General features: G+C 42.8%; 1 protein-coding gene across 4 annotated transcripts; it reads left to right on the forward strand.

Moving 5' to 3' along the window:
- The first annotated feature begins 1,800 nt into the window (after positions 1–1,800).
- esrrb (estrogen-related receptor beta) lies at positions 1,801–48,133 on the forward strand. Of its 4 annotated transcripts, none has more exons than XM_061794733.1 (8): positions 6,178–6,661; positions 9,888–9,956; positions 17,630–18,039; positions 24,500–24,625; positions 31,270–31,380; positions 31,739–31,900; positions 41,270–41,539; positions 45,285–48,133. In XM_061794733.1, the coding sequence occupies exons 1-8, from the start codon at positions 6,612–6,614 to the stop codon at positions 45,527–45,529; spliced, it is 1,443 nt and encodes a 480-aa protein (XP_061650717.1). In that variant the 5' UTR covers positions 6,178–6,611; the 3' UTR covers positions 45,530–48,133. The 4 variants fall into 4 exon arrangements, with proteins under 4 accessions (XP_061650720.1, XP_061650717.1, XP_061650718.1 ...); XM_061794734.1 differs by having other exon boundaries at positions 24,500–24,616; XM_061794736.1 differs by lacking the exons at positions 6,178–6,661; positions 9,888–9,956 and adding an exon at positions 1,801–2,758.
- The last annotated feature ends 23,956 nt before the right edge of the window (positions 48,134–72,089 follow it).

The following is a 72,089-nucleotide window of genomic DNA, read 5'->3' on the forward strand; positions in this document are numbered from 1 at the left end:
TAGGATTAGTGGGATTCATACTTATGCTGCCACATTTAAAATCTTTTCCCGGCTGGAAGCAGTAAGGCGTGTTCCAATGGGATACAGCAGCCAATCATATTGCAGCAGTGCGTGTCCTGCAGCCAGTAATATTGGAGTGGGCCGTGTCCTGCCTACAACACGAGTGGGATTCTTAACGCGCATCAGTGTGAACCACAGGTTGAATAACATGTGGTTGTGTTTAATAAATGGCTGACATTATATGGCTGTGAAGTATTGGATGACCCTGCAGCCAAAGCCTGTTAGCCAGCAAGCTAGCAGGTGGCTATTGTCTCTTGTTGCTACATGGAAAATCCCCGTGACAAATCGGTGGAATATATTACAGCCACCGGAGGCCTAAAGTGGATACCCGTACATTTAGGGATGTGTTGGCATATCCTCGACATACGGACATATTTGAGGGACAGTCGCAAGTTATACGCTGCATGTTTTTCAGCGTATTCAGCAGACACTTCTTCAGCGATCTGAGAGAATTTTCAGAATTTTGAAGCCTGATTTCATACTCGTGTCAATTTGTTTTATTCATTCAGATTTAGCAGGCTTGTTAACAACACTCTTAGTCATGTGTCAAATTTATAAGACACTTTACAGGGAATTTAACGTTTTGGGTCTGGAAAAAAATTAAGAGAAATATCTTTATGTTAAAATTGGTTAAATTAATCCACGCTGTTTTTTGAAACCACTGACTGGTTGTTAATGCTCCAAACAGCGTGAACTGCACAGGGCCTTTTTGTCGTTCTTTAGCGCTAAAGGGCTGCGCCATTACATTTATAGATTTTCTCTTTGATGGGATAATTTGGTTTTTATATCTCTCTCAAATGAAGTGATCCTCAGTGGTCCTAATGTACGGCTCAATGTTCAGGTCCCAGTTTCAAATACAGTTAATTGCATTCGAAAAGAATCAATGATACTTTCACGGGTGGCAATATCAATCTTTTAATGTCACTTAATTTCCTCCCTGAAATGATTCCATCAATAGTCTGGAGTCAATTTCTATCTTTCAGCGTGAATTAAACTATTCGGGACAGTAATTACATGTTTGTAAAGGAGAGGCTTTTTGTTCTCACAAGTCAGAGCAGTTGAGTGTCCATTGTGCACCTGCTTGTTGCTACTCTTCCGGCTGTCATTCATCTGCCTTTTGAATAACTCTGTCTTTGTGACAAAATGAATAAATAAAGGCGCCTCTGCTGTAGCTCCTCTGTGGCTTTGTTGTGAGAGAGCCCTCCCTCTAGTGGAGATGATGGCACTATTTACTGCTCTTGCAAGCCTGAGCCCGCAGCTGAGGTAGTCAGAGGAGCAAACTGTAGGATCTGAGCCGAAAAATAAACCTGCCCTGAAAACAGTACAGAGATGTTCATTGCATTAATCTTGTATCGATGAATATTCTTCTACTGTTATTTCTGTGAGTCACTGATGGTGTAGTGGTACACTCGCCTAACTTTGGTGCGGCCAGGGTGGGTTCAGTTCCCACTCAGTGACGGTGTGAATGTGAATGCGAATGGTTGTCTGTGTCTATATGTGCCCTAGGACTGACTGGCGACCAGTTCAGGGTGTAGTCCGCCTTTCGCCCGAAGTCAGCTGGGATAGGCTCCAGCGTCCCGCGACCCTAACCAGGATAAGCGGTGTTGAAAATGGATGGATGGTTATTTCTGTGATGTGCTATATGTATGTGTCTGTGTGTGTGTATATATATATATATATATTTATATATATATGTATATATATTCTTGCCCACCCGGGTGGTATCTCCTTCAAGCTCGTGTCCTCTACCAGAGACCAGGGAGCTTGAAGGTTCCGCGCAGGATCTTAGCTGTTCCCAATAATGCGTTATTCTGGGCACAGATGTCAGATATTGTTCCTGGTGTCTCGGGGGTTCATGCTGCCAGTGCCCCGATCACTACGGGCATCAGTATTTTCTTCACCATCTACATTTTCTCGAGTTCTTCCTTCAGTCCTTGGTATTTCTCCAGCTTTTTGTGTTCCTTTTTCTGGATGTTGCTATCACTTGGAATACATCTCCATCTATCACGACCGCTGTCTTCTGATGTTTATCCACCACCACTATGTCAGGCTGCTTGGCCGTGACCAGTTTTTCAGTCTGGATCGAAAAGTCTCACAGGATCTTGGCCTGGTTCAGTAGTTCAGAAGAGTAGTCACTGTCTGCAGTGACTTGGCTTGGCTTTTACAATTGGAAACATATACATTTTTGGCAATATAAAGGCACAAAGTTAGGGCACATTAATTATGCCTATGAGTATTTTAGTTAATTGTGTCATGAGGAAGAGGAATTTAGTTATTCGTAATGAACTTTCAATTGCAGCAGTGAATAACATTCATCTGATTTTCTTTTTAATGTATACCTATATATATATATACTTATATCATGTATTCAGGTAAAAGACAAATGAGTGTAATTTTATGAGAATAATCTAACGTTGGCCCGCGACCCGAGTGAGGATAAGTGGTAAAGAAAATGGATGGATGGCTAATCTAACATCGAGATCATTAACCTGTGATGGCATTGTTTCTGTCCGACCTGACGGTTCGTTTTTGAGGCGGCGGACGCGCGCCGGAGGCGGGGTTGCCAGCATACCACCCACCCACCGAAACAGCCTGCGTACCACTACTGTACCTCCAGAGGCAGAGAGAGACCCGACAGACATCACTTCCTTGCCAGCACACCTGTCTCCCGGGACAGTGACATGACGTAGAAAGAAAGGTACCTTACACGTTAGTTAGCTAACATTTCGCAACTCTTTGATCACTTTCAGGCGAAATATTGTCTATTTCCCCCACTCTCTTTCCTTTTATCTGGAGTTGTTTCATTGCTTTTCCTGCCTTTAAACGACGTACCTGTAGCTCTATTTAGCTAAAGGACACTAGTGCGGGCGGCACGGTGGCCGGCACAATTACGGCTGTGCACTTGTGATTGGCTCAGAAATTTGGTCAGTGGTGTTTTAAAATATAGATATCAAAACGAAACAAACGAACCAAAAAACTACATGGATCAATTGCAATTTGGTTGTCTGTATTTTCCAGCGGAGGTTAAAAGTTCATAAATATAAATGGATGCAGTTTATACACTATATCTGCAGTGCGCCTGATTAGAATTGCCACGTATGACCTTATTTGAGGTGTGAAAAGTGCTGCATTAAGCCACATTTACCTATTGAGAGATGTCACACGAATTGGTGAATTAACTTGGCCCGCATCTTTTAACGCCAACTCCTTGTTTTCTCAACGCCCTCTTCTAAGAAAGCAGGCTAGACAGCCAGATGAAACACATGCACTTGATTTGCATTGTGACAAAAATCTGTCTTTTACTGTCATTCAATTAACTATATCGATCAATTGCAGTTTAGTCTGCATTTTTCAGCTTAGGTTTAACGTCGACAAATATTCAAATTGTCGATGCGCATATTTCACCAGCAGACCTTAGCAGTAAACCTGAATTGCCATGTTTCCTTATTTGAAAGGTTGAGAAGTTGCTGAACTAACTACTCCCAAGTTTTCTCAAATGCGTCACTTCGTACAAAGTCGGCTGCACATACAGAACACAAGCCAACTTGATATACACTGAGACAAAAGAAGCACTTATTTTCAATTTATGCGTGTAACAATTCCAACAGATTACATAATCAGCCGCTGTCCTACTCCTGTTACTGCTTTAACTTTTCATGCTGTGTGATCGAGTGCCGGCCTCACGTGGCTCTATTCTTTATTTCTATCTGATCCTTCTCTGTCAAATCAACTGTCACGTGCTGTGATTTTTCATAACAGAGCTGATAAGGAGGAGCGATAGCAGCTTTCAGCAGGGCTTTCATAGCTCACACGGTGCGACAAGTCAGGATGTCACTTAAAAGCTTTGGCAAGCCACACGAAAACATGCAGATATGAGATTTGTCTCACGGAGGCAGTCGCCAAGGTGAAAGGCAGTATGCAGGTTAGAAAACAGGATAATAGCATTGTGCGTTGTATCATGACAGTATCGCCACTTCTTCTGATTCCCCTTGGGCTCATCCATGGTTATTTATTTGACTTAAAGCCCAACATACTATAAAACACAAAGCCCTACTGGAAGCCATAGCATCATCTGCTTTGCACCCCCTGTTTTATTTCCATCCCTGTCTGTAGTGTGGTGTCTTATTGGAGTCTTACAACTCTGTTTGACAGTGTGTTTATTCCTATCCCAGGAATTAGGCTGACAGGTGCGGGATTTGGCACAAGTCTTAATTGGATTGAATGTATTTAGTCATTTGTTTTTGTCCAAAACAGGAGAGCAGATGTTGTGAAATGAGTGCCACTGTGGAGACACTATTGTTGCACATCAATAGGCCTGTGATGATCAATAGGGATTGCGTGATGTTTTTGCATTGATTATAGAAACGTGAGTCGATGAATGGAACAGGATTCCTCTCCAGGGGTTGCACTGTTCCTGTTCTGCATCCAGCACAACCGCTGCGTGAAGCCGCTTTGCCTTTTTTCTCCTTCCAAGCTGCTGCCACCTGTGTCGAGACTAACTTTGCACCATTAGTGGGAGTTGGTCTCAAAAGGGCTTTTTGCCGGGTTACTGCTACTCATTTTCCCCAAAAGATGCCACAAGCTGTACTCTTACAATGTGAGGATACAGTAACACGGCGACCCTCGCTGACTGTGAAATACTATCTGCATTCTCTGCATTCTTACTGAGCTCGATCAACACTGAAACACAGGCGCTTCTAAAGCCGGGGTTAGAGGAGCAGAGCTGGATTTTCCGCCGCTTTAGAAGATGATGGGCATCCACACTATGAGTTATAGCTTGAGATCATCTCTCGCAGGTGTCGAAAGGTTCACAATGCTCTCTCACATGTAACGCCCGCAAATGGAGCCAGCGACACAGCTCAATAAATACATTAACTGTCCTTAGTGGTTGGAAAGCTATTGCTTTTGGAAAGTGAAGTACTGCAAATGCACTCGACTGCATGGTGCAGCATCCATACTGTGGCCTAGGCTGCAACACGCTCTTTGTATGTGCTCTACATTTACATTTGGTGACACTTTTAAACATGCATGCAGCAGTTTCCTTTTTTCACTGTAATTGTCAAATTTGGAGTAGGTCACTGCTAAGTAAGGTTCGGAGATGTTATTTGAACTCCTTGAAACTTGTTTTCAACTCTTTCAACATGTCGGGCAAAGTCTTGAGTTCTATAGACCAGGTAGCCCCCAAGGACCTCATGAGTAGCCCATGGACCTGTTCTAAAAATAGCTCACCACTGATGGACATTTTGATTTTGTAGGAATGTTGTATGAGTGATCATTTGTAAAATGTAAACACTTGCAGAGATGTATAGAAATAATGTGTTCCATATCAATACATACCATCTGTTTCCTAGCGTCTAAAATCATTGGTGATGACTATTGTGAGAAATCATTAACAAAATCAGTGTTATCATTGATAATAACATATATTTAAAGGCAAGTTGAACAAATGTGTTATTTCCTAAATATGTATCAAAGTGCTAGTTCGCATTAATCATTAGCAAAAAAGTAGCTCTCCGTTTCAAAGAGGTTGGTGATGCCTGCTACAGAGAAAGTGATTCGTCCAATTTTAGGATTGAAGTTATCATTGTTGCTTTGGAAGGATTCGGCAAAAACGATAGATTTCCATAAAACTGTGGCGTTATGCGCCTCGTTGGGGAATATGAAATTTGAGTGTGGATTTGGTTGACAGTGTGTTCTTCATTTCTCAGTGACCGATGACAAAATGCACGCATAGTGTATACTGCATCTATAAGGTGTACAGTTTGTTGATTTCTTTCTTTGAAATGTTTGGCCTTAGTAGAGGTCTTCTCAGTGCCTATGATGCTTGTGCTGACACATGCCGCTTGCTGATTGTAGTCATCATCTTGTGTGTATTTTTTAAGTTTTATACGGCTTGAAATGTTATTTGTTGCTAAGTGTTTGTTGTGATGTGAACGCGTGTGTGTGTGTGTGTGTGTGCGCGTGTGTGTTGTGCCTCGTCTCCATGCATAGCGTGGCGAGAGCGTGTGAGCATTTTGGATCCCTCCTCCCCAGCACTGTGCCGGCCCCTCTGTCACTTTAAGTCCTCCCCCTCGGAGCCAGCCAACAGCAGCTGTTCCATATTCATCAAGCCCTTGAGTCTTAAAGAGCCCTATCCCGCCTGTGGAAAGAGTCATTCCTCTCGCTGGTGCTCGGCGCTCTCATGCGCTCTCCATCTCAGTCCTCATCCCACCACTGCCTACATCTCGCTCTCTCTCTCTCTCGCTCTCTCTCTGCCCCTCTCGTCACACTCTCTGTCCTACACACACATGCGCTCTCATACAATCAGAGACGAAGTCTTCTTGCCACACATCTAGACATAACCACATACACAACACACATGTCCTCTTACTCACACTCGCAGCCACTCAGTCCATCAGAGTCCACCATACCTGTGCAGGCTGGGGGAAGCGCTGCTGGCGGGGGTTTTCGGCGTCTCTGAGGGTGCTCTGCTGTCATTCGGGAGAAGAAGCAGCTCTCTATCTTTTCCCGTTTCCTCTTCCTCTCATTCCTGGAATGCTAAAACTGGACTGATGGACATTTCAGAACTTTGTCTTCCAGACCCTCTCAGCTATCATAACCAGTAGGTGCACTCTTGTTCCTTCTCTTTCTTCCTTCCCTTCTTTGACTTTTTTAACTCATCTCTGTAATCTTTATTGCGCTTCAGTTCATGTTATGTCTTGTTTCACTTTGTCTGCACTTTTCTGTCAATCGCACTTTCTTTTACCACGTGAACGTTTCCTGTTAATATACCCTCTTGTATCAACTCCATCCAGGATGGAGTTTAGATGACTTTGTCTTACGTAAGCAACAGGGCTAGAGAAACTCTGTATGTGTGAGCACATCTTCAATGACGGCCTTGACATGTTCCATTCCGAGCGCGGACGATCAATGAATTTGTGTTTCCTAAATCAAAACTTCATAGCTTTTCAATTACTTAAGGGGATGTGTTTGGCCGTATAGACAGTCACCTGATAACTGTGAGAACAAGGCTTGAGATTTCGGGCTGAAAGTAAATGTATATAGCAGTGGAAAAAATAAATGGGACTGTAAAGGCCTGGAGAAAATAATCGAAAGGTGGCTGGCTGCTCTGTCCCAGCAGCGGCACGCAAAACAAGCTGTCACCTCTGTTCAACACTCCGATCCATCTCATTTGACATCACTGGACCCATCTCAAAATATATAAATGCAAATTATATGTGTGGCATTTTTTTGGAGATATATTCAGTGCTTAAGCCAAAATTAAATGTACCCAGTTTAAAATTAGACAAATAAAAATAAAGAACAAGAAGATATTGGCAAGCCTTAAGGGTGAATATTTTCTTCAGGGTTGTTAATTTATTCAAAATTTCCAATTAAGAAAAATCCAGTCAGACATCTAAACACGTAGAAATGATTCATTTAGCATAATTTAGATTTTTGTTCAGAAATTAGGATGCCCTTAGTTTAACTGTACCACATTCTCTGCCAATTCAAATGATAAAAGTTTTAAGACGCTAGCATTACTTGCTGCCTAATTCAGCATGTTTGATTTTGTTAATTGAAATATTTAGGAAGAGTGGAAATATTTTCAAGATAAATTAAAGGGAAGTTGAAGACGCGTGGACTTGCTTTTCTTTAATAAAGCCTTCTTATGTGTAATTATCTTTGTTCCTTTAATGCATGTACATTTTTATCACGTTCTAAAAATGACAATATATAATAATACATGTAAAATTGGTGTGTCTGAATACTTACTGTATTCATTGGTTTAGTGCACTGATTCTCAACCAATGTGCCGTAAAAGCTCTTCAGGTGTGGCGTGGGAAATTATCAAATTTCACTTCATGGTCAGAAAATGATTTATGAACAACAAATAAAATAAATAATATAGTTAATAATATCTTTTTTCATCAATCTATGTCAGCGATATATAGTGACAGACAGAACAAATACATACTCATTTATTAGATAGCAAAAAGTACATAATTGACATGTCTAGCCACTTTTTGTGACATTTTTGTATGGTGTCGTACCGTGAGAGTTTTCAAATGTAAGATATGTGCCTTGGCTCAATAAAGGTTGGGAATCACTGGTTTAGTAAATTGTGTAAATCTTGCTAATTATCTGTAAAGTTGGAGGAAGAATCCAATCATTAAAGTTGTAAAAATTAATTTCCAAAACAAATTCACCATGCCATACATCAGCAAGTACATTACATTTCACATTTTCTTAGGTATTGAAAATCTTTTTTGTAAAAACTGTTTCACTTTCGTTCAACTCTACCCTCCACCACACACACGCACGCACGGACGCTCGCACGCAAGCACACACACAAACACACACACATACACACACACACACACACACACACACACACACACACAGATATTACTTGTATTTCAAAACAGATGAAAGCACAACGGTCTTTTCACTTACAACTAAATGTGAGCAATTTACACCTTTTCTATATATTTAAGTATGGATGATTTTATACATTTTTTATTACCCTCATTAACACCTACATTTTCATACGTCACAGGATTTACAGTCTAAAGCTGAATTATGTGCAGGCATAATGTACTGTAGACATACTAGGAAATATGTCCTGTAAAATGTATGATCAATTTTTTCCCCCAACCAATGCCCAGGCAAAAGAGGGAAAAATCATTGTATTCTTGTAAACCCTAAAACGCTGCAATAATTTTTTCCCAGTAGTTTTTAGTTTTTAGTTTGAAGTTGGAGCAGCCCCCTTGTGTTCAGTGTTTCGTGTTATTTGAATCACACACACTTTAGGCTGAATGGGACTCGGATGGTCGGATGGTTGGATGAGAGGGTTGGTCAGATGTACACGATGGCCTCAGTGTAATTAACAGGGTAAGGTTATAAAATCACGATAGATTGACCTGAAGACCTCGTCAGTGCCTAAACGGTCTTCAGAGTAGACTTTTATTTGGAAATGTTCACACCTTTAATTTATTAACAACAGGTTTAATCGTCATTGTCGATATATTTATTTATTTGTTCAACACCAGACCATTTTTGTTTTTCCTTAACAAGCAAAGCGACTGTGAGTCAGATATTTACTTTATGCTAATAGCTGAACATTACTCTGTAGTGGTGCTTTCAGCCAGTCAGCATGTGACTTCTCTGTGTACTTATATGTTCCATCAACACCCTGGCTTTCCTTTAGCCCAACATCATCATTGCTTCAAACGGTTAACTGCGCCATCCAACCCAGACCCTCGTGAAATTAGAGCTTTTTCATGTATTTTTTTTTTTTTTTAGAGAAGCAGAAAGAAGTTAGCACACATTGATGGATTAGATTTGAATTTATTTGACATTATTCCCATCTTGTGCTGCATTGGAGCCCACAAACACTTGTGCAGGAGTCCATCTGATAGATTCTTATTAGGTTTCAGAAAACAAGGCGAGGGAATTACATTAGTGTATCTTAAGTTAAAAGCTCTTTGCTCTTTGACCAAGTGTTTCTTTGTTGTTGGGCTAATCGGATTTCTGCTGTCTTCATGGAGATTGTATCACAGGGTAGAGGCAATGGCGGGTAACCAAAGCAGCCGTGCACAGACACTATCCAGATGGGATCAGTTTACAATAATTTGGTTTCAGAATACAGTACAAGAAAAGGTTCCTGGCTGAGAATGGCCAGCCCGCTAGGAGACGCGAGCCTCTGTAGCCTCTGAAGCTGCCGCCCCAGCTGACCGGGCCGCCTTTTCCCATGCCGCCTGCACTCAGGAGGCATTGTGGCGTCTGTGATGTCTATAAATTCAGTTTGTCACCCCATTCTAAATACTTCTTCCTTGTACCAACAGGGCTTTGTTGTCCAATTCATTAGAGAGATTCCTGAGTCCACTGGCCACGCTGGAGCCTTCTCATTTCTGGTATCTAGTATCATTACTTTCACTGTAAATGTGTCACTCAGTTTGAGCTGAAGAGGGGAGTGGGAGTGAGTTCCCAGGCCAAATGGGGATGCAGAGTATATTAATACTGCATGGATGCTCACTGTTCTCTCTTTTTATGTCAGCACAAAACAACCATCAAAATGTTCATACAGAAATGACACACAACGTTCATCTAAATTTCTCCTAAAAAAGTGTTTTGTTCAAATAACTTTAATAAAAGTTTGAGAAATGTGATTACCATAAGACGCTGTCCCCCAATGCGGACCCTTAGCCATGTTTGGCTTTTATACCGCACAGCGATTAGCTACCACGCCGCCATCTTTCCTTATGTACCAGAACTACCTAGCGTCATCACACGTGCCCTGACTGATTTTTCATCCACGGTAACCTTGGAGACCTCTGATGCAGTGTGAGAATCTGTTTAAAAATAACCAGGTCCATTAGTGTAGAAGGATAATGCTAGCCTACGTGGGCTCTTATGCCCTTGTGGCAGCCGAGTGCTATCACTGACACAGCGCGTCAGCACTTCTTCCTGTTGCTCCAACAGTGAAGGGCTCCTCTTCATTTACAGACACATTTTTGCATGCACAAACACACGCGTTGCCCCACATTGCTCATACAGGTTCCCTAAAACAACTCAAGAAAAATCTGTAAATGTTAATATGCGGAACTGTGGGGGAAAACATTAAATTAGTTTGCAAAGTTTCACCCACTACAAATGGTCCGCTCGGTCCCACTCCGTTGAAAAAGGGATGTAAGGGGATAACTATATGGGTGTTTATCAGTGAAGGCTATTGGTATTGAACGGCCCGTTGTTTGAAGGTTATGTTTCTGAGCAGTAATTGAAATGCAAAATAACATTAGGATCGATGGTTAGCTTTGTTTATTTATGAAATCAATATTGGAAGCGTCCGTCACAGCAGCAGCTCCCATTCCCACTGACAGCTTCACCGAGTCTCCTCTGTGTAAGCCGGGCTAGCCTCGCACCCTCGCACAAAGCGCTTTTCATGATGTTCTTTGAAAGCTGTGAGCAAATGACAGGCCTGTGTATGCATCTACACAGACATTCATCATGTGTAGACAAAACATGGGGCCTCACATGAGGAAATGTTGAAATTATTCAAATGAAAAAAGGATTGCACAGTATACACATAATGTAAATACATTCAAGTTAAATGTGGTGACATAGTGAAATTGTTAGTCCTCAGGGTGTCTCATGCCTTTTCCGCGCTTGCATTTATCAGTTTATGATTTCCAGCCCACTTGGATGCCAGTCACAAAATTTGCTCGAGTTCAATCACCTCCTTATGATAGCGCCGCGACAGCGCTAAGTGCAATCAAATAGTCACATTGAGTGGTTGGTTGTTGAACCTGCCCCTTGGAGGCAGAGCACCCCCACGGCCCTCCCTCGCTGTGTGTCCGCAGACACCAGACGTGGCGCACGCTGAAATGTATGTTTAGATTGCCCCCTGAAGGAAACGCATTAATTCATGAAATATCCCCAAAGTTTAATTATTTCTGAATGGTGTGGTGCCGGACCCTACCATATAAATCAGTAGGGCCCACCCGCCTTTTTTTTATTACCAACACTATTTATGGGAAATATGTGGCAGCTGGTAGAGATGAGCTTGTAAAAAGCTAGAGGCCATTGCTATGACGATGTCTGCCACAGCCGCAAACATCGTCATAGCATCAATTAATTTACAATCATCTGAATTTTGAAGTCCGACTTGATACTAGTGTCATTTTTAGACAATTAGAATTTTGTGATGTGCTTCGTAATGGGTACACTGACTGTGACCTGTACAAATGTGTACACGCCCGATTATGTTGAAAAAATCTGGGACATTTTAATAATTTTGTGTGTATGAGGGCTGTTTTGGTCTGTTTGTATTTGGCTTCTCTTTTGATTGGAATTGTAGTTTATGGTAGAGGCAGGACAAGCTCTTTGTTTCAAGCAGGTAGAGTTGCCTCTTAAACAAGAACAGCCTATCAGGGGAAGATTAATGAAGCAATTTCATGCATGGCGCTATGCTTCTGTCCCTCTGTACGCACACTCACTGTGTCTAAACCTGTGAGCTACACTGGACTTAAATAGCCTTAACCCTTTATAATAATATTTCTGTTTTCACCCGCGCAAACACGTTCAACGACACCACATGAATTGCTGCCAAAAACTTTTTTTTTTTCTTCCCCCCCCATGTGTCACAAAATTTTTTTCAAAAAGTGTCACACATGTAGACTACAAACAGTAGATGACTCAATGTATTACAGCCTCTGCCAGTGTATCAGTAACCTAATCACACAATGCCACTTTCTCGGGTGTTAGCAATTAAGTGAAATTGGATAATTTCCCATGGCACTTTTGGATGAAAAATAGCTTTTTTTTTTTTATATTTGAATTTACTAACTCTCTGGAAATATGAAGTGTGAGTGGATGATAAGATCCACTAATCACATAATGCCATTTTGTCAGGTGTGAGCGATCAGCCGTATCGTATTGCATAGCTCTAAAACAACGCTTAATACACAAAATATTTGTCTGCTAAAATGTTTTGCCGCAGCACCACTCGTCAAAAAGCAAAATGATAATTACTTTATACTATATATTTCATGGGTCATTGTAGTTTCATGTTGTTAAATTATACCATGACAATGTCACAGAACAGATGTAATGGGAACTAATCTTTTTAAATGAAAAGACACAATTAGACATTTAATCCCAAATGTACTGCATTGAGGGCTAGACTTATCATGAGCTTCTTTTTTTCCATAAAGCATGATGAGCTGTTCAATTCTGCAGGGAAGTCCCCCACTGAGTTCTGAAGAAAATTGTACTTCTTTGCTCTATAAAATCTGAAGTTTTGTCAGTCGCCAGCCCCCCCCCTCTCGCATCCCCCCGACAGTATCTCTATCACATGCCATTTGCTTCCATCAACTTCCTGAACTCAGCCCCTTATAAGAACTAGATCTGCCCTGTGCGGCCCAGACCGTTTACGTCAGACGAAAAGCAGAGCCTACTGTATATGCCAGCAGCATCTCCACAACAGGAAGGAGCAGGAGGTGGCGGGAGGCGGGGATCAATAGATGTGATCTACAGTATTTCTTGGTCTGGGCTATCATATGGTGCCGCCGGAGCGTGGGGCTCATGTCATAGTGGAGTGAGCTCATTGCTTTATAAAGATGATAGCGGCATTGCTTTGGAGCAGCTAAATATAATCCTGTCCTGGAGACTGAGAGACTTAATTGTTGAGGCCGCAGAGAGCGTGGTCCCAGCAACCCAGCACAAGCCCCCGAGCCTATGGACTATTGATTGGGGCCCCTCAAGCTCCTTTTATACCACAAACACTCTAGTTACGTGTCACTTACTTTCTTTTTCTCTCATTTCATGTATTTCTTTCACCGCAATGTCTTTTTTTTCTGGCTCAGTTTTGTACATCAAAAACATTTCCTGATGTGTGGAGGCCCCTCCCATTCCGTAAGCCTAACACTTCTCTCCCCCCAACCCACTCTCTTTTTATGACAGAACAAAACTAAGGATCTGCAATTTTCTAAATTAGGGGCCTCATCTTACTAGATTCCAAAGCGTCCCCAAGGAGTGCAAACACAGCAGACCACTCTTCCCCACTGGGATTCATTCTTCTTTTATATTTTGTCTGCAGCAAAAATACGTTTAGATCAACAAGCACAAAAACCCATTCGGCAATGGTGAAAAGTACATTTAGCCCATATTCCCGTGATGATCATTAACGTGGAGCCAGTTAGACAAAAGGGATAGTTTATTTTTAAGGTGATTGTATGTTTGAATCCCGTGGACTGCTCCAAGTCCTTCTGGAACCCTGGTGCTTTTTCTCGTCTGTTTTCTCCAATGTGAACACACCCTGCAAGCTTAATTTGACTTTTTCTGGCTGGAAGGTTCTCCTTCACCCTCCGTCGGTCATTGGTTTTCCAGGAAGTCCCTAGCTGTGTGTTGAAGCCATAAAAGGTGGTAGTGGCACTTCGAGGAGAGGTCAGGATGGCGGCTGCCAGTAGATTGTGACTCTGCTAGGGACTGAGGTGGGCTCAGTGGAGTTTCTGTTAGGAGCTAATTGAGTTTGTCCTACCCACGCCTGACTCCAGGACCAGTGGCTTATCAGACCACGTCGCCTGGGGCCTTCTAGACAGATCTGCCCCTACTGGGGCATCTGATATCACCATCACCCTGCCTGCAGAAGTCCACCCCCACCTCCACTGCCCATCCTCTCTCAGTTTGAGGTAGTAGGCATGTGACACCTTGTGACGAGGTTAGTAAATGGTCTAAAATTGTGTTTTTGGCATCAGGTGGCCTTGCCGGTTAAACGGACATCAAGAATTGCACTCACTGTATGAGCTGAGCCTCTAGCGTCGCTTTGCATGTTTTATGAGTCTTAGGCTATGATGGAGAATGTCACTATCCTCCTGAAGTGAGCAAGACACAAGTCTTCACAGGAATACTTACAAATTACAGTCTTGTCCGGGTTTCGCTTGCAGGGGGATGAAGTGTCAAAACGTGGAGGAACGAGTGTTCACATCTCCTCTCAGATGTTCAGGAACAGTGAGTATGTAAGAACCGTTGCCAGTCATTAGGCCAGTTAATCCTGGTCACAGCAGCACCAGTGGAATGATTTTAGGGATCTGAAATCCTGCAAGAAAGACCAGGTGGCATCACATTAAAACCAAACTGCACAGAGAGGAAGAAAATGAGAAAGGCAGCAGTACTGTATGTAAGAAGAGCTGGCTTTCTTTGGGCAACAGAATATGAAATGCCTGTACTTATTTTGAGAAAGGAAGTAAAAGGGGTCTAGTATTGTGCTGCACACCTGCTAATTAGCACCTATCCCACATACTGAAATATTAATCCCTCGCTATTGTGACTGTCAAAATATTTAGTGCTCATCATTCATGGTACAGTCGTATTCATAGAATTAAATTAGTACAGTACCATTTTAGATCACGAATATTTATAGAATTTTTTTCCCCAGATTGTTTGATTAAGACTGCAGGTTCCCTCCGTATCATTAATCAATATATGCAGACTTGTTTAAAACATACGCATAGCAGTGGTATAATGTGTCATAGCGGAATGAGTTAAGGGAATTGTAACCAGCGCATTTATAATAAATGGCCACATTGAGTTGGAGGCGAACCAGTTAAGACACTTATGCAATTATGCTAAGTGTCACCCTGAAGATGGCCTTTGAACCGAGGTTAGGCTTACTCTGAATTTGTGAAATAAAAGCTAAATGGAGCCATCTAGTGTGTCTGCGTTTTAATATATAGCCTTTAATAAGCCAAGTGCAGGTACCCTATCGCACAGGTGCACATATCCATCTGAAACGGAGAACATAAAGCAGATGAACAGAGAGCCATGCTTTCATTTACGCAGATGCAATCTGCATTCATTATCAAGAGCGGCAAGTTCTATTTTAGAAAGGCATGAAATTGATTCACCTTTCAATTTCTGTCTGCAAGGACGTTTAAGAGTACAAATGGGAATTTTTTTAAGCAGCAAATCTGAATAACACAACGCCATTCCTAATATAAAATGTACTCGTGTGTATTTTAAATCAACGCTAAAAGACCAGTGATTTTATTTTTTTTTAAACTTAGTTTGGACGTTCATATGAGGAGAAAAAAATTAGTTCTGCATGCTGGTGGGCTTATTCCTCAAGGTCAATGGTTTACCAGGGGGCTTTTTTTTTTATTATTTATTTTAGCAGTTAACCGTTTTTTGAATTTCCAGGCGTGGTAGGCACCTGGAGCTCCGATGAATATACATGACGGCAGGGAGAGAAACCCGGGAATGAAATTTAATTTGACACACTGACCCCCATCTCCACGGGCCTAGGAGGCCAGGGTGAGAAAATAAGGTTGACCCAATGACTCCTGGGCCTGAACCCCTCTGTCACCCAACCTCTCAATTAAATCATCCTCAGAGAGCGAGAGGCAGTTTGGCCAACTGAATGGAGACAGAGCAGAGGCCTTTGGTTTCCTGTCTTCAGCAAAAGCACTCACAGAATGACAGGTAACTTCCAAGCAGGCGACTTGAGTCCAGCAGTGTAAATGCTCTTCTGATATGTCAAGTATGTAAACATTACCACTCATTGGCAACATGTTGATGGAGTAATGTGCCAAGGCCCTAATTTGACTGCATTGCTGCTGGACTCGTGTAGCCTGTGTGTCAAATTTGCATAAACCATGCAACACTCAATTTTGTTAAAGCAGGAAAGTGCAGGTAACCTTTTACCCCCACTGTGGTACCTAATGACCTTTCCATCACCTTAACAAGTCACTAAATCTTCACATTACACCAGAGTTATTTCCATTCACCAGCACACCTATTCGCTTTACTCTATTGGCTGCCAGAACAATAACAGTTGATTCAAGTTGTAGTTCTGATTTCTTTCAGTTCACTGCTAAAGGTGGCAGCATGAGGCCTATTGTTGCTGTGAGCAAGGAATATGTTATAGTGCTTTCCACTGTCCATATCCAAAATGCTGCTACACTTTATCCTGCAAACGCTACATCATGGACCGCGTGTACACCAAAATACAGTTATTAGACAGACAGAGGAAAAGTCAATATGTTGTCATCGTGTTTCCTTTCGGTTCACTGCTGACTCAAGGAGACAATCCAAGGTCCACTCTCCCTTCTGCTCTGTGGAGTATGTGTGTAGAGAGTTATGTCTTTACTGTCACCCCCTTTATGTGGTTTGGTAGTGCTCAAAAATGGGTTTTCCCATTTATGTGCACACAGGCGAACACACATTGTAACTGTAAATCATATTTGGATTTAATCATGAAAGTGATAATGGACATTTGGTTAGTGCCATGTAAAGACTTGAATTTTTGAGCAGCGGTCACCAACGTTTTTTGCGCCACGGATTTGTTTCACGTAAAGACATATTTTGACGGACCAGCATTAAAACAAATTCAAATAAATTATTTATTATACAAGTTACCATTATGCCATTACGGTGAATGTAGTTGTTGTAATTAGTGGAAGGAAGCCCTGCACTTTAATGAGCTGATCTTTTCTTGAGGTCTTTTTTCTCTCAAAAAAAACTCCAAAGTCATGTTGAAACAGTTTTGGTTCTTCATTGCCTCATTTGTGAGCCTGTAGTGACATATAATGCAGAGTGGGTTACAGTGTGTGAGACAATTAGCAATAAACCCCAACCTTAGCTTGGACTTCTGATATTGTCTCTTAAATTCAGCTACTGTATATTTTTCTTGGAAGTTGTAGTTGGAAGTTTTTTTTTTTTAAATTCATTTTTACTAGCTTGTGGGCTTACTTTTGTCCCATATCACATAACTGAGATGAGTGTTGTGACAGTGGCACAGGGTTAGGGATCCACCTGATTTTCAAAATACATTTCAGTCATATATTTATAAAAATCTCTCTCTCTGAGAGAGAGAGATACATATATATAAAATCAATAAAATAGTTTTGTTCAGTTGCTCTCTGTGCCCGGTGGTTCGGGACCCCTATTTTTTGAGTATCATGTAGGTAATACCTTGTGACTGACACTATTTTCATCATTCTGCTTCATAGTTCTACTGCATAAAAATCACCTGCTAATAGTCTGTCTTTCTTCTTCCTCCCCCTCCTATTTCTTGCCACACCTCTTACAGGCTACTGAATAGAATGGCCGCTGATGACCGGCACCTACCCTCCAGCTGCGGGTCCTACATTAAAACAGAGCCATCCAGTCCATCCTCGGTCATTGACACGGTCAGCCACCATAGTCCCAGTGGTAATTCTGACGCTAGCGGTGGCTATGTCAGCACCATGAACAGCCACTCCAATGGCTTGGACTCACCACCTATGTTCACCCCCGGCGGGCTCGGAGCAGGCACCTGCCGCAAGCGCTATGACGACTGCTCCAGCACCATCATGGAGGACTCATCCATTAAGTGCGAATACATGTTGAACTCCCTCCCCAAGAGGCTGTGCCTGGTCTGTGGAGATATAGCTTCGGGGTATCACTATGGTGTGGCCTCTTGTGAGGCCTGCAAAGCCTTTTTTAAAAGGACAATACAAGGTATTTTCCTCCTCATCTCCCCCCAACAAAACATTGAACACATTGAATAGAGATGATTTCATCCAATTTTTTTCACAAGAAACACCTCTACAGACCACCTCTGATATTACAACAGTCAAGTATATTCAGTCTCAAAGATTCATTGTATTCATTCATTCAAACTACAATCATCAACTTCATCGGATAGCTATTTAGAACTCTCATCTACTGGCTTTCAAACAATGGGTGCTGTACATTTTCATGGACAACAATAATCTGACTAAAATCTTTTTTGAAAAATAAGATGATAGAATTACATTTTTAGTAGAGAACATTCATTTTCTAGTCCTGTCTATAAGGTACAGTTCATATCTGGGTTTGGAGTCACTGAGTCATCTTGCTAACTCACAATTATAATTAAAAGAGCGAGACCTGGGCAGATGATATCAAGTCACTGCAGTAGGTCAAATGCTGGAAAACTTCCTGTTGTAGATTTAGCTATGATTCAGGCGTTTCCATGTCCACAATATCAGGTCTAGATTTGGAACACTCTCTATTAGGTCATAGATTAAGTGTAATTCATATACATCATATAATAGATATAGTTGATGGCAGACTAGTCCCAAGTACTGTAGGATGGCATCATCTGTCATGGTTGATGGTGGACATGACACCCTCACTGTGTGGTCAGATTTGGTGGTGTATGTGGGAGCTGTTTGTCCAGATGCTTCCCAGAACATGCTTTATTATTCCTGCTCTGTGTGTGCGCGTGTGAGTGTGTGTGCTGCATCTGGGGACCAGGGTACGACCGACTGACTAACTACAAGGCATGATGTATCACGGCTTCTCATTAGAGAGGCAGTGATAGCCTGATAGCCCCCCCCCCCCCCCCACTAACACACACACAAACATAAACACACACACACTGTGAAACTGAAACTGCTCTTAAGAGTGGAATACGTGCATTTGAATAACTTATTGATTAAGTAAAGTGGAAATTGACGAATATTTATATGTTTGAGGTAAATGAATGTGACATATTCCACCGATTATTCCCAGCAAATGTTCACCCACATAGAACAGCATGCGTTATGAGTATGCTGCCTGTCTTGATGGGATGTGTTGATTTTGGACCTTGCGTCCCTATCAGCTTTAGACAGTCTATGTACCTTTTTCAGGCAAACAAAAGCATTAGGCCAAATCCGCATGTTTACCATTGCTGCCATCAGCAATCCTGTCTATTGACAAAAGATGAACATTTTCTCCCAAGTAACATAGCTGCGCTTTTGTCCCCTCGCTTTAAGTAACACAATGGAACAGAAAAGAGGCATCAGAGAAGAAGGAGTTGTCTTAAGTGAAGCATGGGCCTAAACAATTAAGAGGAAGGTACATAGAGAAAGAAATTGAAAGCTCCAGCTCCCCCCCCCACACACACTCTGACTCCCCCCACTTTGCATTGTCGATTTGAAATCCCTCTCTTTCCCTTCTTGGAGGGCTGCCTGTAATGGAGCTAATCTGCCGTCGTTTGTCCGAGCCACAGGAGTTTTGTCAATAACAATCAGCGTTTGGAAAGTGTAATTAAGGCCGAGGCTTTTCATTAGGAAGAAGGGAGGGGGCCGTCTCCAGGGACGGGCATGCCAATTAGAAACTCAGGCACGCGTCGCCGGGTAATTTCAGGGAAAGGAGGGGAAGAAAACCCTGGACTTCCTTAGATTGAAGAGGGACTGCTGCTCTTTCACATGAGAGGAGGAGAGGCTTAATGGCATAATAATCAGACAGGGGTCCCGGGCAGAGAATGCAGGGACTTTCAGGGGGAGGTGGAAGCGCACCAAAATGATAATAGAATCACATGCAGTGTAGGTAGAGGAACATGGAAACAGTAAATAGCAGGATGTGGAGCATTTGAGAGAACCAGAGGGTGAGGTTGATGAGAACTGATTCATTAAAGGAATAACGAGGCAGTCAAGGTTGGAGTGTGAGACAGCCTCTGTTAATGAGATGAAAACAAAGACCCTGTCGTTTCTAGCCCTTTATCACATTGTTCCAAATAGCATGGTAAATTGATGTTAACTACCATCCTGACAGCTTTTTTAAATCACCTTGGACTCAGCTTATGTTCATTTGCTAGACTTCCTATTACAAATTCTTTGGAATTCTTCAGGTTGGCAAGATGCTAACATAAATTGTGTATTGTGTGCGTGCGTGTGCAAACATACACTCACCAGCCAAAGCTTTAGATACACCTGCACAATATAGTTGTCACAAATCTTTTTTATTTTAAATCATTTGAAGTGGCACTGTCAGAGATATTTATTTTAAAATATTATTATTATTATTGAGCTTGTAGTTTGTCATTATGTAGAACAGTACTGCATCATACTGTAAGGTGTTAATACTTTTGGGACTGCATTATTCACATGCCCATCCCTCCACCTCACGTGCCCGACCAAAAACATATATCTCCTTTTGAACCATGTTTTCTTCCTTTTTTTTTGATTCCATGCGTAAAACTGGTTGAAAAGTAACTGAACTCAGTGACCCTCTTTGATATGAAGTAATGGACCTTGACAGTAAGCCTGTAAAAGTCAGTTTAGATTTTGATGAGGAATACCTGCCATTCTATTGTAATTTACTTACAAGATCTGACTTTCCCCTCTGTGTCCTGGCACGGGTCCTGAAAAGCCATAAAATAGATTGAGAGATACTTATCAAGAGAAGGAGAGAAATCTCTTTCTTCTCCCTTCACTCTGCAATGTTATTGGTAACCAAACCATAACCTCGCCAAAGACAGATAAACGTGCATGGTCTATGAGCAAAGAATGGCCAGAAGACTTCCTTTCTATTGGTGATGCTCAAATATCTTGTACTGTAATACTTTGTTGCAAGGACTGAATTGCTACTTGGGACGGGCATTTGGGCAGTTGACCGAAAACCAATCAATTAATCACATCGTATTTTTAAATATCATGTTAATCAGAGGAGGGAATCTTTCTCTTAATGTTCTGATCTCCTGCTTTGATGCCACTGTTGTACTGAGCAGAATAAGGCTGCGCTAAGGCCCGCTGCACACCAAGCAACGTAGCCAAACCGGACTGAACTGTCGCGCCGTGTGCGGGTTTTGGGAACTAGTGTTCATGAATGGCTGACTGTTCTTTATTCTTGCTGTTTCCTCTTTTGTGGCTTCTTCCTTGACCATTGCAGTATCTTTTTGCGGTTCAATAGAAAATAATACACAGTCTAGCACGTTTTTTGCGGGGGCTCAAAACCCGATACAGGGTTGCAGTTTTTCTGTTGCAGTGCGTTGGTAGATTTGTGGTGCTCAATTGCTTGGCAACTGTAATTTTTTCACGTTTATCCCTTTCAGTTACGTTTGACCACATCCCTCGGTGTGCAGCAGGCATTGCCTGACGTCATATTGTGCTTCTTTAGAATGCAAACCAACCAGATGAGACTGAACAACAGCCGCTCTGGTTGCAGCCAAATACGGCATTCTGTTTTTGCCTCATTCACCTCTAGAAAGGATTAATGAACAACCATTCCACAAAATCATCTGCGTAATTGTACATTTTTACAGTGATTTGAAAAACTTCCAAATCATTATTTTGCTGTCATTCTACCTTTAAGATGCAGTGCATGGAAATTTAGTTGTAGCTGACCTCATATATTTTCTTTTTCCAGTTTGGGCAAGGTAATATATATAGAACTTTTAAGAATGTCCATCCATCCATCCATCCATCCATTTTCTGAGCCACTTCTCCTCACTAGGGTCGCGGGCCTGCTGGAGCCTATCCCAGCTATTATCGGGCAAGAGGCGGGGTACACCCTGAACTGGTTGCCAGCCAATCGCAGGGCACATACAAGCAAACAACCATCCGCACTCACATTCACACCTACGGGCAATTTAGAGTCTCCAATAACCTACCATGCATGTTTTTGGGATGTGGGAGGAAACCGGAGTGCCCGGAGAAAACCCACGCAGGCACGGGGAGAACATGCAAACTCCACACAGGCGGGGCCGGGGATTGAACCCCACTCCTCAGAACTGTGAGGCTGACGCTCTAACCAATCGTCCACCGTGCCGGCCTTATAAGAATGTGAGATGTGAAATTATACATGAAAAATGTCAACAAAAGACAAAAGCTTTAATGTTCACCATAATTAGCCACAAGATATAAATTCTGAGAATGATGCAGGACAGTTCTACAGCTCCAGATATGCAGAGTTTTAACAAGGTCATGCACAAATTAACACCTACAGACAATTTAGTCTTCAATCAACCTACCATGCATGTTTTGGGGTTGTGGGAGGAAACCGGAGTACCCGGAGAAAACCCACGCAGGCACGGGGAGAACATGCAAACTCCACACAGGCGGGGCCGGGATTTGAACCTCGGTCCTCAGAACTGTGAGGAAAATGTTGCCCAGCATGACGCCCAATTCACAACATTAATTTTTCATTTTCTTTAGAGCAGTCTCTTTATTGACTGATGTTCCAATTGTTAAGGTGTATAAAGTAGGGTCTGTGCTCTGCACTGATTCTTAGAAACTCCTAAGTAGATATAGCGATTCAAAATTACTTAAGCCGCCTGTCTCCATCATTGATCTATGAGAAGCCCCCTTTGACAGAATAGCAGATGCGCAAAGGGCTTGACAGAACATGTGTATGCTCCGGCACGAGTGTGTGAATACATGTTTGTTTTTGTTTTTTTTGTGGGTGGGGGGAAGGTTGATATCAAAGCACTGTAGGTCTTTTAGTAAACCACCAGGTGCAGTTTCCGTGTGTGTTCACTCAAACCCTGATAAAGGGAAGGACGGGATAGGAGAAAGAAAAAAAAAACAACCTGAATGTTAAAATGCCCTCAGGGATGCACAGGGTCAATTGACTGCATTTCCATGATGATGACATGAAATGAATATGAAAATAGACCGTCTTGGCCACATTAGCTGGCAAATAAATGCAATGAATCAGCTTTCACAATTTGTTACCAATAGGGGGACTGTGCTGCATCCTTTGAATTGTGTTTATTACATTTTGTCATTTCAAGACATAATACCAATGTATTTTAAACGAAACAAACTTGTTTTTTTTAGAGCTTTTAGTGCTCCAATAATGAACAGTATACATCATTGGCAAAAGTGGCAGATTAGCTGAATAATTATGAGATTTACACAAAAAAAAAAAAAGAATTGATTCCTGCACTGGGGAGCACTGATTGAAAGTGGTTCTGCTATGACAACAGAGAAAACAGAGCCAGGAAAGACAATCAGAGCTCATCAGCCGCTTGCCTCACACCTTTATTTACCCCCAATGCCAAAGAGATGAGTAGAATTAGCATAATGATTTCTAACCCAGATATAAGGAGGAATTTCTAATTATTTATAACGTCTTGGGACCCCCGACTTGATCTGTCCAATAATGTTAACATAATTGCATAAGTTGTCAACGGGTGTTGGAAGGCCAGTGGAATATTACACAGCTTGCAGGTTCTCTGCATGGAAAGTGAGGGGCAACGCTCCTAGGAGGGTGTGTGTGCGTGTGTGTGTGTGCGCGCGTGCAGCGTGAGGGTGGGCATCAATTGTTAAACACATTCACTGTGCAAAATAAGAAGAAATCTATACTGTACTAAATATATTGCATTTTCATAAAATCCCAATCATTTAAATAACATGTTCAAACGTGTATTGATGTGAATAAGGGAAAGCTGGAAAATCCATGCTGTTACAGTGGTAAAGGCATTTGTTAGAGACAATAAAACTTCAAGGAAAGGTTTAGTGTGACCAATGTCAGCCGAGTGGAAATGAGAGTAATTCAAATTCCAAAGGACTGTAATACACTGAAACCCTTTATTGAAAATCCTTGAATTCAGTCAAATATAGGGAATTAAACAGAGGCAAAGGATGTCCTGCTGTCCATGAGCTGAGATCAACTGTTTTTTTTTTTTTTTATTTATTTTTTTTTATTATGGAGCAATGAAAATCTTTTTCATAGCGCCATCCTGGAATTGAATAATGCATAAGGTCTCTTGCCTGTCCTATATGTAAATAGTGAACATTGGCAATTGTGCTAAGAACAGGTTTGGCTCGACAGGAATATGATGTAGTGGTCAGGGGCAGCATGTTTGGTTCTCTGGCATGCCATTGAAGCAGTGGCAGGCCCCTCTGAGCACAGGGGGACATGGCCTGCGCCTGGGGCCTGCACAGAATTAACAAGGCCAATTGAATGTAGGAGCAGGGTTGAGGACCACTGTACTTTTATCTCAACCCCCCTCCAGCCCAAGTCTTTACCACTCAGGTGTGAGTCCCAGCAGTGAAAAGGATATTTTTTTTCTGGAGTTCATCTGAGCCAATAGCACAATGTTTTAATAACAAAATCGGAAAATGCAGAAAGGATGTCTTGCATTGATCAATTAACCATTTCTTTTATGCTTCATTCAAAATCCAATTTATCTTGATGAATTCATCTTGTTTCTTCCTTTTCTTAGGCAATATTGAATACAGCTGTCCTGCCACAAATGAGTGTGAGATCACAAAACGGAGACGCAAATCATGTCAGGCTTGTCGCTTCATGAAATGCCTCAAAGTGGGGATGCTGAAAGAAGGTAAGAAGAGTAAGAGCATTTTTATTTCCTCTTGCACCCATCCATATAAAAACTGTGCACTGTTTAGCCTTTTACCTTTGAAAATATGACATACATGCATTCCACCATTTATTCAAGTGATGATGGGAACATTTTGTAGCCCTAAACACATGGTGTACAGATACGTTTTCCATGGTGGCTCTGAAATTCTGTAAGCTAGACAGTTCTTTCTACCCACAAATGCAAACCACCGGGTGGCCAAGACAGCGGTTTCCTTGTGCCAGCGACACGGCAGTAAATAATGGTCTGTTTAGCTGGGAACAAGAAATATGCTGAATTGCGTCATTCCACCTTCTGAGTCATAGAAATGTAACAGTATTCCATATGTAAAATGCCCTCACTCGGCACCGTTTCAGCTCTCCCTGGCTTATCGATCCCCTAAATGTTTTCCGAACACCTCAGGTCTCCTCCTGTGGATGCCACACAAGAATTCCTTGACAATTAAAACATGTTTTGGATGGAACAGTCCTGCTGGGTTTTTCCCTCTCCCTAACCCCTAGAATCCCCACGAGACTCCCAATTGTGGCATTCTGTCGAAAAAGCACCAATAGTATCTCCTGTCCCTCACTCCAGTGCATTAGTGGTGGATGTGCTCTTTCTGTGCCTCCCTTTTTATTGTTTGGCTGCTCATAAAAAAAAAAAAAAAAACATATAACAATAAAGTACATAATAATATGTATATAATGAGTGGCTTTGGATTGAAGTGCCAGTGTGGGGTGTTATATGTATTCAATTCTCCTGTGGGAGTAACATTTCAAATTGTCATTAGGTGTTTTTGCCACATGACTTTATTTTTCTAAAATGTTGATGAGTAAATAGTTCAGGAGGCACTTTTTAAAGTAAGATTGTCCCTCATGGTTATTCAGTAGCTTAAATAGTCTGCCAGATAGAGGCCCTTACAGATACAATTCTGCATAAAATTGCCTACTTTTACGTTCTCTGGCAAACTTGCACTGTATATATTCTGACATTATGCCTCCCATTATTCACCGAAGAGAGGGATTTATAGATGCATATATATCCAGCCGCCACCTGAAGCCAGAGTCGTAACCTATATGGATCTCTGCACAGAAACCGAATCCCCTGGACTGCATGCAGCCAGATAAAGCCTTAGTGCCAGAAAGACAGAGTAATCGCATTACTATCTGATGAAAAATTGATGCCAATATATCATCTTGGAGAGTATGAGACTACAAAAATATGTAGTCATGGCTATAGATGAATGACCAGTGTCAAGTCAGAGTAAAAAGAGTGTAAAACTCAAATATGCAGACTTCGGCGATGCCAGAGGTTCAAATGAACGCTTCTTTGCATTCAGCGCAATCTTAGAATACAAATGAAACATTTACATCTGTCATCATACTCCATTGATTATTGTCTCAGATCTCAATGAAAAGCATTACGTCATTGTCATCATTAGCAAAGAGATGTCGCATATATATTTTTTAAAAATACATAAGGCTTGCTTTAAGGTAGGCCATTTAAAAGTGTCACCGAAACGAAATGGAAATAGAGACACGTGGTCAGCGTCCATCGTAAGCTCTATGAAGCCGCCAGCTCAACGCCATGCTCAGGCCCGAGTGTGGAAACAGCTACCACTCATGTGACTGTGGTTGCCACTTACTTTCATTACGGCAGAAAGGTCACATTGTGTGCCAATGGAAAATCACCTAATTATAACTTTACTGCTCCAACAAAGGTGCAGCACTGCCCCATGACCCTCTAAGGAAGAAAAACAAAAACAATAAAAAATAATGACATCAGATAAACTTAAGCTTGTTCTCACAACTGTTAAAAGGTTTGGTTCATGCCGTGTCTAAGGTAGTACAGATGACAGTGTGCCGCACACAGAGGTGGGTAGGAATGCACTACGTTTCCGCTGGTACATTTAATTCAGTAACTCATCGATAAATTGTACTTTGCACTTGTATTAAGGAAAGGTTAAGTAAAACCACCATTTTTACTCTGTTACGTTGGACTACATTGGACTTGTGACTTTCATTTGTATCTATCTGTAATTGCTCTTGTGAGCTCTTGTTTTTTGGGGAGGGGCCTGTCCAAGAGACGTCTGCCTCGGGTGCTGTCACATGACTGTTTCACCAATCCGATGTTACCACTAGCGACATTTGACTCCATTTCGCCAATCAAACGGAGCTAGGCAATCACAGGACTGCACACCAAGTCTCCGCAAAAGTGACATTTTCAATGTGACTAGTTTATTGAAGCATGGCAGAAACAATGATGTGCAACACATAGAAGAGGCAGAATACCTTTGGCCTCACATTCAATCTGTTTGCCTTACAGACTACGAAAAAGAACAGCTATGTCATCTGTCATTAACTGCCTAAAAAAAAATGTCCACATTTCAGACTACAGGAACGAAACTTGTAACTTGAAAAAACATGTTGCAGTTTGCTGTGCAGTGTCTGCCTGGTGGGCCTATTGTGCTATTTGTTTCATGAGTGGGAACAAAGAAAGTTAATTGAAGACCATTTCTTGTGGCTCAATTTGCCTTAGATTCGTTTTTAAAATATTTTGTTGTTTTAGCTAAAGTGATATTTTTTGGCAATATCTACATTTGTAAATTCCCATTTTTCTATTTTTGCTTATTTGACGTTCAAAAGTTACTCACCAGTTACTCAGTACTTGAGGAGTTCCTTCTCTGAAAACACTTTTACTCAAGTCATTATTTGGAGGACTACCTTTTACTTTTACATGAGTCATTTTCATTCAGAGTAATGGAACTCCTACTTGAGTACAATTTTTGGCTACTTTACCCACCTCTGGCCGCACATGGTGGAAAAGAAAGTGGTTTTCATCAGCTGCTCAGAGCCTGTGTTGAGTCGCTGTACTTTCACTCCCACTGTATAAAGGAGGAAGTGATCAATAGAAAAATCAAATGTTAAGAGGCAACAGGTTTTTCCTCTGATCAATTGAAACGGGTCAGAGCTTAGAGCAAGGGAGAAGACAAGATACTATTGAGAGATTACGTTGACATCGCTCAGTGACAGTTGCTCTTTGCACCAACTTCCTCTCCCTCTCGCTTACTCACACACACAAATCCGATACTTACTCGGTCGCACACAAAAGAGCAGAAATGGTCAATTAAAGTGTCTCTGCTGGTGTGTAACCCAACACAGATACGTTTAATACTACACAGTTGCATATGAAATAGCCACAGTACAATCAAGGCACATGTATAGTTTTACATGATAAAGGTCTATAAGGGCACAAATAATCACAAAAGTGAATGGGTGACATCACTGTTACTGAGAGGCAGAAATTTCAGCACTAAAATCTTAAAAATGCTTTCATGAGCCAATACAAATATTGAAAGTACATAAAGTAACATCATTGTTCCGAATTGATGAAAAATTGAACTAGTTCTATGCATTAAAATGTTTAATGTACTCGACATAACTGAGTGTCGTTGACGAGACAAGTTCATCAGAGGCATAAATAAAAAATCTTGAGTGGTTGTAATAGTAATTTCTAGTTATGAGTGCACTGACCTATTAATGTACAATAACTCAGTTTTACTGCTGTTGTGTTAGTGTAATGTGTAATTGAAGTACCATTTAGTATTTTCAGTCAGCAGTAGGGCCAGGGATGTCAACTCACCCGGGAACGTCTAGCTAACCTGTAAATGGACTACGTGACAAGGGTGTCAGTGTGGCAGACCCTTGGGTTTGAATATGTGGAAGGGTCAGTGTGCTTCCTTCTCTCATCACTGCTCGTGATTAAAAATGCTGCAACACACTGACGAGCACGCACCACTGGCAACGGGGGCCTTTGGAAATAGTGCTGACGGCAGTTTAGCAGGGCGGCTTCCTTGAAAGGCGAGGTTCACCATGCCTTGCCATGTGGCCTTCTGATTTTCCCAGCTAAAATAGGGTCTGCCTAAGCCCCCCTTGGCATTGCCAACCATCCCAGACATCCTGACACTTTCCCCAGGGAGAGAGACACAGAACAGGTGAGAGCCTCAAAATAAGGGCCCCTATCATGGTTGGCCGTACAAAGTGAGTGAAGACAGGCTCTTTTGTAGGAGTGTGCTTGGAAGGGGATTATTATTGTTTTTGGAGAGAAAGAGGAGCCGCAGGTCAGCTGGCCCCAGCCCCCACCCTAAGGCCTGTGCTAATCCGTGCACAAATGCCAGCCGCCTTGGCCAAAAGCCCTCTCCCCCAGCACCCCGCTTTGAAGAGATGATACCCGCGCTCAACCTCTGCTAGCCTCGCCGTGCTGTGAGGCGGGCCATAAAAGAGTGAGATGACTTTAGATGAGGTGGCAGTTAAATCCCTTCGCACATTTATAACACACCTACTGTTTACTGTGGAGAGAGCTCAGCAGAGTCAGACCACTTACAGCTGAGGGCCACCAAGGGGACATACAGTATAACCCTCACAAAGGCCCCTGTAATGTTCTGTCCATAGTGCCTGGCAGTGGGAGTGAATGAGTCAGTTCTAGCTGCTCTTAATGGCCCTTCTCCTCTCCGGTGCCCGTCCGTCTCTGGCCCTCTTGGACAGTAAAATGAGGCTGGATCGTGCCAAGTTTTAATTCCTGTCAGCATCTGTTAATTATGACCAAGACTGCTCTAATTAAAAGAGGCACCCGGCTACCTTCAAATGCAGGCGTTACACCGGCTCACACAGCCACGTGACTCAACTGGTCGAAAGGATCATAGGGAACGGGAGTGCGGCCACCTGGCAGCGGTCGGGTTCATCGGGTGAGCCGCAAGAAACTGTAGAAAGTGGTGACATCACATTGGACCATGAGAGGAATTTTCCATGGCTGTGGCATTGGCTGTAATAAACAGCGGCAAGTGGGTAGATAGATAGATAGATAGATAGATTTTTTTGTTTTTGTTTTGTTTGTTTGAACGATTCCAAGGACACAGTAAGAGATTACATGCTTTAAAAAAAATCATTAGTATTTCTTGACTTGATGGTTGTTAAGTGAAAGCTGTCAGTGAGTGTGCATGTAAAGTGCAGGTATAGTTGCCATCAGATTATTCCCTGTGTCTTGCTGGGAAGGATGAGTCTCTGTTGGGAATTGGGGGTAATTAGGTTAGTGGGTTGTCAGTGTCAGGAAATTGAAAGACAATCCTAATCAGATTTGTGTTCCTAGGGAATCAAATAATTTATATAAGTGGAAGAAATCTCTATTTTACAGTTGGATGACAATACACTTTACGACTCCACCCATGTGGGGTAGCTGTCAGCCACGGCAATATAAGTGCAAAAAAAATCAAGAATATATTTTGCATAAATCCACCCTTGAATCCCTTTTTGGTAAATGGCACTTCTGATTTTCCATTTCATACATAGAGTGTGTGAGAGCCAATCGCCATGCATGGGACTCATCCAAACTCATCTTCTCCAATAGCATTTGCTGATGGGCAAATTGTATTAGGCTCATTTGCAGTGGCCACACAATGGCCAGGTTTGACACTGTCCTTCGTGTTATAAAGTGATGAAATCATCAAGGAAGTGCTCCGGCTCGCGGTGTTGTTCGTTCGGAGGACGTAGCCGGCTGACAAATTAACTCTTCCCCCCCCACCACACGCATTTCATTGAGCCTCTTCTCATCCACCCTTTAGTATTAAATTTGTTTGGAGGTTGCTTTATGCATAGGAGGTAAATTGAAGGGATTTTCCCTCTTGACAGGATTAAGATATCAGGGATGTTTAGGCTGGGTGGAAGCAGTGACAGCCTGGTACAAATATGGGGATGCAGGATAAAGGTTTGCATACATTTGCATTGAATAAGTGAATATCTGGCTGGTCATATCAAATAAATAGAACAACGTAGATTAAGTACTTTAACTATGGTGAAAATGAATAGAATAGAAAATACATCCAAATAGAAACATTCTTATCAAATAATGAGACAATAAATAACTCATGTTATGATGAGGCCGGCTTGACATTTACAGTATCGGTGTGGAACCCGGACCCCTAGGTGTGGTTGGGGGTGATAAGGCTCTGTTGCTGCTCCACTGAAAGAGGGGTGAAATAAGGGTCTTTTACGAGGAAGCAATACCTAGTTATCTGTGGGGAGTATGACAGCGGATGTTTTTTTCACTGTGTGTGGGGGGACAGTGTATTGACTCGTCGGCTGGTCACGTTTCTTTTACTGGATCTTAAGGACCACACACGCCAGAGCTCTCGCTCATGCACAAACAAGTAAAGAGCCAATTAGTATGCAGAACGTCTCATCCGAAAGCTAAATAATTAGAGGGCCAGTCTGTGAGATCATTGACCCTGCGTTAAATATTCATATGTTTAGACCTGCTCTGGGCTCAGCTGTGTCACAGTAGACCAGCCAGGCATGGACCACATATGGGAACACAGGCTTTCCTCTGACATATCCACACACCTACTGACATGCATGCTTAAACACACGCACACTTTTACAGCCCCATGCAGTCATTTTATGGGGTTTTTTTCAAAGCTGGAGCCCCAACCATCCCTCAGAGTAGTGGTTTACACGTACTTAAACCTGCCCAGTGTAATCTGTAACATACCAGTTTCAATTTATATTTTGCCAAACTTTTCTGCGAATGTGCTTGATGCTGATTGTGTCTATTTTGTGGTCTTCTCAATTTGTCCTCCATAGGGGTTCGCTTGGATCGAGTTCGAGGGGGCAGACAGAAGTACAAGAGGAGGTTGGACACTGAAAACAACCCATACTTGGGCTTGGCGCTCCCCCCTCCTACCAAAAAGCCTCGTGAGTACTGCCCCGTCACTAGCCCCTTGTCTCCCTTCTCCGTCGCCCCTCCTGTGCCAGGCCAGCAATCAGGTAAAGGTTAAGCAAAATTTGAGGCTAAATAACATTCCCCTCTCTGTCCGTTGTTCGAGCAGGTCTGAGTTTATTGGTCAGAAATGTGGGCCGGTATTATTCATGAGCTCAAGGACAATAGTGCCCCATATTTTCTGTTTTGTTTCAAAAGAGATTTGTAAACCTTCATTTGACTGCGTACACAATTCCTCACAAGGATGTGTTTCAGCTCATGGAGCTTATTTAATGATAACGCATTTAACACCTATTTTGTTTTGTCTGCCCTCCTTTTCTCCTCTACCCTCAGTCACAAAGATAGTATCTCACTTGTTGGTGGCAGAGCCAGAGAAGATCTACGCCATGCCTGACCCCACCATGCCGGAGAGCGACATAAAGGCCCTCACCACGCTGTGCGACCTGGCTGACCGTGAGCTGGTTGTCATCATTGGCTGGGCCAAGCACATCCCAGGTATAATCTCCTGTTCTGCTATTTTAACCACTTTGCTCTGCCTGATTTTTCCTATTCTCTTTCCTATCCTCTGTTTCATGCTATACGAATATAATGTGCCCACACACTCACACAGATAATTAATGAGAGAAGCTCACAACGCCACAGGGCGTGTGGCGTGGAGGGTGTGTGAAATGGACATAGCTGTGCAAGAAACAAATCAATTGAGTGCATCTAAAATCCCGACATTGAATGGAGAGGGGAACGCATTGACCTGCTGCCATTGCATGTTGTAATCACAAGGGAGATATAGAGTAAAGTTGGGGTCTTGCCCACTCAAACAACACATCATATCACACGCAGACACGCGTATGCCCACATGAACGCACACTCAGCACAGGCACACACACTCGTTGAATTATTGATGGGCATAATCGTGTTTCCTCTTCGGCCCATAGACATTCCCATAGACGAGGTGTTAGGTTATAAGAGGCTGTCGAATTAAGGACACAGCGCACCTCACGTCAGCAGAGATTTTGCTTCCTGTAAGAGGTTTGCTATGATTTTGACAAAAACAAATTTTTTTTTTTTGCCAGCCACGCAGATTCTCCTTGATCTTTAGCTTGGCCCCCATAACTCTATAACATCACAGCGGTGTTCGAGAAGGGGCAAAAGACTAATGAATGTGCACCTCTCTCTCACTTTCAAAACCTCTTCTGTCTGTCTGTCCTTTCTCGCACAAACACTGGTACTATTATGCAAGATGTCCAAAACAGGTGAAACGATACAGTACATGTCATTGGAATTTATTTATTTTCATCAAAGTCAAGTCAGCTATGGCAGGTGCATTTTGTGCTGAAAAGGTCTTAAGTACTTCTCAGAAGGTAGGGTATTAATCACTTACAGATCTGATAGTAAGGAGATTACCAATGGATATGCTCCCGGCCCTTGGCCTCAGCCCTGGCCCGTTGTGCATCTAAACTGTTTGGATAACTCCCCATGCGCCGTGCACGGTCAGCAGACTGAGCGTTTAACCAAGAAGCTTACTCAGGACTCGACCTCGGGTGACCTGGTAACACGCATTCTCATTGTCCAGTCCCAAAAATTGGAGAGTTGGAGCTAAGCTCAAACCTGGATCAGGCTGGTTTCTGGAGTGTGCAATTATATGACCTACTGTATATAGACTCTAGCCCAGTCCATTATGTTTAAAATACAGAATATTTCCCGAGATAAGGCCACACAGTGGTCTTATTTGAATAAAATAAAACACTCATAGAGAAGTATCATTGCTGTATTTTAGACTATGTACACTTTAACTAGGTTTTCTGACAGTGACAGTGTTGAGTGTTGTGATAATCAGATTATACAAACACATATTGCACATTGCATAGATGCATAATGATAATGGGATTTGTGTCATTCCAAATGCGGCGGTAATGATCATTTAACCCAAAACCTAAGGCAGTAAGCCAGAGTGTCTTCTGCTAAACAATGTGCAGTACCTGCAGTACTGTAGACTCCCAAGTAGATTATTCTGGCCTGATTTCAAATAACTTGCTTGCTTCTGTTTTGTATGTGCTATCTTATAACTTCTCATTCTTTACACACAAGTTGGCAAAATAAAGACGACTGGTCCCTGAGTGCTTTGTCTGCCACACGTCTGTATTAGCACAGCGGGTGTCCTCTGGCCATGAAATAGCAACATAATTGAGTTGTACATGGCTGAACCTGATCAGAGACGGTTCAGTGGTTTTGCCACTCCATGCGCTAACTCTCCATGCACGAAAGCAACCCCAGGGTAGCGTACCATGCGTTTGCAGTGTGCTGCGGGACCAAAAAAGAAAGGGGGGCAGGAGGGTGATTGCATTCTGATAGATTTCTGAGGCCATAGGCAATGGAATTAAAAAGATTAACAGTTCATTATGAACTAGACCACATTGATTAGACCACTGACAGATAGGCCAATAACTAAAGGCCAAATGTAACAATTTTGAACTCCTGAAAACTGGCCCAAAAGTTTCCCCCCCGTGTTGAATGACGCACATGTAATGAGGTGCAAAACACACGATATAAAAACTTTGTAATGAGTTTAGATATTACCTTTTACTAGGTGTGTTGTAATGTTATTTGTTTGTTTACATTTTTATTCAGTGGTCTTTATGCATTTATGCTTTAGCTTATTTCTATCAAGAAAACAAAAAGAACCCATTATTGAAGTAGGGAGTTATCAAGTGCCACGTCACCATTCGGTGTGTATTTGATTAACTGGTAATCACTGGGGATATTCTCGTCTAGTACTACAGTCCTGCTCCAAATAGCGCCATGCAGGAGAGTCTAACACGGCTGTTGCCTAAGGATGACAGGGTCATTAGTTGCAGTGTTAGGGGGATGCTGACAGATGACTACTTGCTCCTGTAGGTGCTAACAACCTTTGACATACATATAGTCCACCGTCCACCCATCTTGTCACCTTGCATCCCATAAAGCTGCATTTCACTTTGTGCAAGAGCTTTAATGTAGCAGGGAACTCCGTATATCCATAGCTACAGTGTGGTAGAATCTGTTTACTACTTTGACATTGCTGTCTTCTTCAGGAGCGACGGGAGGTGAGTGTGACCCCTGACCTCCATGTTCCACCCTGAATTCCTTCCCACCCACTATGGGAATGTCATGCGCTCATATGTAAAACCCGCTATGCATGCGATGTATACAGGAGGGGCTTGTTGTTCGGTGTTTGCCGACTCCCAAGCTGGAGTGTTTTCACCTGGGAATTGTCGGAAGGCTAAAGGGCCAAGCAAACATTGACACTCTGCTGCAGCCGCTGCCTTGCTCCTAAGCAATAAAATGTACTTTTGTTCTAGAATGTGACCTATACAATATAGGTTGTTGCATCACGCTGATATCATCCCAAAGAAATAATGACCTCATCATATGTAATTGCATATGTTGGTATGAGAATGACACCAAATTCCTTGGGTCTTTCTTTTGAGTTTGTTCTATAAACTCGTCCTCCTCTATCAGCTCCTCATTTGACTGACAGCCGCCTGGCGTGTTAGGAGTTAACGTGCAGACAACAGCGATGTCGTGTTGTAAGTTGTCGTGTTAGCATCATTGTAGCCCTCCACCATAAGAAAAAACCCAATCCCACCCCCCTCCCCCACAGGACTCTTGTTTTCTCTTTGCCATTAAATTGTGAAATCTACTTACTCAGTTGCCGGCCTGATCCCACTCAAGCTGCGTAATCTCCTTGTAATAGAGTGTGAATGCTGGCCAGCAATAAATCAGCACCTCATCAGTGCACTTTATTAAATATAGACATCAACAGACAGCTCTTAGTATATTCAATTTAGCCTCTGATGTAGGCTTCAACACAGGAGATAAAGATAGATTGAGCAATCAGGTGCATGCTGAGGGCTGAACCTGAACAGGAAAAGAGCTGCTGGAAGGTGGAAAAGCTACAGGGAGACTGAGATGGGACGCAGTGTATCAGAAGCAGGCAGACAGTCAGGAGGATGCAACCCCAGAATGGGGAGGTCTGCCAGGGTGGGATGGGGGAGGCTTTTGTTTTGCTGTTTCGGAGATATAAGCAGGTACACCCCCATCATAATGACAGCTGGACTGGAAGCCTACAGAGTCTTTGTTTGGAGCTTCGGAATACTTAAATTTGAGCTGGAATGTTTTCACAATTGGGTGGAATATGTGTTGGAAATATTTATGTTACTGTCACCCCACACACATCTTTTACGCTATCTATCCATTCGCCTCACAATTGAAACACAAAACCTCTGAACGTTTTACCTCAAACAATGGCTTCGGCTTTAATATACTGTAACTGTGACCCGATTCCACCGTCCACTTGAATAAATACAATATATGCCACCCACGCATCCATCCATTTACCGTTCCGCTTTATCTTCACAAGGGTCGCGGGCGTGCTGGAGCCTATCCCAGCCATCTTTGGGCGAGAGACGGGGTACACCCTGAACTGGTTGCCAGCCAATCGCAGGGCACATAGAAACAAACAACCATTCGCGCACACATTCACACCTAAGGGCAATTTAGACTCTTCAATCAACCTAGCGAGCTTGTTTTTGGCATGTGGGAGGAAACCGGAGTGCACGCAGGCACGGGGAGAAGATGCAGACTTAATTGAAGACTCTAAATTACCCGTAGGTGTGAATGTGAGTGTGAATGGTTGTTTGTTTATATGTGCTCTGCCATTGGCTGGCGACCAGTTCAGGGTGTACCCCGCCTCTCGCACAGAGTCAACTGGGATGGACTCCAGCAAGCCCGCGACCCTAGTGAGGATAAGCAGTACGGAAGAGGAATGAATGAATGTATTTGTTTGAATAAAGGTGCATCCAATAAATGCCTTACCCCTGTAGCATAATAGACAACTGCTACTCTCTGCATTAAATAAAAGCCAAACAAACACCAACCACAGGCAATCCTGTCATTTGTAGTGGGAAATGCAAGTACTACATACCGTATTTTCACGACCATAGGACGCACCGTATTAAAAGGCGCAGTCTCAGTTACGGGGTCTATTTCTGTATTACACGCATACATAAGGCGCACCGTATTGTTGGACGCAGGCATGGTAAAACATACGCTAGCTTAAAACATACGGTAGCATGCATGCACGCTAAAACAATGTTTGAGTTCGGTTGTACTTTATTGAAGTATTTAACAATGTACTCACGTTATTTTTTTTTATCAATCCTCATCCACAAATCCATCCAAGTCCTCATCTTCTGTATCCGAAATGAACAGCTGGGCAAGTTCTCAATCAAACACGCCAGGTTCGAGTCAGTCTCGTTGCCGTGCGAAAGCTCGAACAAGAGTGCAAGCAGACACGTTAGCCCCAGCATCCACCATCCATTCACAAATTGTGGCGTAACTCGCCCGGCGCTGCCTCCTAGTCTTAGTAAAGCTGTGTTCGCCATCTGTCATCCATCGCTTCCACGCCGCTCACAACTTCACTTTGAACGCCCTGTTTACACCGATTCGTCAAGCCTCCCGCAATGATGGCAAGCCCCGAGTTATTCTTTGCTCATTAATCCATTGCTCGAGTTGGTCTTCCAACTCGGGCCACCTCGCCTTGTTTCCGCGTTTTCTTTTTCTTTTTTTTCCGCGAAAACTCAGCTTCGTCTCCTTGACTTGGCGAAGCTCGTTTTCCTGCTTCCTCCACTTGCGAACCATGGATTCGTTGATCTTGAATTCTCTCGCAGCTGCTCGGGTGTGCTTAGCCAAACCGATGTTGTTTTGCACAATGCACGCCTCGGAAATGCTCCCAGTCATTAAAGGTAATCTTGAAATGTTGTTTTCATTCGTCAATTACTATTACTAACTATATATATATATATATATATATATGTATATAAACTCTGCAAGTGTAAAAATCCCTTTTCTGTCTGTGCTGAAAGTGCTTGATGCTGAACCGTCAGAAATTCCTGAAGGTGATGGTAGTATGCCTTCAAGAGATCGTCAACGCTGCGTCATCCCTCATTAAACTGTGGCGCTTCATGGCTGAAGAGATAAATTATGTGTAATTATGGTAATGATTAAAGGCTATTTTTTTTCAGGAGCCAAACAACGATATCTAACATTGAGATTGGGAGGCGGGACCCCGGAGAGGGCTAAAGTCTTCCAATTCTGGGGTCAGGAGGTCATGGGGGGCAGATTAAAACAAAAGGGATTACTGTATTTAACATTCTCTAACCCCATAATGTTCACAGGGTTTTGGTCAAATCACCCATTCTCTTATGTAATACATACAATGGGATAATGGGTTGGTTGGTTATCACCTTGAAAAAAGGCAGAAAGAGGACTCTTAAAAAAAACGGTATTAAAGGTGAAAATAAACTAGATTATTTCAGACAGTATGACACAATTTCAACACAACAATTGCATCCAATATGATATGTCTATAGGGAACGCTTGTTGAACATTTCTGTGCGTCGGGTTGACTATAGGTAAAATTCTGTCAACTGCCACATTTTATTATCAGGTTGCTATTAATCCTGATGTTGCCTTGTCCACTCAAGAAGAATCATGGTCCACATACTCCTACATTCAGTGGTATTGCTTATACATCTTCCACCGCGGTCTGGCAGATTTGAGAGTTCTATACAAATCAGAGATGTATTTTATTTTTTAAGTGTCATCTGAAATGGCAAGCTTTGATATAAACTAAGTGTCTCAAAGCATGATCCCTCTGCTCAGTTTGAGGATATAGTGGTGGAAAAAAAAAAGCTGTGCAGAACCTCTGGGGCCCAGTTAGAGGCAGTTTGACTCCAACTGGAGCCCAGAGAACACTTGCCTTGGCTGAGGTGAGATTGCTGCCGGGCACAAGTCTTCGGGGCCTGCTTGTCCTTCTGATAGCTGGCTATGATAGATCAGCCTCTGTCCAGCCAGAATGACTGTCTATCTCCCATTACCCCCCCCCGCGCTCTGGTCCCCTTTCACTTTATGCTCTTGCTCCTTTTCCCTTGTCCTTATCTGCCTCCTCTCTGCCCTGTATCTTCTCTCTTTTATCCGACAATTCACTCCCTCACTCTGCTTCCATTTTTGTTACCTTCCCTCCCTCACTCACTCGCTCCTCTCTGTTGTCTGATTGAGGGTGAGTTACGAGGGGGCTGCAGCTGGAGGGGGGCACCGTGCCTCGTAATTACATCTCTTTTTATTACCCGCGCTAATGGCCCTCAGGGAGAGGGAAACAATAATAAATTAATAGAATATGAGCTCCAGCTCGACTGAAATCTCCATCATTTCATTTTGGACCATCCCGTCCTCTGGTATACGAAACCGTTTGTGATTAATCTCTGAGAGGCTTGAGTTGGCCGTCTATGGGTTTGAGCTTCCCCCTCCTGTTGAGGCCCACTGGTGAGATAAAGGCAGAGGTGATGGTTTTTTGGTTTTGGGGCTTTTTGCCTCATCGCTACTCTTATCCCCAACCTTCTGAGGAAAATGCAGTTCAGCTCTGTCAGCTGCAATCTTTTTTTGAAACTTGATGGAAGTGAATATGTCAATGGTCGTCATGAACATGTTTGACATAGTGTAATCTTGAAAATGAAAATCCCTTTCCGAGCTAAATGCACACCATAAAGCTGTGCTTTGTTATTAGCATTATTATTTTGGCTGTGTGGGACTTTTAAATGCACTCAGAAGTGGAGTGGAAAAGGGCATTCAAGTGTGCAGACAGGCCTCTCTGATTTGGTCAATATCGTGTCATGTTTGGTCAAACCTCACTATCAGCAGTGGGCTGGAAATGAAGATGTAAATATTGATATTTCATTAGAGGAAATCACCCACTCTGGCGGCACTTAACCGGGCCACCTTCAGAGTGCGGCGGCCGGAGCGCTTTGTGACCTGCGGAGTCGGGAAGTCACTTCGTTACTCGATTAAATTGAGTGGAAAAAGGCAAGGCAACGACACGAGATTCCATTTGGAGCGATAATTTAGGCCCTGAAGAGAACGGATGGAGCAGCGGGAAAACACCACCTCTCCATCTCACAACAGTGGATTAAATTTAAGGACTTTTAGCGTCAAAGGTAATTGTAGGCTGCTGGGCTGTGTGCATATGGCTGAGGACTGCGCGCTGTATAACTCTAACGCCTCTTCAACAAGAACCGAACGAGGCCTTCACACGGGCTGTCACGTTGGGAGCGGCGCTTTAGTTCCGCTTCATCCCTCTTTGCCATTAAAAGGCTCGACAGGGCTTTGCCTGTGATTGCGATGCCAACCTGACGCGGCCATCAAGAGGGCCCCTGTGCTCGGATGACAGTTATCCTCTGGCCAGTCCGCATTCTGTTCAGCTTAATAGACACGCATGCAGACAAGGAAATAACACGACAAAGCATTTGAACATTCACCCCAAATATGTTTAATGGCATAGGCTTTTACAAACCATGGTTTATTGCTTCCACTGATAATAGTGAAGTAGTTGGAGTGCTTTCAGCAGTTGTTTGTGTGGTCTAATTCGCCAGCCCTCCGACCAGTTTTGCCGGACCGTTAGCACTCTATTCTGCCGACTATTGATTCCCCTTCAAAATGTGAAGGCCCGCACATTCTGATCTCAATCTCTTAATTAATGTATCCTGCAGCTCTCGCCCTGCAGTGGTCATCACCACGATAAGGGGAATTGAACACAGGTACCACTCTGCTGGGTTCTGGTTCTTTTTTTGCTGCTTCCACATCATGGCGTTTACTTCCGTTTGTTTGTGTGTTAGTGTGTGTGTTCTTTGTTGTCCTGGGCAGGCACAGATAAACACAAGGGCTTGTGGCGGCCCCGAAGTGTGATCATTTATTTTCAGAGAAAATGCAGGGCATAGATGTGTTGAGCGGCTCGGGTCAATACTGTAATCTATCGCTTCTTAATCACGCAGTGGCAGGTGGCATGGCAACAGCGAACTTGTAAAAGCAATCATGTTAATCATGGGTGGAGCTGGAGAGCCTAATATGCTGTCAGAATGGGCCGCCTGCAGGCACAAGAGGCGGAGGGAGGGAAAGGGTGGGTCGCATGGGGGGTGTAGTCTTGACAGTTTATTGCTGCCTAGTATCGAGGGAAATAGACTTTAAAATCTTTCTCTTTTTAGATGAACTCTTTTTTTGATTCTTTTGAATTTCTCACAGGGCAACATTAGGTTGTATAGTTGTGACTTAGAGGTTTGATGCACCTGAGCCAATTTGAGCCCATCCAGCTGCTGTTCAAGTAGATTTGTCTTGAGTCTGGGGTTCAACCATGCGACCCCCATGCTTGCTGTCCTCGTGTGTGCATTTTGGCAGGCCCGTGTTTCCCTGTGCGTCTCTTTTCCTCGGCGGCGCGCGTTTGAGTAAGTTTGTGAAGATTTGTGTGTACGTCCCCCCTCATCACCTTCTTCCTCCTGCACGCATGCGTGTGTCATGTCCTCAACCTCTGCAACCAGAACTCGTCCAAGCGCTAATCCCCGGCTCACCAGTGCAAGTTTGACAGGATACGAGGTGTAACCACCTGGCTTTGTGCATCCCAGACCTTTGCGCCGATTTGCTGTCCTCGCACACAGTAAAGCCCACTCAAACGCCCTGACACCTGCTTCAAAGAGGACCTTCCTGTGTTCCTTAATTTAAATTTAAGCAGTGCTTTCCAATGTGTGCCACTGTTTGCACTCAACCTTGAGCTTCATTTTTGACCACCAATTTCTTTTGGGGAAAAAAAAAAACCTGTTGGTGTTTACCTCCACCAATGCATGTTTGTTAATGACAAGAGTTCGGTTATACTGCAGGAGGTCAATGCTCTTTTATTTACTGCATGCAATTCGCGGTCACACTAAATGGCAGAGCTTGCGTTCTACTGAGCACCATTGTGGTTCAAAATGTATTTGTTTATTCCTGGCCCTGGTTTCCTTCCAGGCTTTTCCACTTTGTCTCTGGGAGACCAGATGAGTCTGCTGCAGAGCGCCTGGATGGAGATCCTCATCCTTAGCATCGTGTTTCGCTCGCTTCCCTACGAGGACGAGCTGGTGTACGCCGAAGACTACATCATGGACGAGGAGCACTCACGGCTGACGGGCCTGCTTGACCTCTACGTGTCCATCCTGCAGCTGGTCCGCAAATACAAGAAGCTCAAAGTGGAGAAGGAGGAGTTTGTCACCCTCAAGGCCATTGCTCTTGCCAACTCAGGTGGGCCATTAACAACGCACGCACACTGGTACTTAGGAGTTCATTTTTTTAACTAATCAAATCTAATATGTATTTTAAATATATACTATTTTGGGTGTATTTTTTTGGTAAAAGTATATTATTTGATGATTACCACTAATAACTGCAGTGAATTATTTTAGGTCACGGTTTTTGTTTGACTGCGCGCACACACACTTTTTTAAATGTAACATTGTATAATTCTTTTTAAATAAAAAAATAATATAAAGGTTTAATTTAGTTCACAATCATAAAGTTTTTTTAAATTGTACTTGTTCATACACTAGACTATATTCAACAGTCTGAAACCCATTAACAAATAAACTTATGCTTCAATATATTTTATGTTTACGTTTGGTAGATTTGACAATTTTCTTACTTGGCCAATGTCTATGCTGACCACACAATGAAACTGAGGTATTGGCCAACAGTTTCCTAGATGACATTTCTCCCTTTTGTATATGAATATAGTTTTAGCGTGTAACCTTTCGTTTGGAGCGTGAGCTGCACAGATGGGGAGAAGATAAGGGCAGTGCACGAGAAAGAGGCATGGAAAGGAGGGGGCTTTTTAATTGAACACCTTCTGAGTTGTGGTATTTCTCCTCCGCTATCTCCATAACAGTAGCTGCAGGGCACAGCAGCCACTGGAGATAAATTTAGCATTTCATTAGGAGCACAGTGGCTGTCAATAAAATGTGTTAAGTCGAATGGAATGAGTATCAGGCCGCGATAGAGCTCGTTTGTCCCAATGTGAAGACAGCCCCTGCTATTGACAGGCTCCTTTTGACGAGACTCCCCCCCCCCCTTTCTGATCAATGCCCGCTAGGGTCACTAGCCGCCCCCCCCACCTTGTTTTGTCCAGGCTACAAAATTAAAATGCTTTTAGGCAGCAGAGCATTGGTCACGAGGTGGGCTGGGGGGTGAAGAGGAAGAGCAGGAGGGTGTCCGCAACGTTAGAACAAGGTCTCTGGGAAATCATTCTCCCGGGAGCCCCCCTCTCTGACAGCTGTGAAAATTCATAGCCATTGATTTTGTAATTAGCAGTTTATCAATCACATCGACGTGGACTCACTGATGGATTGCAAGGAAATTGGTTCTTTAAAGTTGTTTGTTTTTAACTCCATCCCTCCTGCAAACACAACACGCTGCTTGCTTTTTCTTCCCGTTTTATTACCTCTGCCAAGGAGTTTGCCCCCTCCACCTTTTTTCACACACCAAGCTACATTTTTGGGGATTGTTCGCTGTTCTTCCAAGGATGTTCCAATTACATCGTGACATCTCAATGATTGTATCATAAAAGAGTAGGCCTATCCAATTCCTTGCCTTTTAGAATAGGTGAAACTAAATACTTTTGCAGTTAAACACAGCAGAATTTACTATAGTCATACACAGTCAGGTAAAGGGAAAAAGGAAAATCCCTTTTTAATGTTTAAGCTTTGGAGCTTCAAACATTCTTGTAAAGTCTCGTTAAATGAGGCCTGAAATGTATGTGCGACTTAGAGTTTAATATGTGAAAAAAAATTCTGATTAGTAAAAATGATCAGTGTAAATCTAACATGAGATAATTATGTTCTTGCCGCCTCTCCCTCCCCCTGCCTTGCACTTCTCCAACTGACCTACTTCATTTCACCACTGAGGGCTTGAAAGCCATCGGGTTGAAAAATGTCTCAAGGTTTTGGGAATACGCGTGTTCCAGTCAATGAATATGGGGCCCTTTTATCATCCCACGTGGCCAAACGCATGGCGCCAAGGTGAGGCGTGTGAGGCGGCCAATGACTCGCCGGTGGTTAGCCACTGAGAGACACGCCACCGCCGAGACTCCCTGATAAAAGAAGGGCTGATAGCAACAGAGCAAAAGGCGACAATGCGAGAGGAGCATGTAACATGATGCTCGAGACATGTATTTGAACTCAAGACTACACAGGTGGTCAATTAAGAATTGAGTCCAAGTTTGTGTGAGTACAGTGAACCCCTGTTTATCACAGGGGATACATTCCACCCACGACAGGTGAAAATGTGCAATATGAACAAACCATATGAAAATGTTTCTTGAATGGTTTTATCCCTCCCTCGTCTTTGAAATAAGGGATTCTCAACTGCTGGGTTGGGACCCAAAAGGGGGCCGTGGACAGCTAGTAACAACTTAAATGTATTCCTGTTCTTATTGTTTGCGAAGACCTACAGTACAGAGGCTCACCGAGTTCTCACATATTACAGAAGGTAAGCAACAGGAAATGTTACTTAATTGTGCTCTTGTCACTTGTTTACTTCATAAACAAATACAATACAGCTCAGCCTCTGGCTAGTGGGCGTCATGGCCCGCAATATGTTGTTGGCAGCAGCGATGGGAACGTTCGTTTTCTACGCCAACTAGTTCAAAGTTCAGTTCACTACTCAAAAAATGAACTCATTAATGGTTCTTTTTTATTTTTTTTCAGTGTAGATGTTATGGTAATTGTAAACCTTCACACAATGGCTATGCTTTAACACAGACAGATGAGCAACACATCCAAACAGAGCATACAACAATACAGGGGTATAGTCGCTCTGCTCTTTGGGAACAGCGACGATTGCTGGTGCTTATACTCTAGTTGCAGATAGAGCTAGGCAAGAGGGCAAAAAAAAAAGAGAAAAACGATAATTGATTTAGTTTTACATATTGTCCGATCTCGAATATTATCCAAAAAATATATATATTCTTTCAAAACTTTTTTTAAACTGCCAGTTGTAAAACATTTGTACTGAAAAATGAGCTTGAGAGTAGTTCAACAATTTATTAACATATGAAGTAAATTAAAGAAACATTAAAAAGTTGAACATAGAAAAATACAGGATTTTTTTTTTACCCAACAGTACAAAATGTAGGCAAATATAAAATAGCACGGTGGACTAGTTTACAGTCTTTTTACAGGTACGGAAGACCTAAAATGAACAAATTACCCCCTCAGGGATGATGAAAATTCCCTCTGTTCATTTGAAAGTTATGACGCTACATACGGTGTTAACATTGTTGCTACTTGCAAATGTGCATTATCTTTTACAAAAATACAGATTACACAGTATCAAGTTAAAATATAACACAATACACAAAACCTTACGCAACATGAGAATTAGCAGGACTGAATAAATAAATAAATACAAATTGCTAATTAAAAATCTGCCAATAGCAGGCGTGAACAATGAACCGTGAGAAGGCAGTCTTGAAAAAATGTGTACATAAGAAATACAGTATGTTTTTTCCCTTAATATAAAAGGTCTGTAGGCAAGAAAATTAATTGTGTCACTTTGATTGCAGACTTGCCTATGACATCCAAATCTCTAATGGGGCCCCCTTTATATCGACTAATAATTGTCTGTCTTTCCCAAATGGGGTTTTTAATGTGTACTATTAGCCCACGATTCGCACCATCGTTACTGGGGGATAACATTGATTTTCAGTGTGGGTGGTCAAAGGCCACTTTAATCAGCTGCACGGCACCACAAAGAGTTGGGAAGGAAATAAATAAAACAAAGCACATGTTGTTGTTTTTGTTATGATCCATTCTTTGTCCTGTCTGTGGTGGAGATATACTGATAGCGTCTTCCCTACCTCACCTCGCTGCACTGATGGCACTTCATATCAATCTTGAACTTTCACTTTCAAAAATCCACATCCCTTCTCTTCCCCTCAGTGTATTCAAGTGAAGAGCACATTTCTTACTCTTCTTAAATCTTGTCACCCTGATAGACTCCATGCACATAGAGGACATGGAGGCGGTCCAGAAGCTGCAGGACGCTCTGCACGAGGCCCTGCAGGACTACGAGAGCAGCCAGCACCCGGAGGATCCGCGGCGGGCGGGAAAACTGCTTATGACCCTGCCCTTGCTGCGGCAGACGGCCACCAAGGCTGTGCAGCACTTTTATAGCATCAAGGTGCAGGGCAAGGTGCCCATGCACAAACTGTTCCTGGAGATGCTGGAGGCCAAGGTCTGATTCTTGGAGCTGCTTTTAGTGCTGCACATTGAGACTTTTTAGGAGCAAGATTTTGGGGGAGACCTCAGCTTGGCGAGGCAGCACACAGACTGACCTCCCTCCTTCTGCAACACTGGGACGCAATCTTAAAAAAAAAAAAAAAAAAAAAGAACCAGAAGCAAACTTGGTTATTCATATAAATAAGAAGGATGACGAATAATTTAAAATATATAAGAAATAATATGTACAGTAATAATTTCTTTTGTTAATTGTTGTTGGTCATGCTCCCAGGTGTCCCTCAGCATCTTCAGAAAAATCGATGCCAGTAACAAGAAAAATGATTTCTTTCATTGATTTGATTCTGACGGCGGCAGAGGTGTCAACAACAACACTCACCACTGTGACTCTGTCTGGGACATGTACAGTATATATTTATTACTAGAAGACTGAGTGTACAGTTTAAAGTCTGTTGATACTGGTGGCCATTTTCTCTCACCCTCCGCCCGCAGGGAGGGGAGGAAAACAAGAACTTCTTAAATGTGAACTGTTAACAGTTCAAATGTCCTCGGACATACAGTACAGTACCTCTCAAGAACAGTTTGATCTGATCCGTGTCAGAGTGGAAGGCTTGTTTAACCAAACTAGCATAGGCAGTTACACTAGTCGGTAGTCTTCTTCTGTAGTGATCCAGCAATAAATGACGGTGTGGGAACCTTCATCTTTCACGTGCTACGTTTCAACGCTGCTGTTGCCACAAGGCCGTGCCTGCTCGCTTAGTTCCATCGCACACGTACGCACAGCGTTTCTCCTCCTCCTCCTCGTGTCGGCCATCGAGCCCCAAAGGTATCCTTTTTAAGCCAGTGAACGATGGGCTGAGCTAACGGAGTCTATAGGTGAAAGCTGATCATCACTTTCAAAGGCTTTCTGTAGAGTGGCACCAGTCCAGGAGATTCCATGTTCAAACAATCAGAGGCCCATATGTCAAAGCGCTCTATTTTGGAACCCTTTAAGCTTGTGGCAGAGTCATCCCCGCACACTGAGAGCAAGGTGGCCAGCATCTGCTCTCACCATCTTAGACACCTTCTGTCTTTAAATAGCCGTGTCGGCATTTATAGAAGCTGGACCAGACCAAGGTAAACGGCAGGTGCAGAGGCACTTCGCACCGGGTTTATATTTAAGCCCGCAGGAGGTTGTCGTCTGCATGGCAGCGGGCACGTGGGCCGCTTTTTAACCCTCGTGTTGACACAGCGGCCGGTGCCGAACGACACCGGCGGCCAGCGGCTCGCTACGAGGGCGGGATGGCCGAGCTATGCGAGAAACAAAGTGTCAGCATACGCCAGAGGGTAACAGCAAGCCAACAAAGTGCCACTACAAGGTGTGAACCCTGCTGGGAGAAGGAGATCTTAGGCTCCCTTTAGCTTCACGTCTATTACGCCCTCTGTGAGCTCCACTCCTGTCCGGTCCAGCTCAATTGCGGGACGTGTGCGTTTATACTACTGAAGGATTTTTTGGGGGTGACGTGATAAACGGCGGCGCTGTCACAAAAATATGATACTGTGATCAAAGGAGTAGAGACGGTGACTGTCGTGCTCACAATAGCAATGCGCAGCAATTTCCCAGGTTTCACAGTAGCCTGAGGTCCATGTTAAGAAGACAGACCACCACCCTCCTCCCAACTCCATTGTAGAGTAACACTGTAAGTCCACTGGCTGTTGTGCAATACAACGTGGACCACCTCTGATTGAAACCATCAGAACATTTCTATTGCTAAAAAAATAACATCCTGAATCCCTCTAATCGATCACATATAACCTGTATATCAGATTAAGAAGTATATTTACTTTGCTCCACTGGCAAGAAACGTTTGTGCTTGTTTAAATAAAACTGCATTATACAGGAAATCTTTTTTTTTTTTTAATAAAAGAAATACTTTTGTAGCGGATAATGATTAGACAACCAAAAAGGTTCCCTTCCTTTTTCTTTTTTTCCCCCCACCTTGTAATGCGGCTCTGTTTAACGTCAAAATGTCTTACAGTACAAGCTAAGTGTGTAAATATATCAGCCTTCAGTGCAGTAGGTTGCCGAAGTACCATTGAAAATAAAGTATGCAGCGCCCTGCTGACTACTACCTCATTATCATATGTCAATATTTCTCTGATTCTGCGCCCTTTTACCATCTTTCCATGTCTGTGACCATGTTTTTTATCCTCCCTCAGCGCTCCTGCCAAATATATTTGGAACTGTAATTGATAACCGTCCCATTCATTGTTCACTGATCTGTTTGTAAAGGTAACGCATGCTTCACGTTGATCACATGACTTTACCGTCACCCCTCCCACTTACCCCCATGTTATCCATGATGGTTACTAAGCGGGTATGTGTGTTTCTTTTGTTCCTCTTTCCTTTGAACAGTGTATCACAATTGGTCTCTCAGTGATGGACTACAGACGGGGGCAGGTGACTGACTCCCTGCTCCTGCGTGACTGAGTATTTATGGTGTGAAATATATCATTTGCAATGGTGTACATTTGTTATCTCTGGCCATTCAATCGCCAGTATCTGTGTCCGTTCTGATTTTCAGTAAGGTAAGGGATCAATGAATTAAATATTCCCTGAAATCTGTGATTCTTTTGTATCTTAACTTGATATCTTCCTCTGAGACAAACGATGCACTTTTACACGTAACATTTTCAAATATGACGGCTTGTCTCACACATTTTACCAGACTCGGTACGAAAAGTGATTCACTGGAATAAGTAAACAGGCGTAGATATATTATTAATTTGGAAAAATTCTTTTGCAAAGCAAGAGGCAGGAGGTTATGGATTGTGTTCACCCAACATAACTCAGATCCTGGTAAATGTTAAATGAATTTCCATGAATCTGTTGAATGCTACATCCTGCTCCAACGAACAATCCCTTCAATTCTGGGGCTTTTTTTTTTTTTTTTTTTTTTACTTGTGAAGAAAATAATTGAATCCTAATATTACAAGAAAAAGATCATAATCTTACGAGAATAAAGTTGTAACATGATGAGGAAAAAAGTCCTAATATGAAAAAAAAATCATTTCAACAAGTAAATGGCAAAATGCACTCCAGCAGCCACTTTTTCTTTTTCTTTTTTTGGACTTGACATATTACTATTAGTTCCTTCTCAGGACAGATATAAACATTAAAACTATTCATACTGATGTGTTGATGTGACAGAGCGTTTATTATTTCACTGTTTGTCAAACTTACACTATCGTCTAATTTGACAAGATCCTTAACAGCCTGCAGCTTGTGCTTGTAACATTACAGCTTTATCAACAAAAATGACTGACATTTTTTTTGGTTTTTTTTGGTCTTGTTCAGCCCCTGTATGTCACTCCTATTTACCATGCAATGCTTTTTCTTCAGTTGATGAGCAGTTATCAAGTAACACAGTAGAGTTGATCTCAGAATACTTTTAAAAATACAGTAACTGGACCATCTTCCACATCAATTTCCTGTTTCATGTCTTTTACATACGTTATTACACAAGCTGCTACCATTTGTAAGAATGGACGAAGCTGCAGTAACACTAGTTGATATATTGTTGTTCGGACTCCTCCATTGGCCTGAGCACTTTCAGAAGTGCTGACTTGCATATAACACCTAAATTCTAATATTTGTTCCATGAAATTATATAAATTTATTCCAAACAGTCTATTCTGTAGCGTTTCTCTTGGCAGCACTGCTTCCTGTAATAAATGTGGATGTTGAATCATTTGTCCAATCAGATTTAAGCCTCTGTGTGCTGCCATATCTATTTAATCAAACCTTTGGACTCATTTGTGCTGGGCGATGTGACTGAAACGATATTAGCAATGGGACTGTTCCGATTTGTTAGATCCTCGCATGGCCAAAGAGGTGTCCCTCGATAACACCAGCATTATTCCATTCTCTGGTTGGTCAGAGCAAAGCTTGTTACAGCCAATCTCCAATAGCAGCAAAGCGATCTGCACACATTAATAATCAGCCTCTCTGGTGAGTTATTACCGGGGTGTCGAACTGGGGGTGGAGGGGGGTGTTGGGTAACAACTGTCCCAAGGCCCTGAGCGTTTTGGGGGGGGGGAGCTGGCTGTCTGTCCGGCAGAGAGCCCAAAGGCACTCCCCACCACCTCGGTCGACAAATATTTTTGGGAGGGGCCCCTCCATGAAGGTGTTGTATGGGGGCTCAGAATCAGGAGCTATGCCCCCGAGTGAGTATGATGTACTTGTATATTATTATGAATTCTCATGCTTTTATAGATAAATATTGATTCTGAACTGCTCCAGATGTTGTATGTGGCACAGGTACTGTTGTTATGAAGCAGTTTTATATAACTTGCAACATTCAGAGTTGCATTAAGTCAAGTAAGTGGTCACTGAAGGCCCATTATCAAAACACAGCCTGCCACTGACGAGGATATACTGTGTGTGTGCGCATACTGCATTTCAGGTCTTTTCACCGTGATCCAGAGGATCATCATTGCGCCAGCCTGTGTTGCCATTCTTCTTTGGTCTGCTAATCGAGCAAAGAAAGCTCATCCCTGCAGACCAGACATGGGTGGCAGTAAGTGGCACAAGTCGCTTTCATTGCCTCCACACTATGATCATCGACCAGTGCAGCAGAGGTATTGCGAATGCATCCGTCACAGGAAACAGGCACGCAGACGTGTTAGCTGTGATGATGGCGGGGAGGGGAATGGAGGGGCTGTATTATTCCGGGGAGTTCAAGTATTCCCTTCTCTATATAATTATATGAGCCAATTTCCCTTTTTGAAATAATGTCTCGCTAGCCAATTAATTGAAATAATCCTCAACATGGAAACATCAGGGATACTGTAGCTTAAGGATGAGGGCAGACAATGAATGGAGCCCCCAACCAATATGTTCGCTTTCTTGTGCACGTCATAGTAATAAAGTCAACCCCTTTTTCTGAGGTGAGATGAAAAGCTCCATTGTAGCAGGAGTTCACTTTATTGATACATCGGCCCCACATACAGTACGGCGTGGCAGACGTTCACCCTCCATTGACAGGTCCAGACACATTCTGGTTGGACTTATGAGGCATCTCATCGAAATGCGGCTCCGCTCGCCGAGCTACGGCTTCCGCGTCGCTTAACTGTCTTTCATTATTGCCTAAGCAACATTGATGATACTGAGGGAAAGGATTACACGTCAGGGTGAGTGATTGGCTTTGAACAGAGCTGCTGCACACACTTTGTATCAAGACCACGCTCAAATTACACTTAGCTTGAAAACGGAGCGCGCCGAGGCCCAAGAGAGCTGCTGGCACATAAACTAGGAGTGGGACACCTTCGCTCTCTCTCTCTCTCTCTCTCTCTCTCTCTCTCTCAATCACACACTCACACAATTGTTCTTGTTTTTGAGGTGCAGACCCTCCTTTATATTTTTGTATTTATTATTTTATTGTATTATCATTTATTTATGATTTAATATTTTATTATTATGTATTTATTATTTTTACAAGGATCTTTTCATTGCCTACATTGAACCCAAACCGGTTTCCCTGACTGAGCAATGATCTGTAGTAACGTTCAGTTGAGCTTTTCGAATGTTGTTTTCGCGACCCAGTTTTTTGGAGCTTGGAAGTGCAAACATGAACAGGTCTGGAAGTGGACATTTTTAAAGACGACGTCATTACAGTTGCTGTCTAAAAGCTGAAAATGTTGTCTGAGAAGATGGCCAGGAACGTGTGTTACGTGTGTTTTTTTCTGGGTGTGCATGTGCAAGTACAGTAAGTCACAATGTAAACGATTGTGGTGGACTAAAGGGCTGTTGCAGCATTTGTACAGCAAAATGTATATTTATTATAATGCGACAAATGCGATTTGTAGAGTTGCATTATCTGCGATTGGCTGGCAACCAGTTCTGGGTGTGCCCCGCCTCCTGCCCGATGATGGCTGGGATAGGCTCCAGCACGCCCGCGACCCTACTGAGGAGAAGCGGCTCAGAAAATTGCATTATGTCAAATTGTAAACTTTCATAAATGCAAACACAACAGTTTTGGAGGAGGCAGGAGAAAAAGCAGTTGGTGTGCTTCAACCCACAGGGTTTCTGAATCTTTGCAAAGCGGCTTTACCAACTTTTGGCCTGCTGTGCATTGCACAGCTTTTTTGTCTTTGGAAAAGAATTTTTCCATCCATTTATCTTCCATAGCACTTCTCCCTATTGTGGTCGCGGATGAGCTGGAGCCAATCCGTGTTGACTAACGGCGAGAGGTACACCCTGGACTGGTCAGCAGCCAATCACATGGCAGATATAGACAAAAACATTCTCACTTATATTCACACGTGGACAATTTCAAGTCTTCAATTATCTCAAAAATGCTATAAATCCTTTTTACTTGTTTTCTTTTTTAACAATATTGACCAGCAGGGTCTCCATAACACCCTAAACAAATAGAATACAAAAGCAAATGACTGGGCATATCTGTGGACATTTTGAGACTTTCTTTTTATTTGTTTGTTTAGTCTTTTTTAAAATGTGGTCATTCACTCCCCCTTTATCCAACACTGTCCCTGTCTCCGTAAATTTCTGGACGTGGTTGCCTTCCGTTCTTAATCCAGTAGTTTCACTGACTCTTCATGTCGCTTTTTATTTCAATAAACCACCATACACATTGTGCCTTTGTCTTGAGGAGTAGTGATTCTTTAAAAAAAACAAGAATTTGATTAAAAACTTTCATAACCACTAAGTACTGTACATCCAAAACCCCCAAAATGTAATTTGTAAAGACACTTTGCGGTCAGCCTGTTTAATTAATTCCATTCTGTTACTCCTCACCAGTTGGAGCTGTTCCACTGGCAGTACAGGAGCCGTACCTCCCACACCTCTGACTCCGCCCACAGCTTCCTGCGCCCGATCGATAGGCTGTCAAAGTGCTTCGCAGGCGCAGCGACTGCAGGCCATCTGAGATTTCGCCCTCTCATTGTCCATCTTCACTGTTTTAAGTGCATTTATCAGGTTACACGGCGGCTCTCCTCCGCGCTAATGCACAGCTGAGCAGCTGTCTCGAAAAACCTAATGGCACACACGAGCGGACCTTTGTCCTACTGCGCTCAGGAACTTTCATCAGACTCTTATGCAACCACAGATACAGTGAAAGGTGAGACCAAGTAGCACTTAAATTCCCATGTAATCCTATGGTTCACATCCAGGGACAATCTGGATTAGATGATTTCAAAAATGAAATGAAATAGTAGTTGTAGTTGTGTGAGAGCCAAAGTGTGTCAGCGGCATTAGCCCTCCTCATTTGAGCTTAAAAGCATGAGGACAATTAAGGCCTCTGAGAGACAAATGCACTCGCAGTGGCTACAAAGACTCTCCAATCTTGTTGAGAAATTGCTGCTTTTAGGCCAAAAGGTGTGTTTGCGCGCTCACTTGAACAGTGTATGTATAGAAGCTGCTAGGTAATAAACAATAACACACACACAGCCACACACGGTAACTGTGTGGCAAGGGTTTTGTCCCTTGTTTTGAGATTTATTCGCTGCTCTGTATCTTTATCTGTGGGATGAAGCCGTGAGGGAGCTGAAATATTTCCAACTATCTCCAGAATGTATCTACCTCCAACCATTGAGAAGACTGTAGTGGGAGGTGTGCGCAGTTGTGAATGTGTGTGTGTTTTGAGGAGGGGTCTTCTCTCACTGTTTTATTGCCTCTGCCATGTATTTACACGTTCTTATGGGCTTTTCCAATTTAAACACTGCTTTGGAAATAATGAAGGGAGATAAGGAACACTGATAAGCGTGGATACGTCCATCAAATGGAGAAAAAGCCGCACAGGCTCATTGCAGCGTTATTACCAAGGACTGAGACAGTGCTTTGAACTCCATTATTAGGGTATTGCAGCTATCTGATGTTTGAGGACATTTGATGCTTGGAGTTTTTATTACTGTCTAAAGTGCAGTTGTAGTCAGAAGCACTTACGGTCGCGGACGTGAAGATCAGAGAACGATTTGAATGGTGGATTTCAAATGGATTTTGCAGCACACACTTCATCTTTACTAAAGATTTGTTGAAAGTTTGGGTTTCTGAAATACTCCTATTGCAGAATTTCACATACTGGGTCAACAATAATGAGATACACTAATGTCAAAATGTTTGGGGTCACCCAGGCAATTTTATCTTTTCCGTGACAACACGCCATTTTATATTACACTACCCGTTCAAATGTTTGGGGGTCAATTAGAAATGTCCTTATAGTTCAAATAAAAGCACTGCTTTTTTTTTTAGACTGTATTTCTGATGAATGTTATCTTAATTGAAAAGCAGACCTTTTCTTTTTAAAATAAGTACATTTTTAAGTGAACCCCAACTTTTAAGTGGTTGTGTGTATGTATACGAATTGCATTAAATGTATGTGGGCCCCTTGGAATTACCTGGATTTATGATGAAATTGATCCTAAAATGTGATCCCATCTCTTTTATTGGACACACCATGTAAACATTCACATTGCAGGGTGGGAAAAGTATGTGAACCCCAAGGCTAATAAGTACCCCAAGAGCAAATCAGAGTCAGGAGTCAGCCAACCGAGTCCAATCAATGTGATGAGATTGGACGTGGTGTTTAAAGCTGCACTGCCCTATAAAAAAAAACACACACCAGGTTTGAGTTTTCTATTCTGAAGAAGCATCACCCGATGAGAACCATGCCTGGCACAAAAGAGCTCTCAGAAGACCTTTAATTATATATAATTAATAACGAATGGGCTCAAAAGAAGAAAATGTCTTCTGGAGTCCCGATCTCAAAGCAGTTGCGATGCTTTGGCATGAGCTCAAGAGATCGATTCACACCAGACATCCCAAGAATATTGCTGAACTGAAACCATTTTGTAAAGAGGAATGGCACGAAATGCCTCCTGATCGTTGTGTTGGTCTGATCTGCTACTACAGGCAAACGTTTGGTTGAGCTAAACCAGCTATCAAATTCAAAGGCTCACATACTTTGACTTTCCACGCTGCACTGTGCTATTTACATTTTGTGTTCAGTAAAAACATGAAAACAAATAATTGTTTGTATGGTATTAGTTGAACAAAACTGTGTTTGTCTGTTGTTGTGACTCGGATAAAAAGCAGATCACGTTTTAAGACAAATTTATGCATAAATCCAGGTCATTCCATAGGGTTCACATATGGTACTTTTGACTGCAACTCTAATAAATAATAGATATACAGGCACAAAGCTTGGTATTGTATCAGTGACAGGTCATGAGACCTCCAACTGTATAAAGACGCAAAATACGCAGCTTAAAAACACCCCAAATTGGCAAAGAACAAAACATTGGACTATTCTGCATTGGCTTTTGAGAAGCCCTGATCTAAACCCTATCGAGCATCTCTTGAAAGAGATGAAACACGCAATCTGGAGAAGGCATCCTTCAAATTGTTTGGTTGCAGTGATGATCTCAAATGTTGCGCAATAAAATATTAAGTTAAGGGTACCACCATTTTTGTCCAGGTCAGTTTGATTTGTTTTTTGTTTTTTTAAAATACGTTGTAGTTGTTATGTTACACAAAGTTATTTATTCCCATTTTATTTGTATCATTATTCTTTTGTCAGTTTCAGTGACCATTGTGATTTTTGCTTTGTTTAACAGAAGGGTACCATCATTTTATCCTACACGTGTATATGTTTTTATTGCATTATGTTTGTTCATTATTTATTATCATCACTGTTTTTCTTCATCAATTGGCTGAAAATGTTTTACGTATCTATGTATGTATTCATTTATTCATTAATGTATATGTGGTGGGCATGACTATGGATCTCAAAGACAGGATGATTCATTCATTCATTTTCCGTACCGCTCATTTCAGCGCTAAATTCACAACCACGCCAATATGCGTTTTATTAAAGCTCATGACGTAAAAAAGCATCTCACTACTGTATAACACACCACACCAAAGTAAAGGGCAAGGCCTGTTTACCCAATCAGAGAGGCAAGACAGTAAAGCAATTTGCTGAAAATTGTTTTTATTACCTGCCAAGTTCCGTGTTTTTGTTTGGATTCTATTTACTTTTGTTTCATGTTTTGCCTTGTTTTCCTGTGTCCCATGTTCATGTCTTGCTCGTTAGGTTTTCGTTTCCACCTGTTCTCGTCGGCCCAGTCCCTTGTGTCAACCAATCAGCTTCCTCCAGCCACTCGCGTCTTGTCCAGGTGTGTCTCGTTGGCTCGTCAGTTAGCTTGTATTTACTTCCCTTGTTTCTTTCCAGTCTATGTGTGTTCACTGATGTTGGCTTGTCATGTGATGTTGGTGAGTTTATTTCAATGTTGTTTTTTTTTTGCTTTGATTCTTGATTTTCTGGGACTTTGTTAATTTAGTATTAAGATTTTTCCGTAAACCTTGTTTGCCTTTTTGTGAATAAATACTTTTTTGTGACGCCTGCATTCCTGCCTTGCCTCCTTGCTTCCCTGCATTTGGGTCTGCTACCGTTTTGCCTCAACACCACAAAAACCTGCAACTGTGACAATACAAAGAAGAAACAGTGAACTGAGGAAGACAATACGAAACAGAAACATGTAATTGTGTTCCTTGTTAAGAAAACAGCATACATAAAAAAAAATATGTGTAGCTTTTTAAAAACATCTTTCCAAAATTGTTTCAATAATAAAGAATTAAATGTTGCTGTATTTTCAGTTGGCTAAAATAAAACAAACGAGACTAATAAGTGCTTTTTAAAACCATCATATTGGTGTGGCTGTTGAATGTTGTGAATGTCTTCCAGACTGATGACTGGGAAACCTTCATGCCAGGATTTTATCGGGGCCCAAAGGTGCTGGGAGGAAATGGTCCGGCTCAACTCCGGAGGGAAGCCACAGATGGGCTTGACCTTTTGCAGTGTGTCAAGCAAAGGTTAGAAATCTCCACTGGCCTTAAAACAAATGCACTTGTTCGCCATAATGGAGGAGGCCCCTGCCTCTCACAGCTAACACCAGTCTCTGCGGCCCCGGGAGAATTCCTTCTCCTTCGTGTGTGCGCACACACAGACAACATTTGGTTAGATGTAAAATTAGGTTAAGTGTTTACTGTTTTTGAAGGCTTTTTTTTTTTGTCATCACCCTCCATGATGAACTATAGGTTGTTATTTTGCCAGTCAGAATTCTACTGTATTGATATATGTGGCTATAATTTCTGTATCTGATCAGGCACCAAAGACTGCATGAGAGACATCACACATCCCTTATCCTTTTTCCAGATGTATTGCGCAACAAATGTAGCACTATGGGGGGGCACAAGCCAGTGCAAACTGTAGGCCGGTCCCAAGCCTGGAGAAATGCAGAGGGTTGCGTCAGGAAGGGAATCCGACTTAAAACTTTGCCAAACAAATATGAGCGTTCATCCAAAGAATTCCATACCGGATCGGTCGTGGCCCGGGTTAACAACGTCCGCCACCGGCGCCGTCAACCTGCAGGGCGGCGTTGGAAATTCAGCTATTGTGTGTCGAAGTCGAAGAAGAAGAAAAGGTGGAGAGCGGGTTCTTCGGCAGAAAGAGAAAAGGAAAGCACAGAGCCTAGAACTGAATGTGGGGACTTTGAAGGTTGGGACTATGACAGGAAAATCTCTGGAATTGGTTGACATGATGATTAGGAGAGAGGTTGATATATCGTGTGTCCAGGAGACCAGGTGGAAAGGCAGTAAGGCTAGAAGTTTAGGGGCAGGGTTTAAATGATTTTCCATGGTGTAGATGGGAAGATAAATTGAGTCGGGGTTATTTTAAAAGAAGAGTTGGCTAAGAATGTCTCGGAGGTGAAAAGAGTATCAGATCGAGTGATGAGGCTGAAACTTGAAATTGAGGGTGTTATGTGTAATGTGATTAGCGGCTATGCCCTACAGGTAGGATGTGACCTAGAGGTGAAAGAGAAATTCTGGAAGGAGCTAGACGAAGTAGTTCTGAGCACAGAGAGAGAGTCGTGATTGGTGCAAATTGTAATCGACATGTTGGTGAAGGAAATAGGGGTGATGAAGAAGTGATGGGTAAGTACGGCATCCAGAAAAGCAACTTGGAGGGACAGATGGTGGTAGACTTTGCAAAAAGGATGCAAATGGCTGTACTGAACACTTTTTTCCAGAAGAGGCAGGAACATAGGGTGACCTACAAGAGCGGAGGTAGAAGCACGCAGGTGGATTAGATCTTGTGCAGACAATATAATATAGACGATATAAAGGTAGTGCTAGGGGAGAGTGTGGCTAGACAGCATAGCATGGTGGTGTGTAAGATGACTCTGGTGGTGGAGAGGAAGATTAGGAAGACAAAGGCAGAGCAGAGAACCATGTGGTGGAAGCTGAGACAGGACAAGTGTTGTGCAGCTTTTCGGGAAGAGAGGAGACAGGCTCTCTGTGGACAAGAGGAGCTTCCAGAAGACTGGACCACTGCAGCCAAGGTGATCAGAGAGGTAGGCAGGAGAGTACTTGGTGTATCTTCTGGCAGGAAAGGAGAGAAGGAGACTTGGTGGTGGAACCTCACAGTACAGGAAATCATACAAGGAAAAAGGTTAGCTAAGAAGTGGGACACTAAAAGGAGAGGCGAAAGGAATACATTGAGATGTGACATAGGGCAAAGGTAGAGGTGACAAAGGCCAAACAAGAGGCATATGATGACATGTATGGCAGGTTGGACACTAAAGAAGGAGAAAAGGGATCTATACAGGTTGGCCAGACAGAGGTATAGAGATGGGAAGGATGTGCAGCAGGTTAGGGTGATTAAGGATAGAGATGGAAATATGTTGGCTGGTGTCAGTAGTGTGCTAGATAGATGGAAATAATACTTCGAGGAGTTGATGAATGAGGAAAATGAGAGAGAAGGGAGAGTAGAAGAGGCAAGTGTGGCGGACCAGGAAGTGGCAATGATTAGTAAGGGGGAAGTTAGAAAGGCATTAAAGAGGATGAAAAATGGAAAGGCAGTTGGTCCTGATGACATTCCTGTGGAGGTATGGAAGCATCTAGGAGAGGTGGCTGTGGAGTTTATGACCAGCTTGTTCAATAGAATTCTAGCATGTGAGAAGATGCCTGAGGAATGGAGGAAAAGTGTGCTGGTGCCCATTTTTAAGAACAAGGGTGATGTGCAGAGCTGTGTGAACTATAGAGGAATAAAGTCGATGAGCCACACAATGAAGTTATGGGAAAGAGTAGTGGAGGCTAGACTCAGGACAGAAGTGAGTATTTGCGAGCAACAGTATGGTTTCATGCCTAGAAAGGGTACCACAGATACATTATTTGCCTTGAAAAATTGTGTAAAAATATCAAATTAAACCTCGCAAATTTTCGTGCAATTCGGAATGAAATGTCAACTGAAGCTGCAAAAATTTACCTGCATTCGATGATTCTTTAACTATTGCATAACCTGTTGGTCTCAGGCTGGTCAGAATGCAAAAAAACCATTGGAAGTTTTGTACAAACAAGTCATTAAAGTGATGGATAAAAAACCAAGGCACTATCATCACTGTGCAATTTTAAAAAAATACAGTCTTTTAAACTGGGACCGTCTTCACATATTTGCAGATTTAAATTTGATTTATAAAGTACTGCATGATTTGGCCCCAGCTCCTCTGGCTGAGTTCATCAGCCAAAGAAACAGCTCTGAGCGTGTCACTCGAGGCTCTGTCAGAGGTGACTGTCTCATTCCTCTGCGCAGGAGCACTTTCAGTAAGTCAGCCTGGTCAGTGAGGAGCGCTGGTGAGTGGAACTCAGTACCTGAGGAGGTTCAACTGCTTACAACATGCAAGGCCTTCACAAAAAAACTGAAAATGTGGCTAGTTAACACCTATTCCTGCCAACACTAAAAGACAAGTATGTTATGTTGTCTTTTTGTTATGATCAAAAAAATTATGGTTTTATTCTCTCTTAATAGTATAGTTTGATTATGTATCCTGTATTATATTGTCTTGTAGATGTATTTTACTGCTTTTTTACATCATGGCCAGGGGACTACAGATGAAAACTAGCCTTCTGGCTAATTCTGGCTTTTTTAACCATGTGTACTTCATGTGTTTTATGAAATTGCATTGTCCCCTTTCAAAAATAAACTGATAAACTAAACTTGAGTATGTTGATGGAAAAGTGCAGAGAAGGTCAGAAGGAGCTACATTGTGTCTTTGTAGATCTAGAGAAAGCCTTTGACAGAGTACCCATAGAGGAACCGTGGTACTGCATGTGGAAGTCTGGAGTGGCATAGAAGTATGTTAGAATAATACAGGACATGCACAGAAGAACAGCGGTGAGGTGTGCTGTAAGTGTGACAGACGAATTTAAGGTGGAGGTGGGACTGCATCAGGGATCAGCCCTGAGCCCCTTCCTGTTTGCAGTGGTGATGGATAGGCTGACAAATGATTGGTGGTGGGGGAAGAGTGAGGCTACAGGGAGAAGAGATAGCAAGGGTGGAGGACTTTAAATACTTGGGGTCAACCGTCCAGAGCAATGGTGAGTGTGGTCAGGAAGTGAAGAAACGGGTCCAAGCAGTTTGGAACGGGTGGAGGAAGGTGTCAGGTGTGTTATGTGACAGAAGAGTCTCTGCTCGGATGAAGGGCAAAGTTTATAAAACAGTGGTGATGCCGGCCATGATGTACGGATTCGAGACAGTGGCACTGAAGAGACAACAGGAAGCAGAACTGGAGGTGGCGGAAATGAAGATATTGAGGTTCGCTCTCGGAGTGACCAGGTTGGATAAAATTAGAAATGAGCTCATCAGAGGGACAGCCAAGGTTCGATGTTTTGGAGACAAAGTTAGAGAGAGCAGACTTGGATGGTTTGGACACGTCCAGAGGAGAAATAGTGAGTATATTGGTAGAAGGATGCTGAGGATGGAGCTGCCAGGCAAGAGAGCTAGAGGAAGACCAAAGAGAAGGTTGATGAAGACATGAGGGCAGTTGGTGTTCGAGCGGACAATGTAGGAGATAGGCTTACATGGAAAAGGATGACGCGCTGTGGCGACCCCTAAAGGGACAAGCCGAAAGGAAAAGGAGAATTGCGCAACTCTCGTAAATATTTGCAAGACGCTCTGTCTGTCGCGGGCCTACAGACATATTCTGCATCATATAACACACACGTGCCCATGCTCATAATTTACACATTTATATTCATATCGACCTGATTTTGTGTTTAAAATATGACTCGTAAAGTGTGATATATTGAAATGGACGGATCGCATGTGATTCCTGAATGAAATTTCTTGTAGATCAAATGCTTTAGTGTCCCTTCACTCTCCTGCGCGAGGGGAGAGCCTTGACCATGCAGGTAATTTACAGTGTTATGAGATGAGTGCAAAACATGCTGTAAATAAATAAGAGCATATCCATTTCATTTTAGGACAGGGGGAGGTTAGACACTCCCACACAGACCACCCCCCCCCCCCCCTCCCCCCGCACCTCTCCTGCACATCGCTGCCCTTTTGAAAGTGCGGCATCCCTTGGCTGGGCGCATGTGTATATCATCCAGAGGAGGCGAGCACAAATGGGGCAGCAAGCGACACTATGCAGTCCATTTGCTAATTTCAATATGGTGTCCGTCTGTGTGGTTTTGGCCTTGGGCACAGGCGCAACCCCACGCCAAGCCCCCACCGCCCGTCCCTCTGTCGTCGTTCACCGCTCCCCCATTGGCAAGCCTGCGTGGTGTCCCTTTGACCTTGCTCTCAATCACAAACGCACATGCACTCCTATTGACTGCATAAAATAGCATACGCAATTTTCATGTCCACAGTGTTAAGTTGTACGGCCAATTCAGTCAGTCGCACAAATGTCTTGACATTTTGGCACATTTTATTTTATTTTTTTTTTTAAATTGAATTCCTAACATTAAAGCGTCTCTTATGTTTACAAGGAGTTGCGTTAAAAACGCTTTGTCTTTACCTCAGCACGAAATCACATGAGACACTGGAGCCAGCATCAATGAGCAGTCACAGGATACGTTCTGTTGTAAATCCCAATAAATCCAGCGTGTGTCTGTAGTGCTTCTGGGATCTGGCAACAACAACGTACACGGCAAAATGTCACTTTGAATTGCAGTGATTTGCTTCATAACGCTGCACGCTGATGTGGCAATGATCATTCCCCAGCTGCACGGAGCAATCGCAAATTGAGTGCGTTTTCGCGCTAATATTGCTCCTCTTTTGTCACACGTCCACCCTTACGCGGGGTTCCTTTCGGGGAGCCATGAACAAAATGAAATGATGGGAAATTTAATGCCCCCAAAACCCAGTTGTATGCCCCCAGCAGAGGCAGTCCTGGCCCATAGCGCCCATATCAGAAACTGCCCCTGGCCACCTTTGCACACCACTGACTGTATTAGCAATGGGATTGCTTCTTTAACCAATCAGGTTTAAAATTGACCTCAAAGGACCAATTAGCTGGTCCACAATCACGTCAGCATTTTTCCATCATCTGATCAGTTGTTCAGAGCAAAACTTCTTACAGCCAACTTCGACTAGCAAACCACTTTCTGTAGCTATCGACACACATTTGATACATTTTATAATAAGCATCTCTGATGAATATGATGTATTTTATTTACATTGATGGTATCAAGAGGCAGATTAAGTCGGGTATGTCCCCACTGAAGGCCCAGGTACCAAATGCACGACTGCCGCTGCTTTGTTCTCTCTTCTTTTTTGCATCAAGTAACAGTGTCATTGTTTTGACCTGACGGAGATGCGCACTCACTGTGCTGCTGGTTTGTTTTTTTTACTGGCTCATGAATTGTGATTAAAACATCTCCCATTAAATGTTTTATAGTTGTTGCACATTGTGCCACTTTCCACTGCCATGCTTCTCGCCCTCTGCCCATTCACTTGTGAATGTGTGCGTGTGTTGTGAAGGTGTTAGTGCAGAAGCGGAGGGAATAAACCACAATTCTCCGTGCATTATTGTAATTAGATTTCCCAGGAGAGCTCAATTAAGTCATCCTGCCCGCCAGTTTGTGGTTCTCTCACTGGGTGTGCGCTCTGTTAAGTACAGGCAAAGAAACACAAATGTACATTAAGACTTGGGAAGTTCAAAGGAGTGACACTTTTAAGGCAACACATTTGTTTCGCTAAGTGTCTTTTTCCTCTGTGCAGAAAGCCAGAAGGCAAAGAGACAGAATCCTGCTGCGGAATGAAGCCCTGTAATCTCATGTCATTGAATGTATATTCTAATGAGAAGAGCTCCACCTATGGACCACTTGTTAAACTGCAACCACACATAAAACCATATAACCCTCAAGTCAGTGCAAAAGGTGCACGCTCCTCTTGAGCTAGGGGAAGGGTCGCTAGGCATCAGTGCCTTGCTCAAGGGCACTTCAGCAGTAGTCAGAAAGCAGACTCTCCTTTTGTGGACCACAGCAGAACCTGAGCCTTCAGTTCTAAAACCCAAGTCCTTAATGCCCTTATCGGTTCTATGGTTATCATCACGCATTTCCTTTTTGCCACAGGTGTCAAAGCCAAGGCCCGGGGGTCAGATCATTTCATGTGGCCTACTAAAGAAAAGGAATCAATATCACCACACGGTGCTTTTGAGACTTCCCCATTTCATCTCCCACGAAGTGAAGAATTTCCTTTGAACTTCATATGCGTTGTATAAAGTAATGTTATGCTTTTAAAATGCATATTGGTCAAGCCCCAACAATTTTTCTTTATAAATGAATCGCAAGCTGACAATGTACATGCAAATAGCAAAATATGTGAGCTTGCTGACAGTGAAGACATTTTTGGCCAATGTTACCATTTTCCTGTATGAGCACATGGTGGAACTTAACTTAGCAACGTGGTTCCGTTAGCAAGCAGACGCTGTACTGTTTAACTCATTTGAATTTCTGAACGATTTTTATGTCAATTCAGTTTATATTTCACTATGATAATAATAATATGATGATGAAAACTACAACATTGGTTCATTGTAAGTGGAGTGAAGAAGTATCATAAAGGTGGACAGAAATTTCAGGGACACATGCAAAATGGTCAATATTATTATGAAAATAGAATATAATGTACATTATGACAACGACTTATTTTATCAAATAACGTTGTAGAGATTAATACCATGTAAAATGTTGTATTTGTATTTAGTATCATTTAACCACTTATTACGCACAGTAGATAGCAGAGTGTGTGGGAAATCACATACATCCAATAAAAAAAAATATATATATACATATATATATATATACAAAATGGAGGCAACACATTTGAAGACTTATCATTGTATGTGTGCAAATGTTTGACTGAGGGATTCTGATGAGGACACCAAAGGCACTTTATGATATTGATCCAAATCATGTGGTTCTTCCCCGTTTCTTGCTAAAATCCATACCAAAATGACAAAATGTCTTCACTTTTAAAGAAGTTAAGATATTGCAAGCATTTTTAGTTTGAAACCCCCTTTTTTTGCCCACTCTTTCCTTTCCTTGACTTTCCTACCATATGGCCCACAGCTGAAATGAGTTTGAACTGAATGTTCACTGATACCCTTCTGCAGTAGCATTGCAAAAACACAATAAGCCAAAGAAAAAGCAAAACACTTTATAGCTGCTTTTGAGGCCTTTTTTTTTTCTCTCTGGGAAAGAATTTAGTTTGAACTGCAAATTTTGACATTTGGGCACCGGACTCGCACTGTATTCATGTTGCCGTTGTATCAGTCTGATGGACACCGAGCAGGACCTCACGGGCGGATGTTCAGGGTCTGTCCTGAGGGTTGTGTGATTATTTATTTGTCTGAGTGGTAACCGGCATGAATATGTTTGGAGGAATTGCACGTCATGTGTGGTGACAAAAGGAGATTCAGCACTTTTGATGATATGTCGTTACATTACTGCTCTCAAGGCTGCGCTGAGTCGAAATGCGCCAGTAACATTTCCTTTTATTTATATCCGTAGACCTTGGCTGAAATAAATGAGTTGAGACAAGTGTGAGGGCCCGATGTTACGAACAATTTCTTCCCGACGTCGGGAAACGACATTCAACTCTTTCACTGCCAACGGCTGACAGGCCGACGCAGCTGTGAGGCGGGAGGCCTCTTAAAAAAGATTCAATGTCGGCATCAACGTGAAAGTCATTGTGTCATTATCTTAAATCTTAACAATGCAGCCGGGATGAGAGCGCGAGAGCCGAGCAGATCTGTCAGGGTGGTGCAGGTGATGTTTTATTCTCTGTGTACAGTGAGCCTGAGATTAGCGGTCCCCACCGACGAAGTCGCTGCCTTTGCCACAATTTACTGCCACTTTTAATATTCTGTCATAGTTAAAATTTTTTTATCGCTGGCTTTTATGGTCATATCCTTATGTCCCGTGCTTATGAACTTTTCTATGCAAATCACTCAGTTGAATCCAAAATAGACATGGATGATCAAGCAACTGAGACATTTTGAAAACGGTCTCCTATCTTTTCTCCTCTGCATATTCGACAGCTTCTTTCTGTGTGGTCTGCTGGATGGAAGCGGACAGCTGTCCCGACAAAACAACCAAAGAAACGCTCTCAGAGATTTGGAATTTAATCTGACGTCAAGTCAAAAAGAAAAGCGGGCTTGAGACACACATTTTCTCATTGTATGTAAGCGGTCAAGTGTTTTCAGTGTGAGAACAAACAAATCCTTTGGCTCAGGGCAACCCCCTCCACCCTGCGCTGTGTAGTGCTGCACATGCAGTCACAGGGGACTACTTTCCGTGAGCTGCACATTTGTGCACACTTCACCTCGCTGTATTTTCACACACTTCTTGTTTATACTTCCTCTGAAGCTTGACAGGCCGGCGGGGAGGGAATTGAGAGGAGAAGAGGATGAGGTGGAGATTTACGACCTCTTTGAGGACAATGTTTATGAATGCATTTACATTTTGTCTGCCGCCGCCGTCTGGAGCGTCCACGTCTCGTGTCACAAAGATGAGCAAAGGGAGCCCTGCTTTTCAATCTGCTGCATGGATCACCTCACATGCTGCTGACCTGACCAAAGGCCTGCAAGACTGGACTATTGTCCTGGTGCCATGGTGACGAGGGGCAATCAATATTACATTAGTATGATCGCACTATAGGGATACAACCACTGCGGTGACCCCCCCCCCCCCCCCTCCTCTTCCTCCAATGGACTTTTAATGAGAGTTATTTCATTGGGAAAGGTGCACCAAGGAGGGTGGGGGGCCTTCGAAAGTGCTCATGAAGAGCCTTAATGAGGGTGCCAAATGGAGACATAAAGAGGCAATGGGTACACTTTTCACTTTAGTCTGACATAGCGTCACTGCCTCCCGAAGCCCTTGAGCGGGCATTGGTGGAGGGTGTGACCACGCTTGGAGTCCTACTCCTCCTCCTTGGACCCATTTTTGAAGGTACTGACCTTGGGAGAAAGGAGGCAGCGTGTAGGGGAGGGGAAATTGGGTAAATAGGTGCGATGCACTTCTTACTGGATCTTTGACCTACAGGGATGCTATTTCATCCTCTTATCAAATTGTTATGCTCTTTTTAGTGTGAAAATAAACGATAAAAACAACACAAACAGGATGTGAACTCATAATTAGTGGAATGAATCACTCCAGTTCCAGCGCCTCATTTTGGCACACGCAGCACTATTGGATCTCATTCAGACACACCAACAAATCCCCAAGTCTCCCTCCCTCCCTTCGCCTGACCCTGATCTGTGTTGGACAAGTTCACCATCTTCTTCTTCCTCAAGTCCCAGTCAATGGGTGTCAATAAGTTAGATTGGCCGGTCGACAGCGGCTCGAAAGGGACTCGATGAGAGGCTGATAAGCATCGAGAGGCTGATTTGTTTTCATAATGACGGCTTAAATGAGAGCGCGGCGGCCCTCTCGTTGACCCGACATCACCTTAAGCAACGAGTGTTCATCAATAATGGGATGGATACAAACTCTCTGGACTGACACTTGGCGGCCTTTGAGCCCTTTGCTCACAGTCACAAAAGGGGAAAAAAGGCCCTTTTAATCATGCATCCATTTTGTATTCCCTCAAATGTAGCCAAGGGCATTTATTTACTCACTTGCAGAGCGTGCCAGGTGTTTATTCAAAATGAGGCTGATATTTGTGCGCATGCTTGTGTAAAGTTGGAGCTCGATGTGTTACTGTCTCAGTGCTACTGTTTCTGCTGTGGAGGTTTTCTGCCTACCATCTCTATTTATAACCTAAACTATGTTAGCAATGGGACAGTTTCTTTAACCATTCACATTTCAAATGTGTCCTCACATAGCTAAAGCGCTGGCCCTCGATGACGTCAGCATTTTTCTGTCCCTCTGGTTGGACACAGCAAACCAAGGTTGACTAACAAACCACCTATCGCCTATAGCGATCTGGGCACATTAATACATTTAATGATCTGCCTCTCTGGTAAATACAGTGTAATTAAAACATTTTATGCTTTTGTCACGTTGTTGAAAAAAATGGGGGTTAAGTCACATAAATCCCAACTGAAGGCCGAGGAATTTCGGCAGCACCTCTCAGAATTTGCACACACTAGTTGAAGGAAGAGTCATTACTTGTTTGACATTTTTGAGTTTGGGGGTGCTAAAACCCTTGGCATTCTTTATTACTCAAGCTGATGAATTGGTATCTTTAAGGCTTTTTATAATGTTATAGCACATTGATGATTGATTTCTTCTGTTCATTTGATGTAAAAGTTCTTACTAAGGCTCAGGCGGTTGTAAAACGTTGTACAGTAATCTTGGTTTGTTAGAAGTATGTTTCAACGTGCAGCAAATCAGCAAAGTTCCTTTAGAGATGTTGTTCGACGGCGGCACGGTGGGCAACTGGTTAGAGCGTCAGCCTCACAGTTCTGAGGTGCGGGGTTCAATCCCCGTCCCCGCCTGTGCGGAGTTTGCACGGTCTCCCCGTGCCTGCGTGGGTTTTCTCCGGGCACTCCGGTTTCCTCCCACATCCCAAAAACATGCATTCATTGGAGACTCTAAATTGCCCGTAGCGTAGATGTGACTGTGAGTGCGAATGGTTGTTTGTTTCGATGTGCCCTGCGATTGGCTGGCAACCAGTTGAGGGTGTACCCCGCCTCCTGCCCGATGACAGCTGGGATAGGCTCCGGCACGCCCGCGACCCGAGTGAGGAGAAGCGGCTCAGATAATGGATGGATGGATGGATGTTGTTCGACGTGGATACAGCAAACATCCTCTCTCACACCACACAAGTACAGTATAAAGAATATTATTGAGGCTCCAAAGCCACTGATCGTGTGTTTCAGCTTGTATTGTGTCTGCTTGCGTCACACAGTCATTCTCCGCAGAAACAAGTAAAGCACTTGACCTGCTTCTTTTTTCCCCAACTGACTTCCCGACTGTAAAGGCATCCCTCCCCCCAAAGTCACAGCACAGCTCTTCCGTTGTTTTCTTAACTAACGGACTCCTACTCACAATGTTAATTTTACTATATGTAGATGTACACATGTAAATGACTCGAGTATAAAACGTGATATATTTACATGCGTGGTGGATGAGGGTAAGAGGGGACTTTTCAATGGATCATTTCCCCCGTTAACATAAAGACTGTTGGTCCATGCCTTTGACCACTTTATAGTAGGAAAGCAAACAATAGCCTTTTACTAGAGAGCCGTCCTCCTCCCCTATGACAGCCTTTTATGGCGTGACAGTTGCACTATACCTCCGCAATTACTTTTCAATTAGCACGCCGAACATTTCCAACACTGCGGCGCAATTATTTTATAGCTCAGTGTCTTAGCCCATTAATGGTGCTACCAACAGCACGGGAAGTGATAAACCATCTGGCCGGGTTCCCGAAGAGATCGAGCACACTTAATGGAGTGAAAAAGTAAAAGCAATTAATGTCACATTAATATAATGATAATAATGCCTGCACGTACAGCTCGGCAGACCGAGCAGGGCCCTGGCACACGCTGTTAAACTGGAGAGAGTCTGCATTGCGTCCACACGCGCAGCCTGCATGATGGCAGCAACTGATTCACTGCTCCTCCAGCACACTTCAGCCAAATGTTCACAACTAGTTCATTGGTGTCATGCATTTAGTATGTGTCTGTAATGAATTTGAAAGTAAGAGCTGGTTGAAAATATTGTATGCTTCGAATAAAACGGGTTACGCGCATACCAATTGGGCCCAATAGGAGCATTGTGATTACTGTCATTCCAGGCCTGATCCTCAGATGTTTCTAAACGGTTATCCAAAACGATTGCCTGTGATGTGAGGTGTGTTAAAAGGTTTTTTTTTTTTTTCCTTCCCGATCTGCTCGGAAAACGATTGGAGCCGACAACTGTAAATTGTGAAACCTGTTTTGATATTTATTATCATTGCTGTATTCCATTACACTGTTTTCATTCTTGTCATTATGTTATGTGTACACAAAATACACACAGATCTATGACAACCTCCTAAGAAACCTTGTATGGTTCTGCGACCGCTGAAATGTGTTATTTGATGATTTGATTTGTTATTTCCGTCTTCCTCGCTCACTGGATCCTAAGAAGCCTGTTCTTATGTGGAGCAACACCTGCAATGCATGCTCTGTCAAAACGGCAATTCACCAGCTTGCATTGAAAGATACATTTGTGCCATGGTGATAAGCTACTCGCTTTGCTTCATGAGGAATGCATTTCTGACGCTCATCCTGAATTAGTGACCTTTTTTTCCCCTTTTAAAACACCAATCAAAATGCATTGCTCGTCTAGTAGTTTTTGCATTTAAGGGTTAATCCAGCTGGAGGTTGTGAAAACTAGTGTCATGTGACCTAATGCAAAATACTACATGAACTCTTGCCAGTTGTTGCTCACCTCTGCTCATTTTGGTGGCCCTGTCAGAACTTGTACTGGCCCTGTATATTCATGATATGTTTTAGTGTTTAGTTCGTATTTAGCGTCTTTAAACGAGATTGTTTAAAAAAATGATTAGTAATACTGCATTCATGGCGATTAGGCTGTACTAACCTCAATCAAATCAAGGCATTGCAATTACAAAAATGAATGACAATGAATAAATTACAAAATTATGAAAAGATTTGGCATTGATATTCCAACAATGCTTTTATCTTGTGTCTTGATGTCGTGCACACCGTGTATAATTAGGGGTACTCCGATCAGGGTTTTACGCTGTCAATTCCGGTACCAATTTCCGTAATAAAAGAATTTCAGACCAACACTGAAAATGCCGTTTTGGGCCAACATTTTCTGTGACTTGTACTGTACTGGCCCTAGCCGGCCAGTGTCTATACGTAGGCGGTGGCCCGACACAACGGTTTCGTGACCCCGGGTCACCGTTAATGTCGGACCCTGTTCACTATAGTAAGTTAGTATTTTATTCCTAATGCTTTGTTTTGCTGGATCGGGGTACACATCGATAATCGGTCCTAACGTCAGCATTTGGAGATATCATTACGTGTGTGGTGTGCTATGTTGGTTGTCTCGAGTATGCTTCACTATGAGAGCAGTAGGCACACACTGCAATTTTTTTTCCCGTTATGTGGGTCATCACTCACATTTCAAAGAATTGGTTAAGATGTTAAAAATCGCTATGCCTGTACGTCACTTTAGTAGCTTTTCTGTGGAATTTCCCCAAGGCAAACTACGTTTTGTCTGAGATTTCTTTTTATTTGGTGCCAGCAGCTGTCTATTTGAATAGATCGTTTTATTTTACAGAGACAAATATTGTTTCCTGACAGTCAGCTAAAGATGATGCATTATTTTGTTTTAGTCAGCAAGTCTAGTTGTCAGCGTTGTTGCCCTGGCATGGAAAAGACAAACACTTGGGAGATAGGCTGAATAATTGCCAAATGCTCTTTTAACATTACAAATATATCGCACATTTCATCTAATTGAAGACTCCTGCTGCGAATTGTTTAATTCATTACGTGTGTGAATAAGTGTGCGCGGGCGTACGGGTTCTCGCGCCTGTCTCAGGAGTAGCCCCCCCGTCCGTCCTATATCTCCTGACCCCTCTGTGTTCTCGCCGCCCTGCTCTGTTTGTGTTAATTCCTCTACATCTCCAGGGTGGCTTACATTAGAATATCTTAACCACTGGACTGAATTAGCATAGTGTGATGGATGCCGCTGAATCTCCATGCCAGATAATGTCCACATTTTGCATTTTAAACTAAGCTACGCAAGGGACGTGCTATCCATTTTCACAAGGGGAAATGAGGTCCTGGTGGGGGAACGCTTGGCACTCTGTCATCCCATGCGAAGCTCCCTGCCCAGGTTTTTGTGACACCTCTGAGGCACCATACAGAGACAGGTTGAGGGTCATTGCCTAGCACTGGTCAGCTGTGATGTCACATAAACACCGAGCAAACTTGTGTCAGCTCGCGCCTGCTTGCTTGTTCAAAGCTCACCAAAGTTGTCGATGAAGTGCTTGTTTGGCTTCCTCCTGCAATATTCATGCGTTTCTGGACATCCACCCGTCTGCGCCGCTCGGCACAGTACACACCGCGTTCCCGCTCGTGGAGATAAATCATGCATAATTTCCATTTTAATCCGCACGGTCCAGCAGATGACTTCGTGTGCAGCAGGCCCGCCACAGCCGTGTGTTGATTTCCGTTGCAGGGTTGACACAGTCCTCAGCAGTTGATCAATAGGAATAAATCAGCGGGGGATTTTATGTGACACCACATAGTTGTACATTTATAAGCCTCTTTATTAGATAACATCTCAACACTTGAGCTGGTCATACACACTGACACACACACCTGTTATACTTGACTTAAAAGAGGCCCAGTATTAAGGCTCTATCTAAAGGATTATTAGTAATAATACTGATGATAATATTGATATTGATCATATTAATCAGCTCCAGTTCACCGCCAACCCTATTGAGGGCAATTAGTAAAGTTAGTAAATAATTAAAGTACCCAAAGTATAGAAAGACCTCTCAGTATGATGCAGGAAAGTTTCACAACCTGCATTGGATTTCACAGATACAGGATATAAAGTTCATTTATCGAAAGAGATGTATGACATCTGTTCCCTGCAGTAGTATGCTCCCCCAAAATGTGCATACACTTAAATGGTGAGTTTGCTGTGATTTAATGTAGCCTCACCCCCCTTGAGTCTCTGACCAAAGCCACATCCTAACGAATGTTATGAATGTAACATGCACTATAAACAAACTGACGTTAGTCACAGCTGCTGCGCTGGTAGCATGACTTATTCGTAATGGACTTTTACGATAACGCTAAGGGCAGTGCAACTCTGCGCCAGGAGTGGGTTAGACCAGTGTTGGTAATTTCTTAGACCACTGCAGCCCGGCAGATCTGAAAGGAGGCGGGCTGTGCCACTGTGGGTATGTTTAAAGCCGATTTTTATTTGCCGCCAATCAAAGCAGCTCATCTCATTCCCTTTCAACAGACAATGTAAGTGGGTACCCTTATCAAATACTGAATGAGCTGGTAATAACCACTGACAATTTAAACATGTCCGCAGACCTCAGTATGTGCCAAAAATGCATTAGACCAGCCATCTACCTTTTTCGGCACGATTATCTAAAAAAAATTCTGAATTCTCTTTACATGGTCTATAAAGTGATGCTTTAATGTGTTGAATGTGTATCGTATAGTTTGAGATAATGCAAGAAAGTGGCAAAATGATGCTATGTTGGACATCCATCCGTTTTCTATGC

The sequence above is a fragment of the Phyllopteryx taeniolatus genome, chromosome 13, assembly GCF_024500385.1.
Source record: "Phyllopteryx taeniolatus isolate TA_2022b chromosome 13, UOR_Ptae_1.2, whole genome shotgun sequence".
Taxonomy (NCBI): Eukaryota; Metazoa; Chordata; class Actinopteri; order Syngnathiformes; family Syngnathidae; genus Phyllopteryx; species Phyllopteryx taeniolatus.

What these genes read in the sequence shown, in the direction of transcription:
- esrrb (XM_061794733.1), top strand. Translation starts at nt 6,612, where the DNA reads ATGGACATTTCAGAACTTTGTCTTCCAGACCCTCTCAGCTATCATAAC. An exon ending in CCTCTCAGCTATCATAACCA is followed by an intron (nt 6,662 to 9,887) that starts GTAGGTGCACTC and finishes TTGTACCAACAG; the next exon opens with GGCTTTGTTGTCCAATTCAT. An exon ending in CCCTCCTACCAAAAAGCCTC is followed by an intron (nt 31,381 to 31,738) that starts GTGAGTACTGCC and finishes CTCTACCCTCAG; the next exon opens with TCACAAAGATAGTATCTCAC.